Below are 72089 nucleotides of genomic sequence, written 5' to 3'. Positions count from 1 at the left end.
ATGGTGCAGTGATTAAGGGGAAAAAGAAATAGGATTTTGCTTTTATATTTCAAAATTATGAAACCTGCTGAAAGAGATGCAACTGAAAAACATCTAGTGGTCTTTTATTGTCATGCTGTTTAATTAGAAGTAATGTGTGAACAAGCCTATGTTTTTAGCATCGAAAAATTTACGGAAAATAAGAAAGAAAGTATAAACTATTGGACAAGGAAAAAGTTAGGCTAAAACGAGATGGAAGCTTAGACTTCTACAGTCTAAGTTGTCAAAACCAAACTATTCTCCCATTCAGCGATGAAAGTTTTATGGAAGCATAACAGAATGGTATACCTTAATTTGTTGAATTCTCTAGTACTATTCATTCTTGATGCACAAGGTTGCCCTGCAATCAGCGCCACCCTGATTGACGCTTTCATGGTCATTAGTATTATTGGCTGTTGGCACATGGAAATGCCATTACCTATTAATCGCCGCACCAATTGACTCCTCCGCAACCAGATAAGGCACCACCTCTCACAAAAAATTAATGATAATAAAGTATGTTCAGAATGTCAATTACCAATTCTTGATCGCAACAACCAGGTATGTCCCCCTTATCATGTCGCTAGACACTTGAACCACAGTTATTTATAAACAAAGTATCGCCTTTGTTACATAGTGTTTTTGACTGGTTAGTATAATCCATCTCATGTTCAGCTTGACCACTTCACCTAACTATTCTTACCTACAATTCTTTGAGAGTCCTCTTACCTAAAGTTCCCACACTCTCTATGGGATTATCTTCTTGCCAAAGAAAATGGATACTGTTAAATTTTAGATCATACAGTATTGTATTCCTCCAAAGATGGCCATATCCAAGAATTCAAATTCAAAGCAAATACACATCATTGAAATTAAGTGGACCAGAAAGATCTCCATAAGGTTATATATGTACATGCCTCGTATTATTATATCAATATACAACTTCTTTATTTGCTTAACGTACAAGACTTCAATGCCCATACATACTTCATCAAAAGAGTACAGGGAGTCCTCTAACTTCTTCTTTACACACTTAAAACATCAAATAGCTTCATACTATCACAAAACCTAGTATCCTCCCTAGAAAGTAGAAACCAACTTGTTCAATCCGAAAAATGAAAAAAGTTGTATATGTTTAATGCAATTTAATGCAAAACAAATGAAACGAATTAGACATGATGCTTAAACACAATTTAATGCAAGAACCCAGAACCAGTTTCTTTGGTTACAGTTATTAAATCTAAAACTCGATAGTAATTAATTATTTTCCTCTTTGTTGGCACCCACACAATCACGGATTGTTACTTTATCAAAAACAGAAGAGGCAAGTTGGGTGAAATATTATCTTAGGTTTGATGGTGGGTAATATTGTGAAAGTTTCAGAAGGACTATAGTGCTCTTTTGTGGCAGAAGAAATAGGCGCTGAAAGTCCAAGAATAAAGACATGAGAGAGAGCTTGAATCAGAATTTAAGCATTTCAATCCCCACCTACAAAACAATAGTGCCACACCAACCCCACTACTCCACCAGCCTCAGAGCGCTTGTGACAAACAACTCACCAAAACGCCACCACCACCAAAATGACATAGCATACCCAAGTACTGGCTGCTGTTCCAACCATGGGAACTGGAGAGAATATAATTTGAAGGGAAGAGAGGAATTTGAAGAGAGAAATCTCCGAAGAAACTAGGGTGCCGAAATTTTTTATTTGAAATTATAATAAAAAAAAAGTTTAATATAATTTTTTAATTTGAAATTATAATAAAAAATACTAAAAATTTGAATATTTTTAAAATTAGTTAAAATTTTAAAAAAATATATAAAAATAATTAATTAATTTTAAAATTTTATTTATTTTTCTTCATATTTTCTTTTCTTCTATTAATTTCCTTCTTTATTTTCTTTTTACACTTTTTTCCTCAAATGTTACACGAGTCAAAAATGTTAATACAAGAGTCCATGAACGTATGTAAAAATCTATGAATGTCTTATTTTTCTGTGGTTTCCCTAGGACTCTATTAACCATTACTGGCCAGCGTTCCCGGACAGCAAGGTCTGGTGTTCAAGGCAGGGGTTAAGGTCGTGGCAGTGTAGAACTAACTAGGATTGTATTTATCAATGGACATAAACTGCTGGTGGGTGGTGCTCCTGGTTAATTAGCTGGGTCTAGGGATCCAATAAGCTAAAGTAAGAGAACGCTAACTCCAATTGAATCTACCTTATATTGGCTGATTTCTCTTCTTCCTTCATCTTAGCTGAAGCAAAATGGATGGGTTACAAAGGAAATTAACTTCAAGCACTCTTCCTTCAGTCCCATCTTCATCCAGAGTAAATAAAAATGCTAGTTAATTAAGGGTTTCAATACTGTTGTTTCTGAAGAAAAAGGGAAAGGGTTTACAACGAAAATCTTCTATTCATTCATGTTTTCTGAAGATCAGTTCAGAATACCCAAAAGCATGCCTATATATAGAGCCTAAAGAACTACACTCGTAAGTGACTCACCAGATTACAAAACAGAACAAAACAGAAAATACAACAGATTTATTACCAATACAAAACTGCCCTACTATACTAATAAATACCTTTAGATTTTCAACATTGACTCATTTCTCAGTTCATCCCAGCCTTTAAATCATACTCTACATTGTGAACTTCTTTGGTAGAAAGTTGTGCAAACTATGAGGACAAGAAAACCCTATCTCATATATGAATTGCAGCAGATATTTAAGTTGAGATCAAAGCTACATATAATGAAACAAAACTTTTTAGTAGAAGTAGAGTTCATTAAATAAATTGTATAGAATGCGTCCATTATTTATTTCCTTGATCAGATCAAGTCTGTATAAGTAATAAATGTAATCAAATGGACTTTGGGGGTGATAAAGCATCTCAAAGAGTTAGGAATGGATTGATGGCATTACAGCATAGATAGCTAGCTTCCATGAAATAGAAACGAAGGGATGGCTTTGGAAGGGTGGAATGGTCAAGGACTCAAGGGCACTGATTGAAAAGATCAAATCTAAACTGCTTTCAATTAAGTTAGGGTTTGGGTCAAATTTGGGATTTGAAATACGGGCAGGCATGGAGTTCTCACAATTTCTGAATATTAATGCCCAGCTAAGCCCAGCAGCTAAGATTAACATGCAAAGACCATAAGGAACAAAGTATTTCCAGCATCAATCCCCAATTCTTTAGAGCTGTTCCAATAGTGCTGTAATAGTATTATTTTTGTTCTAGATTGAGCTCAACATGAAAGTGAATAGGCCATGCTGTGTTCGAAATTTGAAGTTTCCAGTGAATGGTTCGCAAATTCACTACGGCAACCAACAGATTTCCTTAGTTGACCAGTCCTTTCTTTTTTTCACTTCACGGATGCGTTGCATCTTTGCCTAACCATGATAAACAAACATGATTTTTTCGTTCATAGATGTGAAGTTAACTTTTAAATACCAATTGACCACTGTTTGGTCGAGGTAAAGTGAAGTCCATAGGGGATGCTGTCACCCTTCATACTTCCAACCTTGCTAAATAAGTGCCTAACACAGATTGATAAAGATAAAAGTACTGAAAACTTTTTGTAGTTTAATATAATACAACCTATTTTTAGTTAGCCATAACTACCAGTCAACCAAGTCTTTGCACTGCACATAATCTAAAATTCACAGGACTCAGAACTGTAATTATAAAAAGTATTGGAAAACCATGTAGTTTTCTACAAACTATAGAAGCCAATGATCGTGTGTACAATTTTACAGATATTAAATATGAAAAGCATGAGTTTATTAGGTCAAAAAATCATGTCTAACAGGAAATTATATAAAACCTTGCTGCTTAACATTGAATTATCATTCCTTGTCATTCACAGTGCCGTGTTGGCCAGTACTTTTCATTGCCCTGATTGGTGTTCTTTCAAAATCATCGGCATCCCCAGTCAAGCACATCGATTTACAAACACAAAATTGTGTGCATTTAATAATAATTTTTTTTTTTTGGTTTGCACATTTAGCCTTGTCTCCATCATGATTCTTTGCACCAGACATAGCTAGAAACCAGAATCATTTCATAAGACTTAAGTGTTTCCATGACCTGTTCACAAACTTCATTAGTTAGGAAAAAATCCTATCTCAACCTTTATTGAGTCCCCTAATCCTTCTTACCAGCTATTCTCTTTGGTCTTACCTACAGTTGCCAGGAGTCATGTCTATGACCATTTGGCTAGCTTCTATAAAACAAGAAGATACTGGTTGCTTGTGGACTTTTCAACTTATCCCAAATGATGAATCCGCGGTCCAACTTGAACCAGGTCCATTTAGAAAAGTATGAGCAAGAAAAATGAGGGATATATGCTAAGGAGTCTATAAATACTCCTGTCTAGTTATCAAAGAGAACTCCAAGTCTCTCTACATTTCTAAGTCTCCTGCAGAAACTTCAATTCTATTCTAAGTCTCTTGAAATAACAAGTCTCTCATTTCTCTCCTCTATCACTCAAGTTCATACCTCCATCACTCCATCCCTAATGGGAGAAGGTCCAAAATCACCCCTACAGCCTCCAACTTATGGAAATCTAATCACCATTCTCAGCATCGATGGAGGTGGAATAAGAGGGCTTATCCCAGGAACAGTCCTTGGCTTCCTGGAGTCTGAGCTTCAGGTAGGAAATATAAGGTTTTACATGATAATAACAAAATATGGCTTTTCCATTTGCCTTTTAAAATTAGCATATTCCTAATCTGAAACCTATATCCTATATTGGATATATTTTATACGTACTAACACTAGATTGTTTGGCCATGGTGCAGAAGCTGGATGGTGAAGATGCGAGAATTTCAGATTATTTTGATGTGATTGCAGGAACAAGCACCGGTGGCCTCGTGACTGCCATGCTAACTACTCCCAATGAAAACACTGGCCGACCCTTGTTTTCTGCCAAAGATATCAAGGACTTCTACCTTGATCACTGCCCTAAGATCTTCCCACAGCACAGGTAACAAATATATCATGATGAACATCTTGATTAAGATGACAGGATGCTAGTATTTATGTATATAAAATTAACTAGACTTCAATATTTTTTGTAGTTATTAACATGATCTTTCTTTTAAATGCAGTCATGATCCAATTCCTCATGTTACAAAGGTAGTTACAGCCTTATCAGGACCAAAATATGATGGGAAGTATCTGCACAACCTTGTTAAAGAAAAACTAGGTGAAACACGATTACACCAGACCCTTACTAATGTTGTTATCCCAACATTTGACATCAAGCGCCTTCAGCCAACAATATTTTCGACTTATCAGGTTCATCTTCTTTCCACAATTTCATTTCCTTCTAATCCAAACTATGAAAATTAAGAGATTGTAATGAATGACGGGAGCTATAATAACTTTCATATTAATACTATATGCTTGATTTCCCTGCTCTAGGTGAAGAGCAGACCAAGCTTAGATGCCTTACTGTCAGATATATGTATTGGAACCTCAGCAGCACCCACTTATCTTCCAGCTCATTATTTCGAAACCAAAGACCCTGCCGGGAGAGTTAGAGAATTCAACCTCATTGATGGTGGTGTAGCTGCAAATAATCCGGTACTCATTAACTTTGAAGTTGCATCTTAGACTTCCCAGTTTTATTTTTCTTTTCACAATTCAATTAATTATTGATTCTTGTTTCAGACTTTGGTTGCTATTGGGGAAGTGACCAAGGAGATCATCCGGGGTAGTCCTGATTTCTTTCCTATAAAGCCTATGGACTATGGCCGGTTTCTAGTAATATCCTTGGGAACTGGGTCATCAAAAGCCGAAGAAAAATACAATGCTGATGAAGCAGCCAAGTGGGGTGTGTTGGGGTGGTTGACCAGTGGTGGTTCCACCCCCTTAGTGAAAGTGTTTACCCAAGCAAGCGGAGATATGATCGACTTACACCTTTCAGAGCTTTTTCAAGCCCTTCACTCGGAAAAAAGCTATCTTCGGATACAGGTACAGCTTTGCTGCTTGTGGTTTCATAAATTTACCGTCACTTACAAAGTCAAATTTCTTATTTAAATTTTGTTCTTCTTCATAATTTCCTCAGTCCTAAAAATATCTGAAAGTCAATTGCTTCTTCTGTTCCTTGTCTACCACTGATACTGACACAAAGGGTAAATACAGGATGATACATTGAGGGGTATAACATCATCAGTCGACATAGCCACAAAGGAAAATTTGGATGATCTTGTGAAAATTGGTGAGGAGTTGTTAAAGAAAAGGGTCTCAAGGGTTAACCTGGATACAGGTATCTTTGAGCCTTCAAATCACGAGACCAATGAGGAGGCTCTCACAAGGTATCTAACTATTTTTAGAGTTTTATTCTAGAGCTTTCTTAGTTAATTAACTAATCATATAATAATAAAAAATCCTTCTAATTTTTCAGTTTTGCAAGACTACTCTCCCAAGAGAAGCAACGTAGAGATACTAGGTCACCACATGGACATGCTGCCGCTTCTAAAGGATTGGTCGTTGTCTGATATGAATGATTCCTACTGTTGTAATGAATTTCTAGTTAAGTTGGAGTCCCGTTTCTGATTGTCTGCCTTTTAATTCACTATTCTTATTGTAAAAATAAATCCCAAATGGGATATTTTTAATAACCAATTTAAGCATTTTTAGTATTAAGGTATTGTAAGTCCATAGATTTTACTGAATTTCTTCTATGGTTTTGATTTTGTGCTTGCGTCTATGCAATTCAGACTCATTGTGATTTAGTGCGACCTCTATTTCTCACAACATTTTAAGGACAAGATTGAATGATTTCTATTATTTTCTTGAATAAGTTCTATTTTTGTATCAACCTAAATTATGGGAATGGCAATTAATTAGAATGGACTAGAAATAATACTTATATATCCTTTATAAATCTACAAGAGACACTGAGATGGGTTGAAACATATATATATATATATATATATATATATGATAATTAGGGTAAGACAGAACTTCCCAGAAATAAGATGAGAACAAATAGATGGATAGAATCTAAAAGAGAGTGCTAGGTCGATCTAGAAGGATAGAATCCTTGTTGTCTCTCTTCAGTCATAGGAGCTTTCAGTAGCTTCTCTTGGGTAGGATGGGAAGATATGTTGCATTGAGGTCTGATTAAAAACTGGTCTACCTGAATTAACTTTATTTCAAAAACTACAAGCATGAGAAAACAAATTATTAAATAGTTTTAAAGGACAACAGCGACACAAACACAAAAATATTATCTTGGTTCCCTAATGGTCCAGATATACATCTGATTGAGAATCACTAGGCACTGATGCAGCCTTTCTAGACCCGACACTGCCCAAGTCGATTAAAGAATATTTTTGTAAAAAATCATAATATTACCAAGGAATAAAGCATGCAAATCATATATTGCATTATTCCAAACTTACCACCATCTTTGTTTGCCAAGTAATACAACATCATTTTCGATGAAACGACAGTACCTACCCCAATATTAAAAAAAGGTAGCAGGGTTACATAGTCAAATGTTTCTATAGTTAATAATCAAATGTTTGGTGAAAAATTTCTTTCACCATCTTGTCATCTTCATCATGTTTTTAATTAGTTTTTTTTTTTTTTTTTTTTTCCCTTACGTACACTCTTTCTCTAATTATTTTTTAAAATTTATTACGCCATATTTAGCATATGTTTCATGAACATAATGCCGTGCATGTAATGATTAGTCGATTTGTCCTGGTTGCCCGCTCCATATGTTTCATGAGCAAATGAACATTTGTGATGAGCATGGTGTCGTGTTGTCATGTGATCCTCATGGTTTGATTTGTCCCTTGTACACAAATACAAAGAACGATTTGTCCCCAGTACACAAATACAAGAATAGAAGGATGCAACAGCATGACAAAGCAGACTGCTAGTTGTACTAATTATATATATAGAAGAGATCAACGTCGTTTCACTATCATAGAAGATCAAAATAATCATCTTGTAAGCATGAGCATTCATTTGCATGTTCATTAATTTATCTTTCTTTGGTTATTAAACATGTAACATGGACTTTATAATATGTGTATATACAGGAAAAAAAAAAAGATGGAAAACATGGTATTATACCAGTGTTGGAATCTGCCAGCATTAGTGTGGATTAATATCAGAACGAGAACTAGCTATACTTCAAAATGTGGTATGGAAACTTCGTGGGAGCAGCCATATCTCCACATTCAAGAAGCACGCAGTTCGTTTGCAGAACACTTATGATGAAGGCCACTTTTAGCAAGAGTTATTACCTTTTGTTCGGCAATTATAAGTAGCAGCAATGTCTAACACAGTTGGATTAACTAGCATATTATACATAGCATATGAGGTAACAACAGAAAAAAGAGGTACACCTTGTTGATTAAGTTCATCTCTCATTAGTTTTTCTTCACCATCTAATTAACTTGATTCACCGCCCACCTACCAAATATTTTCCTTGATACTCTCTCTAATAGTACTAAATTGGGACTATTTCATAACTAATTCCATGAAGAAAAATGGTGAATTATTAGAATAACCAGAATTTCTTCTCATGAGTTGTGGTAGATGTTGTATATGGATGGATCCATTAATTTTGCATGTCAAATCGTGTTCTTAAATGAGACCGGCCCACTCATTAATAATGTGATTTGAATTATCTGTTTTCTTTTTTTTTTTTGAACGATGTGATTTGAATAGTGGACTCATTCAACTCAATTATTGGTGAAGAATCATGTATTAATCATGATTTTCTCATGTTAAATCTGGCCAGCCGCCTTCATTCTGTGTGTAATTACTTGCAGTTGTGCATCTCTGCCTGCTTGGGAATTCTTCTTTGGACGATCATCACTGTCCTTATAAGAGAGAGAGAGAGAAAGAGAGAGACAGAGCTTTATATGGTATGCTACCCTCGAAGAAGCAGCAAGCTTGGACTTTATTTTCAAATAAATCCTAACAAGTCATCAGTCATACATCTCAATTCCAACAAGCTAATGAAGATGACAATTTCTTGATGCTAAAACAACGCCCCATTTTGAGTGTGTGGAAACATTCTCCAATTCAACAATATCCTATTAATGGGGCTCTGTGCTAGAAGCTGACTTCATCAGCATATCACATTACCTACTCGTCAATCATAAAGTCTTCACGCGAGAAAATTCTGTCTTCAAAAAATGTAGGAAAGTGTGGTCACAGAAACGTAATCTGGACCATGGACAATGTCAAAGAAGACCATGCATGCACTCCATGACCATCTCATGTTCGTCGAGTTTTCTTGATTTTCAAATTCTCGTCAGTAACCGCATTCTATAGCACTTGCCTTGCTGCTCGATTAGCCTATAAATAGATTTTGGACAATGCAATATTCCAACACAAGAAGAAGACAACTCGAGCATTGTGTCCTTTTTCTCATCCTTTTCTTACTCAAGGCCATCTTTCTTGGTGCCTCAAGCTTTTTTCCTTTTCTTCACATCTTCCTTTTATCCAAGGGTTTCTTAGTTTCTTGTAAGTTAGTGCATACAATCCTACAATTATCATTTTTCAGATGGAGAAATCACTCTTAACTCAAATCCAGCCCCAAACTTATGGTAACCTCACCATTCTTAGTATTGATGGAGGTGGTATCAGGGGCATCATTCCTGCAACTATCCTTGCTTTCCTGGAATCACAACTTTAGGTATAAATTATTTAATATCATGTGGATGATCGTTTGCACATATTTCATCTCTATCTATTCTACTACATATCAAAGTAGGGTTCTTGGAGTGACTTTTCTTTAAATATAAGATAAAATAATGGATTTAGGTAACACTAACCACAAACAATACAATATTGAATATATCAGGAGCTGGATGGTGATGATGCAAGGATTACAAACTACTTCGATGTGATAGCTGGAACAAGCACGGGTGGTCTTGTGACTGCCATGCTAACTGCTCCGAATGATTAGAGACGTCCTCTATTTGCAGCTAAAGACATCAAGCCCTTTTATCTTGAGCATGGCCCTAAAATATTTCCATAGAGAAGGTAATATTTGATACTCGATTGTTCTTGCTTCTCTTTTAAAGATTGATTCATATAGATGTCAAAATACTAAAAAAAAAATCCACAAAAACCGATATCTTTGATCAGTTTTTTTATATTTCATTGCATCTATCTATATAATGATATATATCCTATACACGGAGTCTAACTGATTCCTAAATTGTATATGGTAACATTAACAAATACATGGTAAGCCAATAAGTCAATCTTTTCCTATATGTACAACCAATATAATTCTTAAATTGTATATGGTAACATTAACATTCCTATATGTACAACCAATATGATTCCTAAATTGTATATGGTAACATTAACATCCCCCCTCAAATTGATGTTGGTAAGTCAACCAGCAACAATTTGCCAACAAAAAATTGATGTCATTGTCGAGTCAAAGCTTTGGTGAAGATATAAGCCACTTGGAGATCAGAAGAGATGTGAGGAAGAGATATCACCCAACTTTCCAAGGTGTCTCGAATAGAATGACAATCAACCTCAATGTGCTTGGTACATTCATGAAAAAGGGGATTGGTGGCAATCTGAATAGCACTAGTGTTATCAGCATGAAGAGGTGTAGAAGTAGTCTAAGGAAACCCAAGCTCCTCAAGAAGACTACGTAGCCATACAATTTCAGAACAAGCAGTAGACATGGCACGATACTCGGCCTCAGAAGAGGATTTAGAAACACGATCTTGTTTCTTACATCTCCAAGAAATTAAGGCATCACCTAAAAAATACACCAACCCATAGTAGATCGACATGTATCTAGACACCCAACCCAATCAGCATCACTATATGCAACAAGTTGAAAAGAGAATATGGTAGGAAAGAATAACCCACGAGTAGGTGAACCTTGAAGATAGCGGATGATACGCCGAACTGCAACAAGATGGAGATGTCGAGGAGAAGTCATAAACTGATTGACCTGATGAAGAACATAGGAGATATCATGTCGAGTAGTGGTCAAGTAGATAAGACTCCTAACCAGGCGCCGATAAAGAGTAAGATCATCCAGAAGGTTCCCTTCATCTTTCCTGTATTTGACATTTACCTCCATAGGAGTATCAACAGAAGAAGTGTCCGCCAAACCAGCCAAATTAAGTGATAAGATCTTGAATATACTTATGCTGGTTCACGAAAATACCACTAGCCCAATGATGAACTTCCAATCCTAAGAAGTATGTGAGCTGTCCAAGATCTTTCATATGGAAAGTTGTATGTAACATCCGCTGAAGCTTAGTAATCAAACCACAGTCAGTGCCAGTAATGATAATATCATCCACATAAACCAAGAGAAGGACTATACCCAACGCAGATGTGTGGAAGAAGATGGAAGAATCATACTAACTTTGGGTAAAACTAAAGGAAAGAATTGTACTACGAAACTTCTCAAACCAAGCTTGGGGCGCTTGCTTGAGCCTATACAAAGAACGTTTTAGCTTACAAACATCATGAGAGAAGAATTAATCATACCAGAGGGAAGCTTCATGTCAATCTCTTCCTGGAGATCACCATGAAGAAAAACATTCTTTACATCCATCTGATGTAGTTGCCATGATTGTGAAGCAACAATAGCTAAGATGGTACGAACCGTGGTCATTTTGGCAACAAAAGCAAATGTCTCCTCATAATTAACCCTATATTCCTACTTGTTACCCAAAGCTACGAGACGAGTTTTGTACTAATCCAAAGAGCCATCAAAACAAAGTTTTACAGAGAAAACCCATTTACTCCCAATAGGTTTGACTATAGCAGGACAAGGAACAATATCCTAAGTATGATTCTCCTCAAGTGCTTGAAGTTCTGCTTGCATTGCATTTTGCCAACACTCATGTTCCATGGCCTGTTTGTAGCAAAAGAGAATAGAAATATTGGATAAAGTAGTAACAAGAGAGACAGGAGAGAAGAATCCATACCAATCAGGGGGTCAAGAAAGACGAGTAGACCGACGAAGAGTGGTGGAAGCAGGAGTAGGATCAGGCGTCGGGTCAAGATCGGAATGGGGCATAGAGGAAGTGGAACCGGACTCATGTTGACTACGTCTTTCATACACAAAACCAGGTTTGAACCTTTCCACAATTGTTGGGGATTCGGAAAAACTAGGTAGAAGAGATACAGATATAGATGGAGCTCAACATGAGATGGAAAGAAATATTGATATTTCAAAGAAAATCACATTCCAGGAAACTCGTATACAACAGGCACAGGGATCATAACAAACATAACCCTTGTGAGGGATAACATAATCAAGAAAACACACTTAACAGACTGAGTAGTAAGCTTATGTCGTTCATGAGTAGGTAGATGCACAAAACAAACACAACCAAATGTACGAAGATCAGAATATAAAGGAGAATGATCAAACAACTTAGAGAAAGGAGAAACATGATTTAACATAGGAGAGAGTAAGCGATTGATCAAATGAATTGCAGTAGAAAGTGTTTCACACCAAAAATGAGGAGGAACCAATGAGTCAAGTAAAAGAGTTCTTACCATATCAAGAAGGTGGCAATTTTTCCTCTCAGCAACACCGTTTTGTTGTGGTGTCGAAAGACAAGAACGCTGAGAGATGATCCCTTTGCCTTGAAGAAAGTCTTGAAACTCATTAGACATGTATTCTCCGCCAGAATAAGAGCACAAGACCTTGATGCTGGTAGAGAATTGAGTCTCAATAAGTGCAAAAAAGTGCTTAAAGACTGAAAAAACTTCAGCCTTAGCCCGGAGGAATTAAACCCAAGTAAAACAACTAAAGTTATCAATGAAAGTAATAAAGTACTTATAATGTGCATGAGAAACAATAGGTGAAATCCCCTAAAGATCACTATGTATAATATCAAAACATTGTGAGGCATGAGATGCGGAATGAGGAAAAGGTAGAACTTTACTTTTACCAAGTTTTCATGACGTACAATCGAAATAAATATCAAGAGAAGAACATGTTTTATTTCCCAATAATCCAGAATTAAACAAAGTACGAAGTACATCAGAGTTTAGGTGACCAAGACGTCTATGCCACATCTTATGTCCAAAACCAACAACATTACATGCAAAGAAAAGTAAATGAAAACTAGAAATAATAGTGAAAGGAGAAACATGAAGAGGAAAGAGTTGTCCCACTTTAGGCCCCTTCATGATCATCTTCCCGGACACTTGATCCTGCACAACACAACCAGAACGGGAGAAATTGACATTACAATTATTATCAACCAATTGACCAACAAAAATAAGATTTTTCGAGAGGTCAGGAGACACAAAAACATCAATTAAGGAAGAGGAAAGATCACCAACAGCACTGATAGGCAGAGAACTGCCATCAACAGTGTTAATTTTCAGATTTCCATCATAATTTCTAACATTGGAAAGAGAAAAAACAGTATTCGTCATATGGTTAGAAGCTCCAGAGTCAAAATACCATGGCTTAGAAGAAATCGTATGATTACCTGAGAGCCCAAAAGCAGAAAAAATAGAAATGATAATTTGTTGTACCATTTCAGGAGTGAGTGTATCCAGGTTTGCTAAGACTGTAGGAGCATGAATAAGAACAATTGATGAGGCAGCAAGCAATGCAGCAGAACTAGAGGCACCAGTGGAGGCATGATAAGCAATACCTTGCTTTCTTTCAGGTCGAATGGGACAAGCAGAGATGATATGACCTTGTTTTACTCAGCTACTCCCAATCGTATCCCTCAGGCTTTGCATTTAGATTCATAACCATTGTTTAGAGAGTGAATAATCACGGGTAGACTGTAATATTGCTAATGAACTGTGAAAGAAAGAAATATTCTTTTGGACTTCTTTTGTGTGTTTGGTTTGCAATTCAATTTTGCTACAATCTTCGATTGGATACAAGTGAGTTACATTTCTGGTTTTTTTTTTTTGTTTTTTTGTAGAAAACAACATTTAAGATGTCACTTGCTTGAAATTGTTGACTCCATAAAAGTTAAAAACCTGCTAGATATGGAACAAGCAAAAACCTGAAGAAGTCAGAAACTATAAAGTCGGGTATGTTTGACACAAAATAATTAAAAAGATTCGTGTGTGGCACAGACGAAGAATCATATGGGCAGAGTAGTCAGCTATTGACCATTGTAAGTCTTTGAGGCATATTCTTAAACAGAAGACCTTTATGCACCTAGGTATTGAATTCAGTGCCCATGTTAGGCCTGGTCCACTTACTTTTAAGTAAGGGTCTCCAACAGGCCGGGCCGGGCCTGGCCGGGCCCTTGATATATCTAAGGCCTGTGCCCGACCCGTAGGCCCTCAAGCTGGGTGGGCTTGGCGAGCTTGGCGAGCTAGGGTAAAAATTAAAATAATTTTTAATTTTGAAGGGAAGGGGATTCGAACTCCTTTCCTTATGGAACCATAAGGGAGCTAGCCACCAACTGAGCTGGCCCTCTTTTGTGTAACTATTTTGCATTAATTATATATATATATATATATTAGAAATATTGTATGATTTTTGAAAAAAAATAAAAGTGAGTTGGTTGTTCAACGGTTACATGACCGTTGAACATGCCACTCATAATTCAATTTCAAATATATGACCGTTGAACGGTCTTGAAATTTAAAAAAAATAAATAAATAAATCCTAATATTTAAACCTCTATAAATATTAAATACCCTCAATTTTTTTCTATTTTCTCAACTCTTAAGCTCTCTCCCATTCCACAATATTTCCGATTATTGCATTTTGTCTCAAATTATTCAATATTATTGGTGGTGAAAAACAAGCATTGGTGGTTCAAAGAGTTCAAATTTGAAGGAATTTCTGCTTCGGTTCTCCAATTTAGTAACATACTTCACCTTTTCTTTTATTTATTTGTTACATTTTAATTTTACATTTATTATTTTTAGCATAATATTTTATCAATAATTATAATTATGACAAGTGGTTCTTGTTCTTCATCTAATGCATGTGATAGCAAAAAATTTACTTCAAATATATGGAATTTTTTTTATAGAATAGAAATAAATTTAGAAAATAATAAAAAAGAACTAAAAGCAAAATGTAAAATTTGTAACAAACTTCTTAGTGGTGGCTCAAATGCAGGTACAAGTCATTTAAAAAGGCATCATGAAAATTGTAAAATTAAAAATAATGTAGATATTAGAAATTATATGCAATTAGGTAAAGATGAAAGTGGAAATTTAAAAACATTTTCTTATGATGAATCTTATTGTCGTGAAGAAATGATTGGTTATATAATAAGAGCAGAACAACCTTTCAATTTCACTAGTTCGCCATCACCGCCAAGAGATAATGATTAAAATATTTTACTAAATGTATGTCATATTTTTATTTTTATTTTTATTTTTATGGTTGAAAAGTACAAATGATTGACAAATAAGTAGATGCCAACCTAGTTGGGATGTATTTATTTTGTAGTAATGTAAACTTTTCCCACATTTTCAAATGTAATGTATACATTCAATGAATAAAATAGTTAACAATGAATATTTTTATTAATGTAACATTTTCTATTTCTTGAATATTTTTTTTAATATATATATTTTTTTTAAAGTGGCGGGCCTACGGGCGAGCCTATGGGCGGGCCTACAGGCTGGGCCTAATTTGGGGCCCATGGCCCGGCCCATCCAAAAATGGGCTCGGGCCGAGCTTTAGCCCGCCAGGCCAGGCCGGGCTTAGGCCGAGCCGCGGGCTTTTTGGAGACCCTTACTTTTAAGAGCCAAAATAGTGAATGCAAGAGACCAGGTCAATATGCGGTAGGTAAAAATTTATGAATGTCCTATAGATTTTTCTGTGGTTTCTCTCATACTATATTAAACCATTGCTGGGCAGCGTTTCCAAACAACAAGGACCGGTTTACAAGGCAGGGGTTACAATGAAGGACGTGGCAGCATATAATTGACTGTATTTATAAATGGACATAAACCATTGGTGGATGGTGGTCCTGGTTAATTAATTGGCTAGGTCTAGGGATCTGATAAGGTAAAATAAGAGAAACTCCAAGTGAATCTACCTTCTATATTTGCGCTTCTCCCTTCATCTAATTAGGTGAAGCAAAATGGATGGATTACTAAGAAAACTTCAAGCACTTTTCCTTCAACCCCATCTTCATCTAAGCAGGCTCATTTTTCTCATTTCATCCAGGACCTTAAATCATACCTCCACACGCAAGACTTTTTGGTAGAAAGTTGTGCATACTAGGAAGACATGAACCCCTATCTCATATATGTTAATTGATGCACATAAGTTGAGATATCAAAGGTATGCATGGTAAAAGAAAACCCTTAAACAAAAGTAGTTGGGCTATAAAGGATTGCCATTATTTATTGCCTTGATCAGATCAAGTCTATATATGTGATAAATGGTAAGCAAATGGACTTCCTAGGTTATAAAGCATCACAAAGAATCAGGAATGCATTGTTAATTACATTAGATCATATCTAGCTAGCTTCCATGAAAAGTAATAGTTCTGCCATGGTTAGTTACCCATCCTATTATATATGGGTTTATAGGTTCAATTTGTGAAAATGAAAGATCTAACCAGGAGAAGGCATTGCATATATATGTGAAGTATTGAGTCTGTAAGTAAACTAGAGAGGTGTGATGCAGGGTCCTATGTTTTGATTTTTTATTTAGTTCCTTTTATTTAGCATCATTATATATGGTGAAAAAAAATATCTCAGAATAAAATAGTTCATGCATGGATTGTGGTATTGAAATGAAGTGATAGCTTAATTTGGAATGGTGGAATGGTCAAGGCCACTAATTAAAAAGATCAACATAAGCTTTACAAAGACCATAAGGAACAAAGTATTTCCAGCATATTGTCATGGACTTAGTCGTTCACTAAGCTCGTGCGGCACTTAGGCAAGTCAAGACGCTTGATCTTGCTAAGTCAGCCTACCCCCAATGCTTAGCTTGCTAGGCTAAGATGCTCACGACTCGGAAGCTTGAAAAGCTTAGTAGGCAACTCTTTAAAGAACGAAAGCTCTTATTAACTCAATGAAGCCTTTACAAGTGCTTGGAAGCTCACTTGCTTTGGTGCCTTGGCCAAATGAGGCCCTCACTTATTTATAGGCACCAATAGAACTCTCTGGAAACTTGGAGGGTTCCTTACAACTCAAGACTATTCTAGAATGTCCTACATCATTCTAGGTACAAGCCTATGTACAAGTATATACAAGAGACTTCTAGAATTCTCTAGAAAGCCCTAGACTCCTCTCATGCCTTCCACCATAGTGTAGAATTGTGTGGATTTCTCCAGGCTTCTCTAGAACCTTCCACACTCTTCCCACTCTAGGAGTCTCTAGAAGCTTCCTAGCTCTATATAAGCCCATGGTGAGGCTCATTTGAATCAGCTTGTGACACTCTCCCCCACCTAAGCCGTAGACGTCCTCGTCGCGCTTTCTGCTCGGAACCGCTCAATTTACTCCTGGAACTGCCATAGGGCATCTGCTTGCTCCCAGCTAGCCTCGCTCTCTGGTAGTCCCTTCCATTTCACTAAGTATTTCGTAGCAGGAAGTACACCTCGTATCCTGATGACCCGGTCTGCAATGATGTGGTCCACCTTCTTGTCATAGGAGGTCACGACCGTTGTAGGTGTCCTCTTAGACAACCCTCGGCCTGGATCATCCTTGTCTTCGTGATAAGGTTTCAAGTAACTTATGTGGAAGACGGGATGAATCTTCAACCTCGGTGGTAGCTCAACTCTATAAGACACCTTGCCGACCTTCCCAAGTATGGGGAATGGTCATTCATACCTCCTCACCAGGCCCTTATGCACCGACCTTAGGGATTTGAATTGTTGATGAAGGAGCTTGACAAGCACCATGTCTCCGACCTTGTACTCCATGTGTCGTCGCTTCTTGTTAGCCCACTTCTTCATTTTCTTAGCGGCCTTGTCCAAGTATGAGTGTGCTATGTCAGCTTGCTCGTGCCACTCTTTGGCTAACTTGAAGGTCGCTGGACTTCTCCCCGTATAGCCAATCATTAGAGTGTGAAGAGTTAACAGTTGCTGACCTGTGGCTAGCTCGAACAGGCTCTTATTGGTCGCCTCACTCTTTGTAGGTTGTATGAGAACTGGGCTATGTCTAGCAGCTTAGCCCAATCCTTCAGGTTGGCACTCACGAAGTGCCTTAGGTAGAGCTCCAATAAGGCGTTCACCCTCTTTGTTTGCCCATCCATCTGTGGGTGAAAGCTTATGGAGAAGTGAAGCTCCGAACCCATAAGCTTGAAAAGCTTCGTCTAAAACTTCCTAGTGAAACGCGGATCGTGATCACTGATGATGAACTTGGGTAACCCCCAATACTTGACTACTTGTTTTAGGAATAGCCTCGCCGTCTCTTCCGCGGTGCAGTCAGTTGGGGCTGCTATGAAGGTTGCATACTTAGAGAACCTGTCCACCACCACTATGATAGAGCCGCTGTCCTCTAACTTGGGTAGCCCAATGATGAAGTCCATGGTGACGCTGTCCCATGGGTGCTCTACTACAGGTAGTGGCTCCAACAAGCCTCTAGGTTGTCGTTGCTCCACCTTGTCTTGTTGGCACACAAGACAAGTCCTCACATAGGCCTCAACCTCATCCCGTATCTGAGGCCAGTAGTAAGCCGACTCGAGTAGTGCCCTCATGCGTCGTTGCCCAGGGTGCCCAGCCCACTTGGTGTCATGGCACTCATTTGTCAGATTCCGCCTTATGTTTCCCCACTTAGGCACGTAAAGTCGTCTCCCCTTAGTGTATAGTAGGTCGTCCTCCACCCAAAACCGCTTGGTCTTCCCTTCATGAGCCAGGACAATGAGACTCTTAGCCACTGGATCATGTTGCAGTCCTTCCCTTAGAATATCCATTATGTCTCCTTGGGGCTGACTCATCATGGACGCTAGCTCCGCTTTGCAGCTTAGGGCGTCAACCACATGATTAACACTTCCTGGCTTATACTCCAGCGTATAGTCGAACTCGGCTAGAAAGTCTTGCCACCTAGCTTATTTAGGACTTAGCTTCTTTTGTGTCTGGAAGTAGCTAGTGGCAACATTGTCAATCTTCACTATGAAGTGAGACCCCAAAAGATAATGCTTCCAAGTGCGCAAGCAGTGGACGATGGCAGTCATCTCCTTTTCCTGCACCGTGTAACGCCTCTCTGTGTCGTTTAGCTTGCGACTCTCAAATGCGATCTGGTGCCTTTCTTGCATAAGGACTCCCCCAATAGCGAAGTCTAAGGCATCTGTGTGTACTTCAAAGACCTTGGTGTGGTCGGGTAGTGCCAACCAGAAGGATTGGGCTAAGCTGCTAGACATAGCCCAATTCTCATACAACCTGCAAAAGAGTGAGGCAACCAATAAGATCCCGTTCGAGCTAGCCATAGGGCAACAACCATTAACTCCTCACACTCTAACGATTGGCTATACGAGGAAAAGTCTAGCGGCCTTCAAGTTCGCGAAAGGGTGGCACGAGCAAGCTGACATAGCACGCTCATACTTGGACAAGGACGCTAAGAAAATGAAGAAGTGGGCTGACAAGAAGCGACGACACACGGAGTACAAGGTCGGAGACATGGTGCTTGTCAAGCTCCTTCCTCAACAATTCAAATCCCTAAGGCCGATGCATAAGGGCCTGGTGAGAAGGTATGAAGGACCATTCCCCATACTTGGGAAGGTCAGCAAGGTGTCCTATAGAGTTGAGCTACCACCAAGGTTGAAGATTCATCTTATCTTCCATGTAAGTTACTTGAAACCCTATCACGAAGACAAGGATGATCCGAGCCAAGGGTTGTCTAAGAGGGCACCTACAACGGTCGTGACCTCCTATGAGAAGGAGATGGACCACATCATTGCAGACCGGGTCATCAGGAGACGAGATGTACCTCCTGCTACGGAATACTTAGTGAAATGGAAGGGACTACCAGAGAGCGAGGCTAGTTGGGAGCCAGCAGATGCCCTATGGCAGTTCTAGGAGCAAATTGAGCGATTCCGAGTAGAAAGTGCGACGAGGACTTCTGCAGCTTAAGTGGGGGAGAGTGTCACAAGCTGATTCAAATGAGCCTCCCTGTGGGCTTATATAGAGCCAGGAAGCTTCTGGAAACTCCTAGAGTGGGAAGAGTGTGGAAGGTTCTAGAGAAGCCTGGAGAAATCCACACAATTCTACACTATGGTGGAAGGCATGAGAGGAGTCTAGGGCTTTCTAGAGAATTCCAGAAGTCTCTTGTATATACTTGTACATAGGCTTGTACCTAGAATGATGTAGGACATTCTAGAATAGTCTTGAGTTGTAAGGAACCCTCCAAGGTTCCAGAGAGTTCTATTGGTGCCTATATATAGGTGAGGGCCTCATTTGGCCAAGGCACCAAAGCAAGTGAGCTTCCAAGCACTTGTAAAGGCTTCTTTGAGTTAATAAGAGCTTCCGTTCTTTAAAGAGTTTCCTACTAAGCTTCTCAAGCTTTCGAGTCGTGAGCATCTTAGCCTAGCAAGCTAAGCATTGGGGGTAGGCTGACTTAGCAAGATCAAGCGTCTTGACTTGCCTAAGTGTCGCACGAGCTTAGTGAACGACTAAGTCCGTGACAATATGTACCCATAATCCCAATTCTATAGAGAAGTTGGAATTATCCTGTATTAGTATTATTTCTACTCTAGGTTTAGCTAAACTTGAAAATGAATAGGCCACGCTGTGTAAGAAATTTGAAACTTCCAGTGAATTGTTCACTAATTCACTAGGGCGACCAGATTTCCATAGTTGAGCAGCCCTTTCTGTGAGTGTTTAGCTAGGTTGGCAATTCTAGACAAAATTCTTAAGTGTCCCCTAACTCGTCTTTCCAATTCCTCTTCGGACTACTTGACTTTGAAGACTAAGACTTTGCTAAGAGGCCGAGGTATGTAGCCAAGTGTGTGATGATTGAATGTGAATCAACCTTGTTTTTAATCTTTAAATGTGTTAGAAAGATGGGAGAAATGGTTTTTAGTGCAAGGCTTTTATTCCCCTATTTTTGGATCGATCCAAGTTCAGGGGCAGATTGATCCAACTAACTTGTTTTTAAGATCAAATCTTAGCCATTAGATTAAAGGTTTCTTTTGACACTTTAAAAATCATTCTTCTCTCATTTTCTGGGTAGAGACTGCAGAAAATGTGGAGAGAGCTGTAGCCACTCCATGTGTTTTTCATTTTCTCATCTCTTTTCCTAATTTGGGGGTTTTTGGTTGCAAAGAAAATCCAATTCTCTTAACGTTTTCCAAACTAGTTTTTAATGGATTTTCTTGAGCAATAAATGGGTTGATTCATTCCTTCATTCATATCTCAATCTCTCATTCTATTTGGGTTTGTGCAAAAAATCATTTTCTTCTTGTGTGGATTCAAGAAGATGCCAAGATTGAGCTTGGTGCGGACTCCAAGTGTGCTCCGAAAGATGAAGGTGAGAAGCTGAAAGTGAAGGTACTAGTCAAGTGGTCCAGGAATGATTGGTTGGCTTAAGCTAGGTAAAACCTTGTACTCGGTTTTTATTCTTCATAGTGGAGTTTTTCAATTGGTGGTAGGCCTGTGGTTTTTTATCTCTTCGGAGGTTTTCCACGTTAAAATCCGGTGTTAATTGTCTCTTTCTCTCACTTTACACTTTGATCTAATTTATGTTTTTGATATCATTGATTACTTGGGCAAACATGTTGAATGGAAGAAATATGAGGTGATATAAGTGTAATGATCCATGGAATATCCTTAATAATTTTTCTGCTCATTTTGGTTAATGATATCATGAAGTAAATTGATATGAGTTGAGGAGATATTTGTTCTTTTGATTTATTTTTTAGGATTGTTGAAGCATTTGCATGTGTATTGCATTTATAAATTGTTGGGAGAGTGTTGGTGCATACATTCTTGCTTGTGGATGTTATGCTTTGTTGAATAGTTGTTGGAAGAGAAGTTTCTTGATATTGAGAAAGTCTAAGGTTAGGTAATCTTTGTTGGGAAAAATTTTAAATTGTTCTACAACACCTATTCACCCCCCCTCTAGATGTATTGAGATTTACCTTTTCAATTGGTATCAAAGCAGGTTTTTAAAGAAAAAAATCATTTTCAGTCATTGAATCTCAATCATGGAACCTCATCAAGAGGGAGTTTCCATTGGGAGACCACCATTTTTAACTAGCGAAAATTATTCTCATTGGAAAGTGAGAATGCAATATTTTCTCAAAATGCAAAGTGAAAAAGTTTGGAACTCCGTTGAATTTGGTTGGTCTCCACCTAAGGTGTTGGATAAAGAAGGTAGACCAACTAATGTTATCAAGCCTAAATTGGAATGGGATAGAAGTAAAAATGAAGCAAGTGAGAATAATGCTAGAGCCATGTACTCCATCTTCAATGCCATTAGTACGGATGAATTTCGTAGGATTGCTACATGTACTTCGGCTAAGTAAGCTTGGGATATCCTCCAAGTGACTCATGAAGGAACTAATGTCGTGAAAGTGTCCAAACTTCAAATGTTGACATCTAGGTTTAAGACCACTAGAATGGATGATCATGGAACTTTTGGAGAATTTCATGCAAAACTGATGGACATTGTGAATTCTAGCTTCAATCTAGGTGAACCCATCTCTAACTTTAAGGTGGTTCGAAAAATTTTAAGATCTCTTCCGGAGAGATTTAGAGCTAAGGTCACCGCCATTAAAGAGTCTAAGGATGTGGATTCCTTGAAGATATATGAACTTGTAGGTTCCCTCCAAACCTTTGAGATTACTCTTGTATCACCTAGGAAAGCTAAGGGAATTGCTTTAAAAGCTATTAAAGAAGAGTCCCTAAGTTCCGAAAGTGAGGATGATGAGAAAATGTCGGAGGGTGAGCTTACTAAGTTTGCTAAAAAATTCAAGAAGTACATGAAATTCAGAAAAGCCAAGAAAGAATCAAATGATGGTAAAAAATGGAGGAACTCAATTGGAAAAGAGAAAAAGATGGAGAAAGGTGTAAAAAAAGAGTTGAAAATTGGAAGGATGCTTCATGTAAGCAACTCCAGCTGGAGATGCTAAGCTCATGTATCACTATGGAATGCATTCATGCATGGAGTCACAATGGTATATTATGCATTTTTATTCTCATCAGGTGAGATGGAAAATGATTAATATTTATAGGGCGTGTACATGTGAATGAAAACACTGATAAAATGTTTACTTCTATTTGTAACGAAATCATGGTTTTATATATTAAAAAATAAATAAATAAATAAAAATATATGTTTCATGTTTATATATACTGAACAATTGAACATCTGTGATGAGCATAGTGTCGTGTTGTCATGCAATCCTCAAAGTTTGATTTGTCCCTTACACACAAATACAAGAATAGGAGGATGCAACAGCATGACAAAGCAGACTGCTAGTTGTACTATCATAAAATATCAAGCTTAGACTTTATATGGTATGCTACCCTAGAAGAAGCAGCAAGCTTAGACTTTATTTTCAGATAAATCCTTCATACATAAACTAAAAGAATACCTGGGAAAGGAGCTCTGTGCCAGAAGCAGACTTCATCATCATATCACATTACCTACTCGTCAGTAACCGCATTCTATAGCACGTGCCTTGCTGCTCGATTAGCCTATAAATAGATTCTGGACAATGCAATCCAACACAAGAGGGAAGACAACTCGAGCATTGTTTCTTTTTTCTCATCCTTTTCTTGCTCAAGGCCATCTTTCTTGGTGCCTCAAGCTCTTTTCTTTTTCTTCACATCTTTCTTTTATCCAAGGATTTCTTAGTTTCTTGTTGTAAGTTAGTGCATACAATCCTATAATTATCATTTTTCAGATGGAGAAATCACTCTTACCTCAAATCCAGCCCCCAACTTATGGTAACCTAGTCACCATTCTTAGTATTGATGGAGGTGGTATCAGGGGCATCATTCCTGCAACTATCCTTGCTTGCCTGGAACCTCAACTTCAGGTATAAATTATTTAATATTATGTGGAAGTAGGGTTCTTGGAGCGACTTTTCTTTAAAAATTATCACTACACAACTTTAAAAAACAGTGAACAATTTACAATCCAAATGCTTATTCAATCCCGCTCACCTACCTACCTACATCATTTTGGACCACATCAACTTTTTATGTGGTGATTAAACTGATAACTATGATAAATATTTATTCGATGGTGTCATGATTTTGGAAAGTATTTTTAATTTAAAAAATTATTTTTGAAAATTAAAATAGAATTTGATAAAATTAAGAAAATATTTTAAAAATATGAAAAATTAACTTATAGCTAGCACTTTTTAAAGAAACATTTAATAAATGATAAATGATTTTCCTAAAATTACTAATAGAAAAAATATTTATATTAAATACACTTTAAGTAGAAACATTGTCATATGCATTAACGTATTTATTTTAGTTTCTTTTCCACAACATTAAAGAGGAATATGGAGGGGTTTTTAAGAGAAATTATAGAGAATATATATATATATTTATAATATCTCTTTATATTCCGTTTTTTTTTTCCCAAAGATTATAAGGAGAAATAAAAGAGAAGATATTTTCATTTTTTTTAAAAGAGTATGAGGCTTGAGAATCTTGCTTCCATAAAATACTCTACCAGTCCCTTTAGCTAAGTTTTAGGTATCTTGACTCCTAAAGGTTTTTTTTTTTCTTCTTTTTTGAATTCATAATATATCATTTAAATAACTCATTACAATTGATCCCTCTCATCTTTTATAATTCCAAGTACTTAAAACTGTTTAAGCATATTTTGAAATAATTTTGAAAAATTTTCTACATTTTTTAGGTTAGAAGTAGTGTTATGCTAGCGAAAGCTTTATAAAAATAAAACAGTCTACCATTTTAATCATTATGTCATAGAAAGTATTAGAGGCCAAAAACTAGATATGACTATTGATTCCCAACCATTCTTTATTATATGGCTATTCACCACATATTAGTCTTCATGTATATCTTATAACCTTTTTCACTCATGAGTTAAAATATTTATGAAAATATTTTTAATAACTTTCTTTATTTTATAAGAAAATCTAAATATTACAAAAACAAATATTTGATAATTTAAAATAGATTTTAAGTTAGCTTTACCAAACAACTTTAATAATTTTTTTTAAAAATAACTAATAAGTTTTTAAGTTAACAATTTAAGAATAATTTAACTTAGGGTCAACTTAAGACACCCTTTGAGTAAAAGAATGGTTATGAGACCTAATATGCATCCTATTACAAAAGAATAACCATCATTTGATATGCATACTGAACCCAAATACTATGAGTTTAAGCTTTTTGAAAAATTAGTAGTTCAAGATGGTATTAAAGCTTAGTTTGGTTGGAGGTCTTAATTTGCATATCTCCTGTTTGTTTTTCTAAATATGAATCCAAATTTTGTTTATCTCTTTGCGTGCGGGGATGGGACCGCATGTGAGGGAAGGTGTTAAGGATCACATGAGAGTGTTAAGGAGCATGATATGCATATTGAACTCAAATCCTTCAAACTTAAGTTTTCAAGAAAATTGGTAGTTCATCACCATCTTCTCCAACATTAAGGTTTAGTTAGTTATGCATACAAAAATCTTTGGAATGTACTATTTCACCATTTTTTTTCATGGTCCTCATTATCAGAAAAGAAACTTACTTACTATTGATATTCATGGTGATCTAGGTCAAACAGCACCCAAGCATAGATGCCTTACTCTCGGTGATATGCATAGGAACTTCAGCTAGCTGCTCCAACTTATCTCTCAAAGATTATGTCACAGGGAGAGTTAGAAAATTTCAATCTTATTGATGGAGTAGCTTCCAATAATCCGGTATTGTATATCTATTACTGAAACACAAATGAGTGATGAATTGTTGTAATAATTGTGACCTACTATTGATCCCTTTCAGGCTTTAATTTCCAGTGGCAAAGTGACTAACGAGATTTGTGGGGGAAATCCTCATTTCTTTTCTATAAAGCCAACTGATTGTGGTATCAAATTTGGAGCCTTCAAGTGAACAGACAAATGAAGAGGCTCTCATGAGGTATCAAATTAGTCTTAGATTCAGTTCTCATTGTAAATCTGTTTACTGTATAAAATTCTGTCCACTAATTATTGAATCAAAACTACATAGTAATTTCATTTCAGATGAGAACGCATGTGATCATAAACATCAATATGCCGGATTAATAAACAAGCCCCTCTACATATGCCACCTGTTCTTCTATCATTCATTAATACTGATCGAATTGCTCTCAATGTCACAGGTTTGCAGAAGTACTGTCACAAGAGAAACGCCTTCATGATGCCAAGTCCCAGATGGATGTGCAGCAAATTAATCAGAAATAATCTTAAATTGAAGTTTGTCAGTTCCAGTTCAATTAATTAGTATATTATTAAATAAATGCCATGTAGTGTGATAACTTGATGTGTTGTGTGCCTTGTTTGAAAGACAACAATATTTAAGTGATGTTGCATTCCTTAATTAACATTTAAAGTAGTTTAGGATAGGATACCTAGATCAGTTTAGGATATATATGCTAGCATCTTCCACGATTATCTTATTTTATTTGTTAGGGCAAGTGTGGAAAATTTGAGTAGTATGCCTTAATATTCAAGTTATATATAGTCCCAGTTGCAATTATCACGATAATCTTCTTCTTCTTCGTACATCAGTTGTATCTTCTTTTTCTTCCTTTTAGCCTTCCTCTTCCCAGAAAAGACCTAGAGCTCATGGACCTAACCATTCTCAGTTTTCTATGACAGTAAAAGGACTTCTTCTTCTTCTTCCTCTTCCTCCCAACAAAGCCCTTGAGCTTATGGACAACTAACCATTCTCAGTTCACCATGACAGTAAAAGGATAAGCATACCCCAACTCTCAACCCCATTTGTCACACAAGGAGCAGTAACTGCATATGGAAGTTGTTATGCATATGAAATGCAAATCTTGCTCAAAACAGAATTACTACTTTGAATGCATGGTGCAGTGATTAAGGGGAAAAAGGAATAGGATTTTTCTTTTAAATTTCGAAATTATGAAACATGCTGAAAGAGATGCAACTGAAAAACATCTAGTGGTATTTTATTGTCATGCATGCTGTTTAATTAGAATTAATGTGTGAACAAGCCAATGTTTTTAGCATAAAAAATTTACTGAAAATAAGAAAGAAAATATAAACTATTGGACAAGGAAAAAGTTAGGCTAAAACGAGATGGAAGCTTAGACTTCTACAGTCTAAGTTGTCAAAACCAACCTATTCTCCCATTCAGCGTTGAAAGTTTTATGGAAGAATAACAGAATGGTATACCTTAATTTGTTGAATTCTCTAGTACTAATCATTCTTGATGCACAAGGTTGCCCTGCAATCAGCGCCACCCTGATTGACGCTTTCATGGTCATTAGTATTATTGGCTGTTGGCATGTGGAAATGCCATTACCTACTAATCGCCGCACCAATTGACTCCTCCGCAACCAGATAAGGCACCACCTCTCACAAAAAATTAATGATAATAAAGTATGTTCAGAATGCCAATTACCAATTCTTGATCGCAACAACCAGGTATGTCCCCCTTATCATGTCGCTAGACACTTGAACCACAGTTATTTATGAACAAAGTATGGCCTTTGTCGCATAGTGTTTTTGACTGGTTAGGATAATCCATCTCATGTTCAGCTTGATCACTTCACCTAACTATTCTTACCTACAATTCTTTGAGAGTCCTCTTACCTAAAGTTCCCACACTATCTCTATGAGATCATCTTCTTGCCAAAGAAAATGGATACTGTTAAATTTGAGATCATACATTATTGTATTCCTCCAAAGATGGCCATATCCAACTGAGACCATATCCAAGAACCCAAATTCAAAGCAAATACACATCATTGAAATTAAGCGGACCAGAAAGATCTCCATAAGGTTATATATGTACATGCCTCGTATTATTATATCAATATACAACTTCTTTATTTGCTTAACGTTCAAGACTTCAATGCCCATACATACTTCATCAAAAGAGTACAGGGAGTCCTCTAACTTCTTCTTTACACACTGAAAACATCAAATAGCTTCATACTATCACAAAACCTAGTATCCTCCCTAGAAACCAACTTGTTTAATCTGAAAAATGAAAAAAGTTGTATATGTTTGACACTCGCAAAACAAATGAAACAAATTAGACATGATGCTTAAACACAATTTAATGCAAGAGCCCACACCATCACGGATTGTGATACTTTATCAAAAAGAGAAGAGGCAAGTTGGGTGAAATATTATCTTAGGTTTGATGGTGGGTAATATTGTGAAAGTTTCAGAAGGACTATATCTCCTGCACAGCCTGACAAGATTGTCAATGTGATGTATTTCTTCATCATTTTCAAGGCAATGTTAATATTGAAGAGATATTTTGTTGAATTCATAAATTTTTCAAAAGTTGTTGATCAAATATCCCTATCAAAAAATTGAAGCACGGTAGATATAGCCCACAACCACAGTTTGAATTTCACCCTGGTTAAAATTCTTTTCTGGTGCACACACGAACACATATTATCTTGCACTTCCCTGTTGCTTGTATCTAGCTAATGGTAAAATCCACACTACATAGATATAAACACATTGTGCACTACCTCATTCCAAAAATTTCATGAATCACATAATAGTAGTCTCAGATTAACAAATGATATAAACACATTGTGGCGGAAGAAATAGGCGCTGAAAGTCCAAGAATAAAGACATGAGAGAGAGCTTGAATCAGAATTTAAGCATTTCAATCCCCACCTACAACACAATAGTGCCACACCAACCCCACTACACCACCCACCTACATCCACCAGCCTCAGAGCGCTTGTGACAAACAACTCACCAAAACGCCACCACCATCAAAATGACATAGCGTACCCAAGTACTGGCTGCTGTTCCAACCATGGGAACTGGAGAGAACATAATTTGAAGGGAATAGAGGAATTTGAAGAGAGAAATCTCCTAAGAAACTAAGGTGCCGAAATTTTTTATTCGACATTATAATAAAAAATATAAAAAAAAAATTTAATATAATTTTTAAATTTGAAATTATAATAAAAAAATACTAAAAAATTGAAATATTTTTAAAATTAGTTAAAATTTTAAAGAAATATATAAAAATAATTAATTAATTTTAAAATTTTTATTTATTTTTCTTCATATTTTCTTTTCTTCTATTAATTTCCTTCTTCATTTTCTTTTTACACTTTTTTCCTCAAATGTTACACGAGTCAAAAATGTTAATACAAGAGTCTATGAACGTATGTAAAAATCTATGAATGTCTTATTTTTCTGTGGTTTCCCTAGGACTCTATTAACCATTACTGGCCAGCGTTCCCGGACAGCAAGGTCTGGTGTTCAAGGCAGGGGTTAAGGTCGTGGCAGTGTAGAACTGACTAGGATTGTATTTATCAATGGACATAAACTGTTGGTGGGTGGTGCTCCTGGTTAATTAGCTGGGCCTAAGGATTCAATAAGCTAAAGTAAGAGAACCCTAACTCCAATTGAATCTACCTTATATTGGCTGATTTCTCTTCTTCCTTCATCTTAGCTGAAGCAAAATGGATGGGTTACAAAGGAAATTAACTTCAAGCACTCTTCCTTCAGCCCCATCTTCATCCAGAGTAAATAAAAATGCTAGTTAATTAAGGGTTTCAATATTGTTAGTTGTTTCTGAAGAAAAAGGGAAAGGGTTTACAACGAAAATCTGTTATTCATTCATGTTTTCTGAAGATCAGTTCAAAATACCCAAAAGCATGCCTATATATAGAGCCTAGAGAACTACACCCATAACTGACTCACTAGATTACAAAACAGAAAATACAACGGATTTATTACCAATACAAAAATACCCTGCTATTCTAATACTCCCCCTCAAGATGGAGAATGAATATTGTGAATTCCCATCTTGTTGAGAAGAAATTTAAACTGTGTTGGTAAGAGAGCCTTGGTAAGGAGATCTGCAATTTGATGTTGAGAAGATACATGCATTGTTTTGAGACAACCTGTTTGTATCATCTCACAAACAAGATGGCAATCAATTTCGATGTGTTTGGTCTGTTCGTGAAACACAAGATTGGCAGCAATGTGAAGTGCTGCCTCATTGTCACAGAATAATATAGTTGGTTGTTTGTGTTCAATGCAAAAATCAGGAAGGAAAGACATCAACCAGACTAGTTCACAAGTGGTATTTTCCATTGCTTGATATTCTGCCTCAGCTAACGAGCGTGGAACTGTACTTTGTTTCCTAAACTTCCATGAAATCAATGATTCTCCAAGAAAAATGCAAAACCCATTGATGGATCTTCTTATATCTTTACAAGCACAGCACCCCAATCTGAGTCAGTAAAGGCTTTGAGTTGGGTTGTTGAAGAAAAAGGAAAGTACATACCTTGGCCAATTGTACCTTTAATATATTGTAAAATTCGATGAACAGCTTGCAAGTGAGTAGATCTTGGGTTGGCAAGATACTGACTAAGTCGATTAACTGAGTAAGATAGATCAGGTTGCATGATTGTGAGATATAGGAGCTTGCTAATCAATCACCTATACAATCCAGCATCTTCAAGAATCTCCCCATCATCTTGAGAAAGTTGGATATTAGCTTCCATTCGTGTACTTGTAGGTTTACATCCCAAAAAACCTATATCAGATAGCAATTGAAGAGCGTGATGTATTTGGCTAACTGAAATCCCCTTACTTGTCCTAGGAACTTCGAGACCAAGGAAATATTTAAGTTATCCAAGGTCTTTGAGCTTAAATTGGTTGTCAAGAAACCTTTTGAGATCTTCAATATGGTTGGAATTGTTGATCACAATGACAACGTCATCAACATATGCCAATAAGGCAATATGGGAGTCACCATCATATTTGGTAAACAAGGAATGATCCACAATTGATTGTGTGAAACCTTTAGCTAACAGAATACCATAAAATTTTGCAAACCACTATCCAGAAGCTTGTTTCAACCCATAAATTGACTTGTAGAGCTTGCAAACAACATTGGAAGGTGAGGACTCCCCCTCACAGTGATACCTTGGAGGAAGGGACATGTAAACTCCTTAGGTCATATCACCATGAAGGAATGCATTGTCAACATCAAGTTGAGTGAGAAACCAGCCATGAATCACAACAAGAGCCAAAAAAAAAAAACTTGACAATGACTAATTTTGCTATGGGAGAGAAGGTGTCAAGATAATCTACACCCTCTTGTTGAGTATATCCCTTTGCAACAAGACAAGCTTTGTGACGCTCAAGAGAACCATCAGCTCAAAATTTGAGCTTGTAGACCTATTTACATCCCACGGGATGTTTGACAGGAGGAAGAGATGTCAAAGACCATGTACCATTTTGTTTAAGAGCTTGAAGTTTAGCCTGCATAGCTTGGTACCACTCTGGAATCACAACAACTTGAGAGAAGGAAGTTGGTTCAATGTGGGAAGAAATGGCATGAACAAGAGCATGATGAGAAGAGGAGAGCTTACCATAGCCAAGAACACTAGAAAGAGGATATGTTACAGAAGATGTGGATTAAACTGTGGAATAACAATGATAATCTTGGAGATATAATGGTGGTTTAGGGAGGCAAACAGGACGAGAAGTGGAAGGGACAGCAAGTTTGGTAAAGACTGTAGGGGGTGAGATAAGTTTTGGAACATTAGAAACAGAAAAAAAAAATTGTGAATGGAAGAAGGAAGAACTCGATTAAAAAAAAATCACAAGAGGAAAAGTTTGAATCAATGGACCGAAAAGGAAATAGAAATTCATGGAAAACTACATCACGGCTAATGCATATGGCATTGGTGGAGAGATTCAACAACTTGTAACCTTTATAACCAGGTGGGTAACCAAGAAACACTAAAGGAATGGCTCGTGGAGAGAATTTTGTGCTATGGTGAGTAAGGCTAGAACGATAATACAAGTAACCAAAAGCTCAAAAGTGAGTATAGAAGGAAACTTTATTGTATAGAACTTCACATGGAGTTTTGTTAGATAAGATAGGTGTTGGAGTCTTATTAATAAGGTATGTGGCAATTAATACACAATCACCCCAATATCCTAATGGGACATTGGATTGCAACAATAGTGCTCTTGCAACATTTAAAATATGTTGGTGCTTATGCTCAACTCCTGAATTTTGTTGAGGCATGTCAACGCAAGAATGAAAAGATAAAATCCTTTTTTCTCGAAAGAAATTTGAAAAAGAAAGCTTAGGAGCATTGTCACAATGCACTGATTTTATTTTAATACCAAATGCAGTATGAACAAGATTATAAAATGTCGGAAAGACATCAAGGACATCAAATTTAGCATGCGGCAAGTATATCCAAGTAAATCAAGAAAAAAGCATCAACAATGGTAAGGAAGTAACGAAAACCTTCATGTGTGGGGTGATGAAAAGAACCCCATATATCAAGGTGTAGTAATTCAAAAGGAGATGATTACTACTCAAAAAGTGCTATTTGATAGCTTGTAATTAACTCTTTTAAACACTTTTGAGTAGTAATTATTGCCTTTTAACCCAATTAACATATTAAGGACCTTTGCAATCACTTCTAATCACTTTGTGTAAGTTTTGGTGTTTTTGTTAGTAATTTGATCACCAAAGCAATCCAAGATGGAGGAGAGTTATTTGGAATCCATGGCAAAGCAATGGAAAGCTCAGAAACATGAAGAATCAGAGCTTTGAAGCCTTAAAGTCCTTTGCCATAACCAATCCGGAATGCAAGGAGGAGAAGTAAAGAGAGAATCTACCTTGAAGCATTTTTTATGACAGTCATTTCAGCCACTTTTGGAGTACTTTCTGAAGTCCAATTTATGCATACTTTATGTCGTTTCGAAGATTGGGAAGCCAACAATCCAATGCTTCAAACGGTTCGCAAATCAAAGTTGAAATGAAGAAGTTAGAGCCAATGGAAGCAGATCACTCCAAGCTGAAGGCCAATTTCGCAGGGCTGCGAAATCAGCCTTTGGCTGCGAAATCAGCCTTCGGCTGCGAAATGATTTCGCAGCCATCTTGTTCGTCTGCGAAATTTCGCAGCCATTTTGTGCGCCTGCGAAATTCTCCTGAGTGCTTCCAGATATTTGCGACCGACGTTTTTTGATATTTTACTTCAAATATTTGTTGTCTAAATCCCAATTCTCTCCTTGTAATCCACCAATTAGATGATTCCTTAGTTGTTAAGCAAGAATACAGGGGTAAACAACCTGATATATATTGTTTTGTAATTTTCATTTTTAAAGGGTCGGGGAACTTTCCCCAGGAGACCAACTTATGTAAATTTTACACTTAGCTAAATACAGAGTATCTTTTGCTTTCTTTTTCTCTCTACTATTTTCTATTTTCTTAGTAGCCAAACATCCTTGGAGGATGAAATCCCCAAGGATGAGAGGCTAAAACCTTTTAGTTTCTTGAAGTAATGGATGTCATGTGAAGCTCCTGTGTCAGGATGGAGATTTCCAAGCCATGAATGTAAGTAGTTGAGCATCATAAATGTTTTCATTCAAAGTAAAGCTTTTAATCCCTCTGACTTGCTTTGAATGGCCAATACTTGATAACCTTTTGGTCTCAGTGGATTCTTATTGTTAGATCCACTGACGTTCATTAGTTATCTCCTACGAGCCATTGTATTGCAAGTCGAGGAGATGACCTATATCATTAAAAGAGCATTTATGAGGTTCAGCTACCCTTTTTGTAAGTTTTGAAGGACTAAAACTCAGTTGTTAAACACATACCGGTTCGGGAAGTAAGCATCACCTTAGTTGCTTCCCCAACTCGAGGTGAAAAGTTCCAAAATCTCCATTTTTACACAGTGAGTTAAACATGGTTATCCAAAGCTTTGAGAAACTTCTTTTTCCATCTTTTAACCTATTTTCATGTTAGTTTAGTACAACACCTTCATCTTTTTATGTTTTCATCTTAACCTAATTTTTATTAAGAAAAGTTCACTCCATCCTCCGAACTTCACCAGTTAAAGTAAAAACCCTTCCCAGTGTTCGATCCTAGAGCCACTATGCTATAGTAGCTTTGCTACTTTAGTGTAAGGACCTTAGGTATAAATTTTGTTGATACCCTTACATGCCAAGCTACCAAGAGTCGGGTTGTCAGGAGACGATGAAATTGTGTCTGAAATTGGAAATGTCAAACGCTTTTGTTTAGCTAAATGAAAATTTGAACAATGAGAAGGGTGGCCAACAAATAGTTTGAGATTTAATACATCTTTCAATGAATTGAGCCTATTATAAAAGGGATGACCCAGATGGTAATGCCAAAGCTCGTGTTCCGTCTTTGAGGCATTATTACAAATAGTTGTGACACTAGAAGGTATAGGAAAAAGGTTGGTAGGATTCAAAACATAGAGATTGCCACGGCATCTACCCATCTCAATCATCTTCCCTTGCATACGGTCCTGGATAAAACAAGATTCAGATACAAAATGCACTGAGCAATGATGATATTGAGTAAGGGCACTAACAGAAAGAAGATTGAAATGAAACTGTGGGACATATAAAACATTTTCGATAATGAAACAATCAAACAATTCAACAGACCCTACTCTAGTGACAGCAACAGAATGTTCATTTGGAAGAGTGACAGTGGAATTATGGAGATAAAATGGGCTACCTGAATCCTCCATTGGTGACAAGTCGAAAAATCTAACCACAGCACGCACGTTGGATTGATTACCTCTAGCCATCAGACAGAAAGATGAATACGAACAGAGGCGAGTAGAAGGAAAAGCTCTGATACCATGTTAGTTGTTTTTGAAGAAAAAGGGAGAGGGTCTACAAAGAAAATCTGCTTTTCATTCATGTTTTCTGAAGATCAATTCAGAATACCCAAAAGCATGCCTATATATAGAGCCTAGAGAACTACACCCGTAACTGACTCACCAGATCACAAAACAGAACAAAACAGAAAATACAACGGATTTATTACCAATACAAAAATGCCCTGCTATTCTAATAAATACCTTCAGATTTTCAACATTCGCTCATTTTCTCAGTTCATCCCAGCCTTTAAATCATACTCCACATTGTGAACTTCTTTGGTAGAAAGTTGTGCAGACTATGAGGACAAGAAAACCCTATCTCATATATGAATTGCAGCAGATATATAAGTTGAGATCAAAGCTACATATAATAAAACAAAACTTTTTAGTAGACGTAGGTTCATTAATCTTGAAGTAAATTGCATAGAATCCTTCCGTTATTTATTTCCATGATCATATCAATTCTATGTAAGTAATCAATGTAAGCAAATGGACTTCGGAGGTTATAAATTAAGCATCACAAAGAATCAGGAATGGATTGATGGCATTACAGCATAGATAGCTAGCTTCCATGAAATAGAAACAAAGGGATGGCTTTGGAACGGTGGAATGGTCAAGGGCACTGATTGAAAAGATAAAATCTATACTGTTTTCAATTAAGTTATATATGGCTTGGATCAAATTTGGGATTTGAAATACAGGCAATAGACTTATCAGAATTTCTGAATATTAATGCCCAGCTAAGCCCAGCAGCTAAGATTAACATGCAAAGACCATAAGGAACAAAGTATTTACAGCATCAATTCCCAACTCTTTAGAGCTGTTCTAATTAGGCTGTAGTAGTATTATTTTTGTTCTAGATTAAGCACAAGATGAAAGTGAATAGGCCATGCTGTGTCCGAAATTTGAACCTTCCTGTGAATTGTTCACAAATTCAATAGGGCAACCAACAGATTTTCTTAGTTGACCAGTCCTTTCTTTTTTTCACTTCACGGATGCATTGCATCTTTGCCTAACCATGATAAACAAACATGATTTTTTCGTTCATGGATGTGAAGTTAATCATTAAATACAAATTGACCACGATAGGTCGACATAAAGTGAAGTCCATTAAGGATGCTGCCACCCCTCATACTTCCAACCTTGCTAAATAAGTGCCTAACACAGATTGATAAAGACAAAAGTACTGAAAACTATTTGTAGTTTAATATAATACAACCTATTTTTAGTTAGCTATAATCTGCTATCTTACCTCCAAATATGATTCTGCAACAGGTGCTTCTTAGGCAATAATTTCATCATTTTAACATTTGGGAGATGTGGGAAAACCTCAGTAACTAACAGTCAACCAAGTCTTTGCACTGCACATCATCTAAAATTCACAGGACTTAGAACTGTAATTATAAAAAATATTGAATAACCATGTAGTTTTCTACAAACTATAGAAGCCAATGATGGTGTGTACAATTTTACAGATATTAAGTATGAAAAGCATGAGGTTAATAGGTCAAAAAAAATCATGTCTAACGGGAAATTATGTAAAACCTTGCTGCTTGACATTGAATTATCCGTTCCTTGTCATTCACGGTGCAAGTGCCGCGTTGGCCAGTACTTTTCGTTGCCCTAGTTGGTGTTCTTTCAAAATCATCGCCATCCCCAGTCAAGCGCATCCATTTACGAACACAAATTTGTGCACATTGAATAATAAATTTTTGTTTGGTATGCACATTTAGGCTTGTCTCCATCATGATTCTTTGCACCAGACATAGCTAGAAACCAGAATCATTTCATAAGACTTAGTGTTTCCATGACCTGTTCACAAACTCCATTAGTTAGGAAAATTCATCCTATCTCAACCTTTATTGAGTCACCTAATCCTTCTTACCAGCTATTCTCTTTGGTCTTACCTACAGTTGCCAGGAGTCATGTCTATGACCATTTGGCTAGCTTCTATAAAACAAGAAGATACTGGTTGCTTGTGGACTTTTCAACTTATCCCGAATGATGAATCCGCGGTCCAACTTGAACCAGGTCCATTTAGAAAAGTATGAGCAAGAAAAATGAGGGATATATGCTAAGGAGTCTATAAATACTCCTGTCTAGTTATCAAAGAGAACTCCAAGTCTCTCTACATTTCTAAGTCTCCTGCAGAAACTTCAATTCTATTCTAAGTCTCTTGAAATAACAAGTCTCTCATTTTCTCTGCTCTATCACTCAAGTTCATACCTCCATCACTCCATCCCTAATGGGAGAAGGACCAAAATCACCCCTACAGCCTCCAACTTATGGAAACCTAATCACCATTCTCAGCATCGATGGAGGTGGAATAAGAGGGATTATCCCAGGAACAGTCCTTGGCTTCCTCGAGTCTGAGCTTCAGGTAGGAAATATAAGGTTTTACATGATAATAACAAAATATGGCTTTTCCATTTGCCTTTTAAAATTAGTATATACCTAATCTGAAACTTATATCCTATAGTGGCTATATTTTATACGTACTAACACTAGATTGTTTGGCCATGGTGCAGAAGCTGGATGGTGAAGACGCGAGAATTTCAGATTATTTTGATGTGATTGCAGGAACAAGCACGGGTGGCCTCGTGACTGCCATGCTAACTACTCCCAATGAAAACACTGGCCGACCCTTGTTTTCTGCCAAAGATATCAAGGACTTCTACCTTGAGCACGGCCCTAAGATCTTCCCACAGCACAGGTAACAAATATATCATGATGAAAATCTTGATTAAGATGACAGGATGCTAGTATATATGTATATAAAATTAACTAGACTTCAATATTTTTTGTAGTTATTAACATGATCTTTCTTTTAAATGCAGTCATGATCCAATTCCTCGTGTTACAAAGGTAGTTACAGCCTTATCAGGACCAAAATATGATGGGAAGTATCTGCACAACCTTGTTAAAGAAAAACTAGGAGAAACACGATTACACCAGACCCTTACTAATGTTGTTATCCCAACATTTGACATCAAGCGCCTTCAGCCAACAATATTTTCGACTTATCAGGTTCATCTTCTTTCCACAATTTCATTTCCTTCTAATCCAAACTATGAAAATTAAGAGCTTGTAATGAATGAAGGGAGCTATAATAACTTTCGTATTAATACTATATGCTTGATTTCCATGCTCTAGGTGAAGAGCAGACCATGTTTAGATGCCTTACTATCAGATATATGTATTGGAACCTCAGCAGCACCCACTTATCTTCCAGCTCATTATTTCGAAACCAAAGACCCTGCCGGGAGAGTTAGAGAATTCAACCTCATTGATGGTGGTGTAGCTGCAAATAATCCGGTACTCATTAACTTTGAAGTTGCATCTTAGACTTCCCAGTTTTATTTTTCTTTTCACAATTCAATTAACTATTGATTCTTGTTTCAGACTTTGGTTGCTATTGGGGAAGTGACCAAGGAGATCATCCGGGGTAGTCCTGATTTCTTTCCTATAAAGCCAATGGACTATGGCCGGTTTCTAGTAATATCCTTGGGAACTGGGTCATCAAAAGCCGAAGAAAAATACAATGCTGATGAAGCAGCCAAGTGGGGTCTGTTGGGATGGTTGACCAGTGGTGGTTCCACCCCCTTAGTGCAAGTGTTTACCCAAGCAAGCGCAGATATGGTCGACTTACACCTTTCAGAGGCTTTTCAAGCCCTTCACTCTGAAAAAAGCTATCTTCGGATACAGGTACAGCTTTGCTGCTTGTGGTTTCATAAATTACAGTCACTTACAAAGTCAAATTTCTTATTTAAATTTTGTTCTTCTTCATAATTTCCTCAGTCCTAAAAATATCTGAAAGTCAATTGCTTCTTCTGTTCCTTGTCTACCACTGATACTGACACAAAGGGTAAATACAGGATGATACATTGAGTGGAATAACATCATCAGTCGACATAGCCACAAAGGAAAATTTGGATGATCTTGTGAAAATTGGTGAGGAGTTGTTAAAGAAAAGGGTCTCAAGGGTTAACCTGGATACAGGTATCTTTGAGCCTTCAAATCACGAGACCAATGAGGAGGCTCTCACAAGGTATCTAACTATTTTTAGAGTTTTATTCTAGAGTTTTCTTAGTTAATTAACTAATCATATAATAATAAAAAATCCTTCTAATTTTTCAGTTTTACAAGACTACTCTCCCAAGAGAAGCAACGTAGAGATACTAGGTCACCACATGGACATGCTGCCGCTTCTAAAGGATTGGTCGTTGTCTGATATGAATGATTCCTTCTGTTGTAATGAATTTCTAGTTAAGTTGTAGTCCCGTTTCTGATTGTCTGCCTTTTAATTCACTATTCTTATTGTAAAAATAAATCCCAAATGGGATATTTTAATAACCAATTTAATCGTTTCTAGTATTAAGGTATTGTAAGTCCATAGATTCCACTTAATTTCTTCTATGGTTCTGATAGGACTGTGCAAGTCAAAATTATTGTGATTTAGTGCGACCTCTATTTCTCAGAACATTTTACTGACAAGATTGAATTATTTCCATTATTTTCTTGAATAAGTTCTAATTTTGTATCAACCTACATTATGGGAATGGCAATTAATTAGAATGGACTGGAAATAATACTTATCCTTTATAAATCTACAAGAACTATCACGACCTTTTCCTTTGTCTGTCTCTAGCTAGCTTGTAACTCAAGTGACACTGAGATGGGTTGAAACATATAATATATATATATGTATATACATATATAGATGGATATATTTTTAAGATACATGATAATTAGGGTAACACAGAACTTCCCAGAAATAAGATGAGAACGAATAGATGGATAGAATCTAAAAGAGAGTGCTAGGTCATGTTGGCTGTAGTTTCAGCCTGAAACAGAGAATGGCTAAACAAAGAAAAAATGGAAGAGTAACACCTGGGAACAGACCTGGGAACAGAGGAGTTAAAACAGTCCACCAAAAAACAAAGGACCCTTTTTCTTTTTTTCACTTTGCATTCTCGGTTCTGCAGTTTTTGTTGTACAGTCACTAGATTTCAAACCAGATGCAAAGATATTTAACTTGACTAAATATCTCCACGTAGACTAATGACAACCACTCAAAACATAAAACAAAAAAGTTATTTTTACATATATATATAACCTAAACACAGCATAAACACATTATGTTATAGGTCGATCCAGAAGGATAGAATCCTTGTTGTCTCTCTGCAGTCATGGGAGCTAGCTTTCAGTAGCTTCTCTTGGGTAGGATGGGAAGATACGTTGCATTGAGGCCTGATTAAAAATCGGTCTACCTGAATTAACTTTATCTCAAAAACTACAAGCATGAGAAAACAAATTATTTAGATGTAAGGATAAATAATACTTATCCTTTACAAATCTACAAGAACTATCAATGACCTTTTCCTTTGTCTGTCTCTAGCTAGCTTGTAACTCAAGAGACACTGAGATGGGTTGAAACATATATATATATATATATATATATATATATATATATGATAATTAGGGTAACACAGAACTTCCCAGAAATAAGATGAGAACAAATAGATGGATAGAATCTAAAAGAGAGTGCTAGGTCGATCCAGAAGGATAGAATCCTTGTTGTCCACACAGAACTTCCCAGAAATAAGATGAGAACAAATAGATGGATAGAATCTAAAAGAGAGTGCTAGGTCGATCCAGAAGGATAGAATCCTTGTTGTCTCTCTTCAGTCATGGGAGCTTTCAGTAGCTTCTCTTGGGTAGGATGGGAAGATATGTTGCATTGAGGTCTGATTAAAAACTGGTCTACCTGAATTAACTTTATTTCAAAAACTACAAGTATGAGAAAACAAATTATTAATTTAGATGCAAGGATAAATAATTTTAAAGGACAACAGCGACACAAACACAAAAATATTATCTTGGTTCCCTAATGGTCCAGATATACATCTGAATGAGAATCACTAGGCACTGATGCAGCCTTTCTGGACCCGACACTGCCCAAGTCAATTAAAGAATATTGTAGTAAAAAATCATAATATTACCAAGGAATAAAGCATGCAAATCATATATTGCATTATTCTAAACTTACCACCATCTTTGTTTGCCAAGTAATACAACATCGTTTTCAATTAATAATAAAGTAAAATAACTTGTAAGGAATATGTAAACCAAACTCATTTCTATAGTTAATAATCAAATGTTTGGTGAAAAATCTCTTTTACCCTCTTGTCATCTTCATCATGTTTTTAATTTTCTTTTTTTCTTTTTTTTCTTTTTTGTTTCCCTTACGTACACTTTTTCTCTAATTTTATTTATTTATTTATTACACCCTATTTAGCATATATTATGTCATCACCAATATTATAATGCCGTGCATGTAATGATTAGTCGATTTGTCCTGGTTCCCGCACCATATGTTTCAAGAGCAAATGAACAACATTTGTGATGACCATGGTGCCGTGTTGTCATGTAATCCTCATGGTTTGATTTGTCCCTTGTACACAAATACAAGAATAGGAGGATGCAACAGCACGACAAAGCAGACTGCTAGTAGTACTAATTATATATATAGAAGATATCAACGTCATTTGCATGTTCATTAATTTATCTTTCTTTGGTTATTAACTATTTAACAAGGTTCTCTACGTTTAAAATAGTGAAGAGTGTGCAGCCTATGGACTTTATAATATGTGTACATACAGGGGGAAAAAAAAGATGGAAAACATGGTATTATACCAGTGTTGGAAGCTGCCAGCATTAGTGTGGATTAATATCAGAACGAGAACTAGCTATACTTCAAAATGTGGTATGGAAACTTCGTGGGAGCAGCCATATCTCCACATTCAAGGAGCACGCAGTTCGTTTGCAGAACACTTATGATGAAGGCCATTTTGTGTACATATAAAAAATAAAGGTATCAGGAATTAATTTGATTTCAAGCAAGAGTTATTACCTTTTGTTCGGCAATTATAAGTAGCAGCAATGTCTAACACAGTTGGATTAACAACAGAAAAAAGAGGTACACCTTGTTGATTAAGTTCATCTCTCATTAGTTTTTCTTCACCATCTAATTAACTTGATTCACCGCCCACCTACCAAATATTTTCCTTGATACTCTCTCTTAATAGTACTAAATTGGGACTATTTCAAAACTGATTCCATGAAGAAAAATGGTGAATTATTAGAATAACCAGAATTTGTTCTTAAATGAGTTGTGGTAGATGTTGTATATGGATGGATCCATTAATTTTGCATGTCAAATCGTGTTCTTAAATGAGACCGGCCCACTCATTAATAATGTGATTTGAATCTTTATTATCTGTTTTTTTTTTTAACAATGTGATTTGAATAGTAGACTCATTCAACTCAATTATTGGTGAAGAATCATGTATTAATCATGATTTTCTCATGTTAAATCTGGCCAGACGCCTTCATTCTGTGTGTAATTACTTGCAGTTGTGCATCTCTGCCTGCTTGGGAATTCTTCTTTGGACCATCATCACTGTCTTTATAAGAGAGAGAGAGAAAGAGGGAGAGAGAGCTTTATATGGTGTGCTACCCTAGAAGAAGCAGCAAGCTTGGACTTTATTTTCAGATAAATCCTAACAAGTCATCAGTCATACATCACTATTCCAACAAGCCAATGAAGATGACAATTTCTTGATGCTAAAACAACGCCCCATTTTGAGCGTGTGGAAACATTCTCCAATTCAACAATATCCCATTAATGGGGCTCTGTGCTAGAAGCTGACTTCATCAGCATATCACATTACCTACTCGTCAATCATAAAGTCTTCACGCGAGAAAATTCTGTGTCTTCAAAAAATATAGGAAAGTGTGATCACAGAAATGTAATCTGGACCATGGACAATGTCAAAGAAGACCATGCATGCACTCCATGACCATCTCATGTTCGCCGAATTTTCTTGATTTTCAAATTCTCATCAGTAACAGCATTCTATAGCACTTGCCTTGCTGCTCGATTAGCCTATAAATAGATTATGGACAATGCAATATTCCAACACAAGAGGAAGACAACTCAAGCATTGTGTCCTTTTTCTCATCCTTTTCTTGCTCAAGGCCATCTTTCTTGGTGCCTCAAGCTCTTTCTGTTAGTGCCTGCATTTCATAGTTTAATGAGTTTTAGAGTTCTTAGTGAAAATAAAATTTAATTAATGTTATAAAAAATAAACAAATTTAAGAACTAATGTTTTTTTTTTCTTTTTCCCATTTTAATATAAAAATAGTTCGTAAAAAATAAGTAATGTTATACGATACCAATGGAAAATTCATATAACAACTAAGGGACTCACCATGCATGATCACGATATAGCAACATGATTCATGATTAGTTATAACACAAAAATAGTCAATTGTCCTCTAATTTCATCAAATTCTACTTAAGAATATGTTTTTTTTTTTTTAATCATCAAACTGAAATCAAATGACAATAACATTAATACCACAATAATTGGAAGAATGAAACTATATACAATTCATTAAATGAGTAAAACCTTTAATGCAATAACTGTAGAATCAACAATTATTTCTTTAATGAATCTCATAACAAAGTAGTCACATTTGAACTCAAATAAAAACAATTCCATGAAATAAAAAATAAATCAAAACTATAAAATCAAAATATAAATCTAAAATTTTAGAAAATACTAATCTTCTACTTAAAATCTGCACTTTTTAAATTTATTTTTATAATTCATTATGCTTTTAAAAATCATTTTTAACATTTAATTCTATATATATATTATTTCTTGAAAGGATTTTCTTAATTTCAATATTTTTAAATGTTCATTTTGTGAAATAACAATGTACATTAAATTTCATCTCAATTATATAAAATAAAATTTTAGTAACAAAATATAAAAATGTTTTCAACTACTAATATGATAGGACATGATATTATAACAAGTATGAAAATTGTGTATATAAGACAAAAAACCTAATTCATTATTAAAAAGTGTTAAGAGAAAAAATAGTATGAGAAAGAATTAAAGAACTTTCATAAAAATTATTGATTTTTCAGTCATAACTCCAAATGATATTTCTTTTTTTCAATTAAAATAATTAATAAAAAATTGGATATGAAAAATATGTTCAAATAAAAATAAAATTAAAAATTTTAAACATCAAAGGAAAATATATTCAATATTTTAAATTTTTTACTTTTAATATTCTTTAGATAAATAAATTATCAAACATCTTTTTCAGAAAAAAGAAAAATGAAGAAAAATAAGAGTTTTATGGAAGGAATTGGAAAAAAGTTTGTAATAAAAGGATTTTATAGAAATTTCCTAACCTTGAAAGGAAAATTTTATCATCAATTTCAAATTACACCAAAGCTTGGTCAATGCATATAAAAACAATAAGAAAAGAAAGCAAAAATAAAACATATTTTTATAATCCTTTTGCGGGAGATGACAATATTGAAAATAATTTTCTCAAAAATTATTTTTCAAATATGACCAACCAATATCTTCATCACAACAGAAAAAATATGAATAGAACAAGATGAGATATTAACCATAATACCATGTAAAAGAATATAAAAAAAAATCAAAATATAAGATTTGATCATTTTAATAATTATGAAAACTTTCATTCCTATTTAAATTTAAAAATAAATAAATAAATCATTTACATTAATAAATAAAAAAGAAAATTAATTTTTCATTGTTAATTCCAACATTCCAAACCAACTCTAACATGATATGGAAACTATTTCATTTTTCCTTATAAGGGAGATGACAATATTAAGAATAACTTTCTAAAAAATTATTTTTCAAATATCACCAATACATATTTTCATTACAATATACTATAATATTCCTAGAAAATAAACAGAAAGTCTCATCAAAAGAAATTTCTTGTAAGATCAAAAGAAAATTTCATACCGTAAAATGTTTATCCCTCATTTTGAGTATGAAAGATATTAAAAAATCATTTATTTATCTTATTTTCATTCATTTTGGGGTTTATGGGTTTAACAATGAAACAAAAAATATGGTGGAATGTTCAACCTAATTTTTACTTTCCTACAACTTAATAAAAAAACATTATTTACACAATCCACATTACAGATATACCAAATCAATGAATATAAATCAATTATTCTAATAAAGATTTTGACATTAATAAAAAAAAATGATAGATCTAAGAGATTTTGGTTTACCTTAGATTCCACGAAGTAGAGAAGAGCAATTGTGTGTTAAGTACGGGTGTGAGAAGAGGGAGAAGAAAATTATGGTTAGGGTTATGGAATGAGATTTTCAATGAATATAAATCAATTCATATGCTAATAAAGATTTTGACATTAATAAAAAAAATGAAAATGATAGATCTAAGAGATTTTGGGTTACCTAAGAGTCCACGAAGTAGAGAAAAGCAATTGTGTGTTAACTATGGGTGTGAGAAGAGGTAGAAGAAAATTATGGTTAGGGTTATGGAATGAGAATTTTTTGGATTGTGAATATGTGGAAACAATGAGTTTTTTTTATACTATTATTATTCTCAAAGTAGGCCCATTAAGTTATAGTATTTTAAAAAATTTATTTTATATGGTGTCACTTTTCGAAAACTAACACTATAAACTTAAAATTAATATCATCTATCTTAATTGAAAATTTTTATATGATGTGTCACCTTTATGGATTTTAAATCATATGGTGTCATTATTTTAAAAGTAACACCATAAATTATTTTTGTAGTAGTGATGTTTAGTTAATCAACTTAATAACTTAATATAACTTAATGATTTAATTTAAATTATTAAGTAGATCAAACATATTTAGTAAAATAATTTAATATCATAATTTAAAGTCAAACTTAATAACTTTAAGTACTAAGTTAAAATAATTAATTTATTTTTAATGTAAAATATTTTTTTACCTCATTTATTCATGTTTGGTGGGAGTATATTTTATAATCATGACTTTACATTTAACTCATATTTTATAGTTAATATTTTTAGACTTATCTTATATATTTATAATACTTCAAATATAATTATTTAATAAATCAATTTATTATTTAAAATTAATTCACATTTAAATATTAATCAAAATTAATGATATAAATATGTTAATTTGATAATTTAGAATAGATTTTAAGTTAGCTTTACCAAACAACCTTAATATTTAAAATAAAAAATAAGTAATAAGTTTTTAAGTTAACAATTTAAGAATAATTTAACCTAAAGTCAACTTAAGATACCCTCTTAGTGAAATAATGGTTATGAGACCTAATATGCATCCTATTACAAAAGAATGACCATCATCTGATATGTACATTGAACCCAAATACTATATGTTTAAACCTTTTGGAAAATTGGTAATTCAAGATGTTATCAAAGCTCGGTTTGATTGGAGGTCTTAAGTTCAACCCTCCTCTCCATTGCTTGTATCTAGCTAATGGTGAAATCCACACTTCATAGATATAAAATAGATTGTGCACTACCTCATTCCAAAATTTTCATGAATCACATAATAGTATTCTCAGATTAACAAATGATATAAACACATTACAGTAGAAGAAACAGGCACTAAAATTCCAAGAATAAAGACATGAGAGAGAGCTTGAATCAAAATTCAAGCATTTCAATCCCCACCTACAACAAAATAATGCCACACCAACCCAACTACACTACCTTTCACACCCCTGATTATCTGCCCAATTTTTTTCACTGAGTGTGCAGTGCTAAGGACCCTTCCTTAACTAACCTTTCTTTCCAACCCTTAGAAAAACAATGTAACAAGCCACACAATTACGGGAACACCCTTCCCAACTTGTATTATTCAACTCTACAAGATACAAAATTTTCTTTCCAAAGTGTCTCAACACTTTGCCTGAGTCAAAGTACAATGCTTAATCTCCTAAGCATTCAAAGACAACATCCCATCCTATGTCTCAAAAAGGCAAGGGCCTTTTTAAATGACCCACCCTACAATTACAATTTGAAATTCAAAACCAATGAGCCTACTGGTGGTTATGCAACTGCCACAACCGCCATAACTGCTTGCGTGAGCCTACTGGTGCATCAGTGTGTCCTCCCTACACTGATGTGTGAGCCCATGCCATGTTAAGGTGCTCATGGCCTAGTCATGTGTCTAGCTCCCTCTGTCAGGTCAAGGCTCCACAACAACGAGTCATGGAATTGCACCCATGGTTGTTTCTTCCTGGAGCACAGGGCATTGCGCCCTGGTGTCATGCATTGGCATCATGGGTTCGAGTCAGCTACACGTCTAGTGCTCCATCAAACCATGGCATTGCACCCATGGCTTCTCCAACTGGCTCACTGCACAAGGCTTAGGCGCCCTCGTGCCAGCATAGGGAGAAGGTAGGCCGCACCAAGCCCCATGCTGTTGCAGCCACAGGGTGCACGCCACACATGTCATGGAGCCCATGTATGCGTGCTTGAGTGTCGTCCGTGTGCCCTAGGCATGCCCAAGGTCGTGCCATGGTGCCTCCTTAAGTCACCTACCCTCCCCCCCTTTAAAGAGCAATACGAATCATTCTCAAGATGTTTGGAAAAGACATCATACCTGCTTAAGGAGACATAATGGAATATTTAAATAATTATAAATTATATTTCAAAATAAACCTCAGCCTCCATCTACACCAACTCCATAGCCCACATATGCCTAGTAGGCGCTAAGTGTGCACGAGAAGCCTACCTGATGCGCACGCAGTGCGCGCGCGTGCCAGATGCTTGTCTGGCCCACACATGGTCTCCTCATTTCAACTCTTGGGGTTTGAACCACCAAACCTCCAAGCTATCCTTGCTCTCCCCGTCTAGGCTCCCATGGGTGCAAGGCCTTCTCATGAGGCCCTTTCCTTCTTTATTGGGTCAAAAGGTTAAGGGGCCGACACTACCCATCTACATCCACCAGCCTTAACTTGTGACAAACAACTCACCAAAACACCACCACCATCGAAATGACATGTCATCCCCGGCCAAGTACTAGCAATTGTTCCAACCATGGGAACTGGAAAGAAAATAATTTGAAGGGAAGAGAGGAATTTTAAGAGAGAAAGCTCCAAAGAAACTGGGTGCCGAAATCATGAATTCCATTTCCTCTTAATCTAAAAGATGAAGACCATTGACAAATATAAAATGCAATGCAAGATTTGCATTAAAAGTATTCTATCTTTTAGAAATCAAATCATGTTCTAACTTTTGGAAACTTTCCAAATTCAAGTTTACTTTCAAACAATGGCCTTTATTCCTTGAGGCACTTAATCAATTTGTTGGACCCATGCATAGCCTTTACCTTATTTGTCTTTACCTAAATAATTTTTTATTTGAAATTATAATTAAAAAATTAAATATATTTAAAATTAGTTAAAATTTTAAAGAAACATTTAAAAATAATTTATTAATTTTTTATTTTTTATTTATTTTTATTCATATTTTCTTTTCTTCTATTAATTTCCTTTTACACTTTTTTCCTCAAATGTTACACGAGAGTATGAGCCAAAAATGTTAATACAAGAGTCAATGAATGTAGGTAAAAATCTATGAATGTCTTATTTTTCTGTGGTTTCCCTGGGACTCTATTAACCATTACTGCCCAGCGTTCCCAGACAGCAAGGTCCGGTGTTCAAGGCAGGGGTTAAGGTCGTGGCAATGTAGAACTGACTAGGATTGTATTTATAAATGGACATAAACTGCTGGTGGAAGGTGCTCCTGGTTAATTAGCTAGGTCTAGGGATTCAATAAGTTAAAGTAAGAGAACCCTAACTCCAATTGAATCTACCTTCTATTGGCTGATTTGCTCTTCTTCCTTCGGGGGTTATAAAGCATCACAAAGAGTCAGGAATGGATTGATGGCGTTACAGCATAGATAGCTAGCTTCCATGAAATAGAAACGAAGGGATGGCTTTGGAAGGGTGGAATGGTCAAGGACTCAAGGGCACTGATTGAAAAGATCAAATCTAAACTGCTTTCAATTAAGTTAGGGTTTGGGTCAAATTTGGGATTTGAAATACGGGCGGGCATGGAGTTCTCAGAATTTCTGAATAGTAATGCCCTGCTAAGCCCAGCAGCTAAGATTAACATGCAAAGACCATGAGGAACAAAGTATTTCCAGCATCAATTCCCAACTCTTTAGAGCTGTTCTAATAATGCTGTAATAGTATTATTTTTGTTCTAGACTGAGCTCAACATGAAAGTAAATAGGCCATGCTGTGTTCGAAATTTGAAGTTTCCAGTGAATGGTTCACAAATTCACTAGGGCAACCAACAGATTTCCTTAGTTGACCAGTCCTTTCGTTTTTTCACTTCCCGGCTGCGTTGCATCTTTGCCTAATCATGATAAACAAACATGATTTTTTCCTTGATGGATGTGAAGTTAATTTTTAAATACCAATTAACCACCATTAGGTCGACGTTAAGTGAAGTCCATTAATGATGCTGTCACCCTTCATACTTCCAACCTTGCTAATTAAATAAGCGCCCAACACAGATTGATAAAGATGAAAGCACTGAAAACTTCTGATAGTTTAATATAATATAACCTATTTTTAGTTAGCTATAATTTGCTACCTTACGTTCAAATATGATTCTGCAACAGGTGCTTCTTAGGCAATAATTTCATCATTTTAACATTTGGGAGATGTGGGAAAACCTCAGTAACTAACAGTCAACCAAGTCTTCGCACTGCACATCATCTAAAATTCACAGGACTTAGAACTGTAATTACAAAAAATATTGAATAACCATGTAGTTTTCTACAAACTATAGAAGCCAATGATCGTGTGTACAATTTTACAGATATTAAGTATGAAAAGCATGAGGTTAATAGGTCAAAAAAATCATGTCTAACAGGAAATTATGTAAAACCTTGCTGCTTGACATTGAATTATTCGTTCCTTGTCATTCATGGTGCAAGTGCCGCGTTGGCCAGTACTTTTCGTTGCCCTAGTTGGTGTTCTTTCAAAATCATCGCCATCCCCAGTCAAGCGCATCCATTTACGAACACAAATTTGTGTGCATTGAATAATAAATTTTTGTTTGGTATGCGCATTTAGGCTTGTCTCCATCACGATTCTTTGCACCAGACATAGCTAGAAACCAGAATCATTTCATAAGACTTAGTGTTTCCATGACCTGTTCACAAACTCCATTAGTTAGGAAAATTCATCCTATCTCAACCTTTATTGAGTCACCTAATCCTTCTTACCAGCTATTCTCTTTGGTCTTACCTACAGTTGCCAGGAGTCATGCCAATGTGACCATTTGGCTAGCTTCTATAAGACAAGAAGATTTGCTTGTGGACTTTTCAACTTATCCTGAATGATGAATCCGGGTCCAACTTGAACCAGGTCCATTTAGAAAAGTATGAGCAAGAAAATCAGGGATATACGCTAATTAAGGAGTCTATAAATACACCTGCCTAGTTATCAAAGAGGACTCAAAAGTCTCAGTATATTTCTAAGTCTCCTGCAGAAACTTCAATTCTATTCTAAGTCTCTTGAAATAGCAAATCTCCCTTTTTCTCTCCTCCATGACTCAAGTTCATACCTTCATCCCTCGATTGCTAATGGAAGAAGAACCAAAATCACCCCTACAGCCTCCAACTTATGGAAACCTAATCACCATTCTCAGCATCGATGGAGGTGGAATAAGAGGGCTTATCCCAGGAACAGTCCTTGGCTTCCTCGAGTCTGAGCTTCAGGTAGGAAATATAAGGTTTTACATGATAATAACAAAATATGGCCTTTCCATTTGCCTTTTAAAATTAATATATACCTAATCTCGAACTTATATATCCTATATTCGATATATTTTATAAGTACTAACACTAGATTGTTTGGCCATGGTGCAGAAGCTGGATGGTGAAGACGCAAGAATTTCAGATTATTTTGATGTGATTGCAGGAACAAGCACCGGTGGCCTCGTGACTGCCATGCTAACCACTCCCAATGAAAACACTGGCCGACCCTTGTTTTCCGCCAAAGATATCAAGGACTTCTACCTTGAGCACTGCCCTATGATCTTCCCACAGCACAGGTAACAAATATATCATGATGAAAATCTTGATTAAGATGACAGGATGCTAGTATTTGTGTATATACAATTAACTAGACTTCAATATTTTTTGTAGTTGTTAACATGATCTTTCTTTTAAATGCAGTTATGTTCCAATTCCTTATGTCACGAAGGCAGTTACATCCTTATCAGGACCAAAATATGATGGGAAGTATCTGCATAACCTTGTTAAAGAAAAACTAGGAGAAACACAATTACACCAGACCCTTACTAATGTTGTTATCCCAACATTTGACATCAAGTGCCTTCAGCCAACAATATTTTCCACTTATCAGGTTCATCTTCTTTCCACAATTTCATTTCCTTCTAACCCAAACTACGAAAACTAAGAGATTGTAATGAAAGAAGGGAGCTATAATAACTTTCATATTAATACTATATGCTTGATTTCCATGCTTTAGGTGAAGAGCAGGCCAAGTTTAGATGCCTTACTGTCAGATATATGTATTGGAACCTCAGCAGCACCCACTTATCTTCCAGCTCATTATTTCGAAACCAAAGACCCTACCGGGAGAGTTAGAGAATTCAACCTCATTGATGGTGGTGTCGCTGCAAATAATCCGGTACTTGCTAATTTTGAAGTTGCATCTTAGACTACCCAGTTCTAATTTTTTTTTTTTTCACAATTCAATTAATTATTGATTCTTGTTTCAGGCTTTGGTTGCTATTGGGGAAGTGACCCAGGAGATCATCCGGGGTAGTCCTGATTTCTTTCCTATAAAGCCAATGGACTATGGCCGGTTTTTAGTAATATCCTTGGGAACTGGGTCATCAAAAGCCGAAGAAAAATACAATGCGGATCAAGCAGCCGAGTGGGGTCTGTTGGGATGGTTGACCAGTGGTGGTTCCACCCCCTTAGTGGATGTGTTTACCCAAGCAAGTGGAGATATGGTCGACTTACACCTTTCACAGGTTTTTCAAGCCCTTCACTCTGAAAAAAGCTATCTTCGGATACAGGTACAGCTTTGCTGCCTGTGGTTGCATAAATTTACAGTCACTTACAAAGTCAAATTTCTTATTTAAATTTTGTTCTTCTTCATAATTTCCTCAGTCCTAAAGATATCTGAAAGTCAATTGCTTCTTCTGTCCTTGTCTACCATTTATACTGACACAAAGGGTAAATACAGGATGATACATTGAGTGGTATAACTTCATCAGTCGACATAGCCACAAAGGAAAATTTGGATGATCTTGTGAAAATTGGTGAGGAGTTGTTAAAGAAAAGGGTCTCAAGGGTTAACCTGGATACAGGTGTCTTTGAGCCTTCAAATCATGAGACCAATGAGGAGGCTCTCACAAGGTATCTAACTATTTTTAGAGTTTTATTCTGGAGTTTTCTTAGTTAATTAACTAGTCATATAATAATAAAAAATCCTTCTAATTTTTCAGTTTTGCAAGACTACTTTCCCAAGAGAAGCAACGTAGAGATGCTAGGTCACCACATGGACATGCTGCCGCTTCTAAAGGAGTGGTCGTTGTCTGAATGATTCCTACTGTTGTAATGAATTTCTAGTTAAGTTGGACTCCCGTTTCTGATTGTCTGCCTTTTAATTCACTATTCTTATTGTTAAAATAAATCCCAAATGGGATATTTTTAATAACCAATGTAAGCGTGTTTCTAGTGTGAAGATATTGTAAGTCCATAGATTCCACTTAATTTCTTCTACGGTTCTGATAGGACTGGACCTGTGTGTCTATGCAAGTCAAACTTATTGTGATTTAGTGCGATTTCTATTTCTCATAATATTTTAATGACAAGATTGAATGATTTCCTTTATTTTCTTGAATAAGTTCTAATTTTGTAAATCTACAAGAGCTATCATGACCTTTTCCTTTGTCCGTCTCTAGCTAGCCTAACTCAAGAGACACTGAGATGGGTTGAAAGTTGAAACACAGGAACAGCAGTCAGAAGAAATATCTTCAATATATATGTATATATGGATGGATATATTTTGAAGATACAAGAGATAATTAGGTTAACACGGAACTTCCCAGAAATAAGATGAGAACGAACATATGGATGGAATCTAAAAGAGAGTGATAAGTCGATATAGATGGATGGAATTCGTGTCGTCTATCCCATTCACGGGAGCTTTCAGTAGCTTCTCTTGGGTAGGATGGGAAGATTTGTTGCATTGAGGCCTGATACTACTGCCGCCATTAATGCCCCCATCCAACAAAAATAAATTACCGATGCCTCACATCTTCGATCGTGTACCAGTTTCTAAGGAGTAGGTAACCCTTGAGACTACATTAACATCATTTATCGTACCTGGGCCCTTCCAACCAAGTTGGAAAATCACCCCTCACCACCCTCGCATTAAGTGTGAAAGTGCTAGCTATCTAGCTAGGATGCAATGGGCTATAAAAATGTACAGATACGAACAAGTCATAGGAGATGAAAAAGTTTTTAAAAATGACCAAGGCTATGGCTGTCATTTTTATTCCAAACTTCTGTAATTGACTGGTTCTTATCGTCATTCACATTCATGGATGTTGCTAGCTTTTGCATATTAGTTGAATATTCGCCAAAACAGGCCAATAAAGTTGGTTGTTCAGTTCATGATAATAAGGAAATAATCCATTTTTTTAATTATCATCACCAACCCTTTCCCCTTTAGTAGATGAAGGTCAAGTTAAGATGTTGTCATCTTTTCAAATTTCCTCCCTTTTGAATGAGACATCTTATCAATTGCCAATGACCACTAATATTATTACAGACTCTGCGTGCTCAATACAGCAGCGCTTAATATGTTATTCTGATAAAAGCGGGTTAGGTCCATGAAGACAAGCATATCTCTTGTAAAAAAGCACCAGCAATGAATTAAATTAAGAGTGATAAAAGCAAAATTTGGGAGTAGCTTGTATGTTATGATTCACATAACTAAGCTTTATTTTGCCGTCAATAGAATGTTCAAACATGCACTTCCAATTCCATGCTTTCATTGCTGAAGCGCATACAGTGTATGATATTATTTTCATATATCAAGTGGGAAAACCCGGCCTAATTTCTAACAGTCAACTTATGCACTCTTTGCTACCTCACCTGCAATTCTTGCACGCTCTTCTTGGTAATTCATCCTTACATATTAGTTGGAGTATTCATTTCATACCTGATTGGCCATTGTTTTAGAACAAGTGAAAGACCAAACACCCAGGAGAGGCTTGTATGCTGTCTTATAGAATATCTCATATGTTCCTTTGGTGGTTGAGACCGTCCAAGGGCCAGAGTACCCTAAATTTGGATAAGGTTGAAGGGCGAGCCACTTAAAAATTTTGAGAGTCAGAAACCCAGTACAAACCCATTGATTGTATGACCCCGCAATGCAACTACCCAAAATTTAAGAACAATTTTGGATAAATTTTGTGGACAAAAATATTGAAACCAAACTCAAGTTGTAAAATACTAAAGGAAAAAATTGCATTGAAATTTAATTCCACTGTGAAATTTGTACGATCAGCCATTGGACTGTTGATAGAAAATGGAACCGTTTCTTAATTGATCATATTAAGTTTAACCCATTCATGAAAATACTGAATATCATAATCATTTTGAAATTTTGAAATAAAGATGAAAAACTTCGAGTCCAGTCATGCATTTAGATTTTAGATATTGGAATAATATCATCTGGGGTTTGCATGCAACATTGTTTTCCAGGCTACATGGCCTTGTGAAGCTGCCTCTCCTTGGAGAGCATTTTTGCCAACCTAAAAAAAATCGAAAAAACAGAAATAATCAAAAGTAGCACGTATGCCTCTCCTAATTCCATGAGAGATTGAGGAGGTACAATTTATAAACGAGACAATCAGAGAGAGAAATTTGAAGTTTCAAGGAGCTTTAGACTCGAAGTTTCAGGAGCCTTTGGGAGATAGAATTGAAGTCTGAAAGCTTTGAATACGCTTTGGAAAGGAGATGAAGAATATTCATAGACTCCACAGTGGTCTCTAGGCTTTGAGTTTCAACAATGCCTTGAGAATAATCTTATCCTATTTTACCAATAAACAATCACGTTACTCTCAACTTGCCCTAATTTGTACGTAGTTTATTGGACATGGGGACCATGGACTGGATAATATTCTTCACGAGTGTAGCAATCCCTCATGAATATTCCGATTACTATAGCCTCTCCAGTGGGCACTAACATGACCAGAAGGAATTGTAGGTTAGACCAGAAGGAATTGTAGGTTACACCAGAAGAGAATTGCAGATATGAAAAATTAGGTAAAACAGTCCAAAAGCATGCTGACTAGCTAGCTACAAAGCACTAAAGTGATCAATGGAGTTCTTATATATGTCATCCATATCTTTGAACAAAATCAAGTTGATCACGTCACCACTCAGCACTAGATCTTGTCTTACCCTCGTATAGGAACTCTTTTAATATATATATATATATATATAACTCGATAATTGTACCTTAAATAAAAAAAAAATCTGATGAAGTAATCCAATCAAGACTTAGTAAAAAACTTGCTGCTTCAACAAGTTCCTAGAATTTATCAAAAACAACAGTAAAAAAGTTTTGAAAGTATCTGGGAGTCCTAATGCAGCAACAGAACTCGATGACTCTGGGAAGACACCCTTCCAAGTACGCCATTGACAATAATTTCTGAAAGACGACAAGGCACGTGTTATTAACTTCTGAGAGGCGGCTAGCTAACATTTAAGGATAATAACCACAGAAGTCAGAAAAATTACTCATTTGCTTTAACGAATTGTGTGGAAAACTGGAATTTTCAACACATTTTAATTGGACTTTGATTTGATTCAATGTACGGCAATGTCTTACAGGAAAGGAAAAAGGAAAAAGTACTTTGAATGAGAAGGAAGACATTAGGATTGCAGATCCTTATGTTGGCAATGATATGATCATGACGTACTAGTTTTTCTTTTTCTTTTTTCATGAATCAATTTAGATATTAGACAATCCCAATCCCAATCCCAATCCCCTCCATGTATCTTTTAGGGTCTGGATAGAAATAAGCTTTTCTATGGTGACCTAACGTCAACGGCGAGTAAGTCACGTATTTATATAATCAGCCCAACTGAATGTGTTCAGTGACGAGTAGAGGGAAATGGATAATAGAATCAGAAAGGTAGTGTTGAAAAAGACGAACCTGAAAGTAGACCATGTGGGGAGACTAGGCCCAACCGCTGATCCAATCGTACCACCTACAGGCCTTTTTGATTCCTTCCTCTTTCAACGCCCAACTCAGGCCCATCCAAGCCCAAAGAATAGATTTGGGCTGGGCTAAAAAAATGAAGGAAGTACACAAACGAATTCGTAGAAAGCATGTATCGACGATCTCAAGTTATAAACAGAGAGATGCATATTATGATATATATGTACCTCAAGTTTGGATTCCAGGAAAAGAGAGGACAATTCCAGAAATGAAATATAATAAAAAGAAATATTTTATTTTATTTTGTTATGTTTTCATATACTTCACTATATTCAAAATAATTTCAAGATTGAAGCTTTAAAATTATTTTTTCTTTTTTCTTTTTTTTAAGAATAAGGTTTAAGTAACAAACTTAATACTTATTATTTAATTACTTAAATTAACTTTAAGTTAAATTATACTTAAATTATTGATTTAAAACTTATTATTTTAAATATTAAGGTTATTTGATAAAATTAACTTAAAATTTATTTTAAATCATGAAATTGATATATTTATCCTTATAAATTATAATTAGAGCAAAGAATGTCTTAATAATAATGTAAGACATGGAGTAGCAAAAGAGATCGTCGAAGTAATTAGGGCAAATGGGAATAAAAAGATAAAATGAAAATACGGGTGTAAACCCCAAAAAATTTTTGCAAGTGTTATTTTGCCACATGAAAGAACCTTAGTGTCACCTTTGGAGAGGCTGTTAGGGAATCACAGTGGTTTTGCTAAAGGAGGAATGAGAGAATAACACGTGTTGGTGGAGAACATTCAGAAACGATTTTGAAGATTTGAGAGCTGCAGGCCGTTTGGAAAATAGGAGCCTGGTTGTTGCTTGGGCAAGGGGAAATCAGTTGGGGGATTCTTAGAGAGCTGAGAGTAGGGTTGATAGAGGCGTGTTTTGGAAGCTTGAGGGAGATAACCAGAGAAAGAGAGAGTTGCAGACAGCTTGAGGAAGGAAACCAGTGAGGAGCCTTAGAGGGAACGGGAGAGAAGCGGAGGTTTAGAGTGAGTTTTCACAGAGGAGCTGAGGAATAGAAGATGAGGACTAAAAGAGATCTGCAAAGTTTCGGGCAAGAAATCAAGGGAACCAAAGGAGCTGAAGGAAGAGAAGCAGATGAAGGTTGTGTTGTGGACTTCCAGGTAAGGCCACTATGAGCTTGGCATGTTTCTATTTTCTTAATGCTCCATTTCATTCTCTGCTGACCTATGAGCATTGTTTTATTGTTCAGTTTGGGTATCAAAAGTTTCTTGGTTGTTTTGGTTGAATCTGATTGTTTGCATAGTGCTTTGTTTTAGTTCCCTTTGGTATTCTTGATTTTTTTTTTGTCCCCTGTTAATAGTCGGATTCATCTTTGGATTTGATGTTTGATAGTTATATTGTGGACTACCAGTTTGTCCCACCAGTTTTTAGCCCGTTTATCATTCATGAAACGAGGCTTTGCCTAATAACTCCTTAGGTCTCTCATTCTTGCTCTGTTTTTAGCAATTTCCTTCTCCATACTTCCCTGCTCCTGTGTATTTAGTTGAGGAATGCCTTGGTCCGTGTATCACCATCTGAGATAACACGGAGGCACTGTTTATCTATGGGATGTTTTAGATGTTTCTGCCTCAAAGCTTGTTATGCTTGAAGACAAAAGCGGCCCTGTCACAAGTAATAGTTGGGCTCCTGATGGAATTTCACTTGTTGAGGACACTAGATCAATAATAATAGGTCTTGAGCAATTGAGAAGCTAACCTCTGGAGGGGAATTTGTGGATGCTACCTGAAGAGCATGAGCCAGGGAGTCTCCAATCTCACTCTATATTCACCTCAAGCATGGGTGATGATCGAACATCTCCTGCATCTGTGAATTATGTGATTACAGATTCAGAGTTGAGACTTTTTTCTACCAAGTAAGCAATTAAAGAAAGATGCAAAACAAACTCACCTGGGACCTCTGCCAGACTTCTCTAGCTGCTATCCTGTAAATGTTGACCTGGTAAATGGGAACATCTCAAATCCATTTTCATTTTGCTCGTGTCTTGATTCTTGGGGCTAGTCTGTATGTAAAAAGGGTGATGTGATGCCCTAACATCCTGCACTGTCAATCCCGGCAAGTTAATAGAGAAGCAACTTGCATGCAGTTGGGTCAAATTGGAAAACAAAGCTCATTCATTTGGAATGAGACACAGTTCAGGAACACATAGGGGTATGGTCCTTTTTTCTCACATCAACATAGCAAGGGGCAATTTTGAAGTTTGCTCAGTACACTGGTGCTCATGCGATTGCTGGAAGGCACACACCAGGTACACTCACCAATCAGCTCCAGACATCTTTCAGTGAGCCCTATCTTCTCATCCTCACCGACCCAATAACTGATCATCAGCCTATTAAGGAAGTTGCACTAGGAAACATTCCAACTATTGCTTTCTGTGACATTGATTCTCCAATGCGATACGTTGACATTGATATCCTGACCAATAACAAGGGAAAGCACAACATTGGCTGTCTATTCTGGTTGTTGACAATGATGGTTTTGCATATGCGTCACACTATTGCTCTAGGACACAAGTGGGATGTGATGGTGGATCTGTTTTTCTCGGCGGCGGTGATTGGGGTACCCCCAATTACTGATGCCCAGTGGGGCGCTGATGTGCCTGTAGTGGCTCCCATTCCTGCATCTCTAGGAAGCAGTCGAGATGCAACTCAAATGGCAAGTGCAATTCCAATCGCAACAGATTGATGGGGTGCTGCAATTGCACCACCAGTAGCACTCTAGGCTTCACTCCTTCATGGTTATCCCTCACCATATCTCCCACTTATGCACCTATGCATGGCCACCTATAGGCCACATGTCATTCTTCAATTTCTTCCTCTTTGATTTTAAAAATAATTTCCCAAACCTCAGTTTTCAAATAATTTTCCAAATTCTAGTTTTTCAAATAATTTTAATTCTTCAAATTTTCATCCTTAGAATTTTTAGGTTGCAAATTTATTTTTTTTTAATAAAATTTACTGTCATTTTCTTCGACAAGCAATTTTCACATTTTCCTTTATTTTTAAAATATTTTAAAATAAGCATGAATTTAATTTTGTAATTCCAAATAATGGAATTTATGAAATTAATTCAAGCAAAAATAAATTGGGCTTTGGTGGGGGCCCAACATCAATGAATGTTTACTTTAAAAATAAATTTGAGTGAAGCGTCATATCTGTTAGTAATGATTTCTTACTCTGTTTAGTGGCATGTATGACATACTTTGTGTTCATTATTGTGCATTAACCACATTTCATGACAACGCATTAGTGTTTGCTGCTAAGGTACACATACACTTACACTTCGACTATTCTTTATGCATTGTTGTGACTCTTATGTGTGTAATATCATTTTGGTATCTCTCGATTTACTAATTGATTGTCATGTTTGCTTCATCATATTTAGTAGAGACCCATTTTAGGGGCTTAGAGGGGTGCTACAATTTATATCGTACATTTTCGATAAGTAACCTGACCCTCGAGCCTAGATTTGGTTTTTCACAGACCATCTTTTCCAAATAAGGGTTCACACTTAGGGTTTTCTTTCTTATTTTGTTTGCGTTTTAAACTAAAACAAAAATAAGTGGCGATTCCAAGTCATTTTCTCAAAAAATAAAATCATCTTCAAATAAAAAGCGAGTTCGCTATAGAGTGGAAGCGCATAAGCAAAAATACAGCTTAAAAATAAATTAATTATTTTTAGTTTTTAGTCATATTATTACTTTATTTTATCAAACATGTTTAATTTACTTAATAACTTAAATTAAGTTATTATGTTACTTTAAGTTATTAATTCAGTTTACCAAACACCTATTTAGAGTTCTTTTGATCATGTGATTAAAAAATTGTTTTTATTTTTAAAAATAGAAAATATTTTTTAAAATTCATAAAATTGTTTAATTATTATCATTTGTTTCTAGTTTTTAAAAACAAAGTAAAATTAAAAACAGTTTTTAAAGAACAAGTAAAGTAGTTTCACCCATTTTTAAAAATAAAAGAAAAATATTGTGAAATGAAAAAAAATCATAAAAAGCAAATAAAATTGAACATGATATTATTTTTCTTTTCTCTCTCCATCCAATACCAATACTAAAAATATTCAAATATGATTTCCCTTTAAATTGCACATGTTTTTATGATATTTTTTTTTTTTAACTTCTCTCGAAATTTTCATTTAGAAAATAAATTTAAAATCAAACTATATTTAATACATAAAATTTATTAATTTTTAAAAATAATCTGAAACTCAGAAAGTAGTTTAATTAGTATTAGAAATTCATGAGACTCGATAACATTAGAAAATCATAAACAAAATTCAAATAACTTTGATGGTTTCTTCTTTGCATATAATCATATTTTTACAAATTTTATCACTAGGCAAATGAATTTCAAATCAAGCAATACTTAACATATTTGATTTATTAATGAGTCTAACAATTTTTACAAATAACTTAAAACTCAAATAATAATCCAATTAATACCACTAATTTATAAACTGAAGCTGGTTTAAAATAAATATTTTTTTTCTACATAGCATCATATTTTTCTAGTTTTCCTTACTAGACAAATAAACTTTAAATCAAACAAAACTTAATGCATTTGATTCATTAACGAAATCAATAATTTTTTTAAATAATTTTAAAACTCAAATAATTAACCAATTAATACCAAAAATTTCTTGATAAAAATTGGTCCATAATGACTTTATTATTTATTTAAATAATAAACCGAAATAATACATTATGAGCAATGACTTTACTATTTTTCCTATACACTCAACTATATTTTCTAAATTTTTCTCCTTAGGTAAATAGATTCTAAATTAAATAAGACATAATTAATAATTTAAATTCTTTATTAAATCTTCTAATTTTTAAAAATAATTTGAAATCCAAAAAACCAATTCAATTAATGGCATATTAAATCAAAGTATTTTTAAATATTATGTCTATAATTGAGTACTAAATGTGTGTATGTAATAAAAAAAAATTGCTCATTTACATGTTACAAAGATGAGACTATATTCCTTTTTAAATTCATTTTAAATAAAATACTATTAACTATTATTATTCATTTTTAACAAAAAAATAAATAAATAAAGTCAATTATGATTTTATGAAGGTGTTAATATCCATTCTAACATATGCTAAAATAATATACTTTTTATAAAAATAAAATAAAATTTATAAGTTTATTATAATATTACTATTCAAGTTTTACCAAAAACTATTTACTTTTTAATTTATTTCTAATTACAAAGTTATTTTTATTTTTAATAATACTTGAATTAAATTTATTAATATTATATAAATTAAATTTACAATATTTTTATAAAATCAAAATAGAAAATTATTTGAAAAAACATCTTATCCAAACAATTTTTTATTTTTTATTTTTTGAAAAATGATTATAAAAATAATTTGTCAAATAGCCTTAAAGCTACATTATTCTAAAAACATTTCTAACTTAAAAAAAATTGTTTTTGAAGGAAAATAAGACGTTGGACAAAATTTGAAAATTACTTTCAAAAAGTTGAAAAATCACTCATAACAACAATTCTAAAGGAATCATACGTATTAAAAATACTTCAACTATATTTGGTTCTCGAAAAATACGAGAGAAAATACAAAGGAAATAAAATAGAAAATAAATTCAAAGTCAATAAGGGCTATTTGGGTAGTGATTTTGAAAATTGTTTTATTATTCTTAAGGATAAAAAAAACGTTGGGTATGAGAATTTTGTTTTATTTGTGGTGTTCTCTATGTTGGATAAGAAAAAGGCAACAAGATGAGGGCATTTCATCACTAACCCTACAACAATTTTCTTATTTTGATAGGTATCACTAACTTTACAATTTTCTTATTTTTGGTCTTCCTGGGTGTGGGGTGGTGTTTGGTGATTAGGATTGTGAAGCAAATTTAGTAAATGCCTCATTTTACATGGTAACATGAACGCTTTGAATTAAATAAGTTTTGGTAAGATATTATTATTTTATTTACATGGTCAACAACACTATGAATTATATAAGATTTGGTAATATATTACTATTTTGTAAGGTAATAATGTGTTTATTTTAAAAAGGGATATAATTTTTAAAATTAGAATGAAATGTAAATTTTAAAAACCATTTATATTAACAATATCAAATTATTAGAAAAAAATATTTAATTTTAAAAAATAACTTTCAAAACAAGTTTTTGGTTTTGCATATAATTTTTTTTTTTTATTAACTCGAACAAAAATGTTTTTTTTTAGAAGAAAAATTATTTTTTCAGAATTCAACTTTTTGTTGATTCCAACGCAATTTTATTTCTTAAAAATGATTAAAGAATTTACCATATGTACTAATAAAAATTAAACATGTTTATAAAGTAAAGATTTAAAAAAAAATTAAAGTGATGCAAATAATTTAAAAAATGGACACAATTTTTTTTTATTTTAATTAAATATAGATCTAAAAATTATTTATATATTTTTACAATAACAAATTAATTGAAGAAAACACTCGATTTTTTTTTTTAAAAAAAAAAACTTTTAAATAACTTATCCAAATGTTTTTTTTTTCAAAACAAAAAATAGTTTTTTAAAATTCAGTTTCTAAACGCAATGTTGTTCTTAAAACACCAAAAATTGTTCATCCAAACTATTTTCAAAAATGTTTTTCAAAGAAACCCTAAATTATTTATATATACTACTTCAAACTTATTCCACTTATTTTAATTCTTCAATATAAAATAAAATAATTTAAAAATGCTTAAAATTCTAATTATTTTTTATTATATTTGATTTTTTTAATATTTTTCATAATATAATTAAATAAGAGAAAATCATTTTTCTCAATATTTTTTTTACAATATTTTTTAGAAACCAAAGGCAACCTTCAAAGAAAAATATTGTTCAAGGTACTCTTATTTTTATAAAATATGAAAAACTATTTTTTACTCTTTTAACTTAAGTGATTTTTTTTAAAAAAATAAAACATGGCGAAAATGCCCCTCCAATGCTTAAATAATATGTATTTTCTTCTAAGAAAAAAAAACTACAATTTAAACTAGATTCAAAAAAGGAATTTGATATTTATTTGACGGGAGAAATATCAAATATCCGTCTTAAAATAGAGTAGGGATATAAATATTGAAAAGTACAGGGGCAGATGTGCGAAAACATCTCAACAAGTTACATCCCTGTTTAGGTTGTTTTATATAAGACTAGACTGGCACCCAAAGAGAAATCTTGCTCCCAAAGAAATCAAAATCCGATCGACCAGAGAGAAACCGAAAGAAACCGAGAGAAAGCCAGAGGAAATTCAGAGATGGAAAGGCTGCAGCGAATGTTTGCCGGTGCAGGAGGGGCATTGGGGCACCCTCCGCCGGATTCGCCGACTCTGGACTCGTCGGAGCAGGTTTACATTTCCTCTCTCGCTCTCCTCAAAATGCTCAAACACGGTAACATCTTGACGCCAAGACAAGTTTTATTTCAATTTTAGGGCTGCTTTGTGATTTTTTTATTCGCATCACTTCCAAACCCTAATTAGGGTTTTTCAATTTGTTTTCTTTTGATTTGGGGATTGGGAATAATAGGGAGAGCTGGAGTTCCCATGGAAGTCATGGGTCTGATGCTGGGAGAGTTCGTTGATGAGTACACAGTTCGTGTAGTAGATGTGTTCGCGATGCCGCAGAGTGGTACTGGCGTTAGTGTCGAGGCCGTTGATCATGTTTTCCAGACTAATATGCTTGATATGCTCAAACAAACTGGAAGGTATTGTTGCTCGACTGTTTGATTATTGGTTTTATATTTGATATAGTTTGAAGCATGTATTGTTTTCTTCGATTATAATGTGTTGGATTTAGTTTATTTTATGAACCCTATCTTATTAATCGGTTTGAAAGAAAAGACAATAATATATATATATATATATATATGTGTGTGTGTGTGTGTGTGTGTGTGTGTGTGTGTGTGTGTGTGTGTGCGCGCGCAAAAAAGATGAAATCCGAATCTCAAGACAGGCCGATCTATTTATTCTGTTACTTGACCTGTCCTGCTGTTGAGTTTTGTATTTGCAGTCTTAAAAAGAGTATCAAGATAAAACTTTACTCAAAGCTGAATACATCTTGATTGCATGGTGAAATTGTTTCATTCTGATGTCATATGATGTTCTAGAGTAATTGAATATGCATATGCTAGACACCAATGTATGTAGATATAGACAGATGCCTGGTTCCACCTTTGATTGAGTTAGCTTTTTCTCGTGTTTGGTGCTGCTGCAGACCTGAGATGGTGGTAGGATGGTACCATTCACATCCTGGATTTGGCTGCTGGCTCTCTGGTGTGGACATTAACACACAACAGGTTGGTCCTTATCTTCATCCTTTGTGACATTATGTAGTGCTCCTGTGTAATTATTATTATTATTATTATTATTACTATTGATAAGCAAGTAAGAAGTAAGAATATATATAGATATATGCTTGTGTGTTAAAAGCATCAGCCGTCAATCAAAAAGAGGTGCATGCAATACAAAATTTGAGAAAACAAAAAGAAGCAACCAACAACCTCAACTTCAATCTAATACTTAGAGCTCAACCACTCAAAATCTATCAAGGCTAGGAAGCCAGCTTGAACATCATCTTGAAGATACTGGTGAGACCACATGTATATATTAGATATAAGGGAGTCCTTAAGAAATTGGTTTGTGATTTCTCCTAGTCTCTTTTTGCTCGTAAGGCTCTCATCCCAACACATTAGCAAGTCTTTCATTGAATAAGGGAGAATCCACAAAATGCTAAATAAAGAGAATAGAAAGTGTCTTAGCCCTCTAGCTTCCTGCAATAGATGAGGAGATGGTCTACTGATTCTTCTCTAGTTTTACATATGCATCAATAAACTACCAAAAACCATCCTCTTCTTTTAAGTTGGCCCATGATTAGGATCCTGTCCTAAGCCACTTGCCACTCGAAGAAACCCACTTTGATAAAAGCCCAAGAGGCCCACACTACCTTTGAGGGGAAAGACACTTCACCCTCCAACTCCAAGGCAAAGTAGAAAGACTTCACTAAGAATTTCACTCTCTTTCTAGTCTTCCACACCATCCTGTCCTACTTTTCACTATTTCTTCATTACACATTTAGCTTCTGAAGAAGCTCCTCAACATTATACTTCTTCCAATCTTTAAAATGTTTAAAGAAGCATAGGTTCTCCCGCCTCTATCTCCTAAACATCATCCACCCATGCCTCCTTGGAAGCTGCAAAGGAAAATAAAGATGGAACATCACCACACCACACATCTTGCCAAAATTTGTTTCTTCTCCTAGTGCCCTTGTGTAATTGTTGATTGATACTCTTTAAATAATTGCATTAATTCTTCACAATTTTTTATATTCTATATGTTAGTGCATATTTATATTAGTAATTTATCTGCTGTCTTTGCTCATCCTCATCTTCTCCTCTAGTTGTGAAAGTTATTCTGACATTATGAATTCTCTCATGGTATTTTTACTTTCTTGTAAGTAGATTATCCTTGCTGACAACTTTATTTGTTTGATGTTAGTGAACCTTTTTCGAAGGTGTGTTGGGGGTCTGGGTGGGTGATATCATATATGATATTAGTCTATAAAATTTCAATAAAGTACTGGAAAGAAATCTTGTGCCCTTGTTGACTCCTTGGGAAGGAATTAAAGATTATACAATTTAAAGTTTATCTTTGGACCTGATTATATTTTCTTGAAATGAGCTTGTGACATTTTTTTCTTATGCCGTGGGATGACTAAATATCTATCAATATGTATGGAGGCATGAGTAAGATAGCCACCATGTTATGAATTGAGGATACATATCACCATGTGGCAAATCTCATAGATATATGCCCTCTGTGGTGTAACTCATCAGTAGTGTGACCTTTGTCAATCAACTAGAGGTCCCAAGTTTGAGTCTCCATTTATGTGATTTTCTTTAGAGAAGTGATCCTATGTCACCTGTAGTTTAATTTTCCATAAGTTGGAATAAATGTCTTGTTGTCAGGGTAGATTCCCCATAGAAAAAAAAAATAGAAAATTTAATAGAGTAATATGTGAGTCATGTTGAAAAAGGCATATAAAGAACCAAATTTTGATGTAACCTTGTAATGTAAGAGATCATGGATTGGCGCAGCTATAAGCGTGTTCCAGTGGCAAAAAGGAAAAGTAGGAGTGTCCTTATTTTGTAGATTGCCAATAAAATAAAAAGAGCGCCCACATGAAGCATTTAAAATCGTTGCATATGACCTTTAAATAGATGGTGAGTAGAAAGAATGTAAAAAGACCTAAAACTACTTTCTCAAGACACTCTGAGGCTAGAGCTTCAATTTTATTTAGTGATACCATATCATAAAGAATTAGGAATTTAAGAACCTTGATTTGTTGCTGTCTTTTATTCCTAACCATTTGGATTTAAGAGGTAGCACCTTCTGACACATTGCATTTTCTTGTTCTTATTCTTCTTCTTCTTCTTCTTATTATTATTATTATTTTTCCATTTCCATTTTCATTTTTTCTTCTTCTTTGTGTGTGTGTGTGTATAAACTTACAACTTAATACATTTAGTTTTAGAACAAGCGTCCGCTGGACTATGGTCTAAATTTAGTTTAATTAGATGTAACTTAATTTTTAATTCTTGAAGCTATTAGCAGCTTGCATTGCTTCCACCAAATGTGTTCTGTGAATAAAAGGTAATCACTCAATGCTCATCCCACTTCCAAGTTCTGGGATGGGTGGGTTGGCAACAGATGCAACCATTAGTTTTTCTGAGTCAAGTCACTGTACATAGGAATGTAGGATTGAGTTGTTGTATTCATGCTTAATAGCCCAAGAAATTTTCTTCCCACCTTGCATGGCCCATAAAGGAGTTTTCAATGATTTTAATTACGTGTTTTTATATCTTTTTAAATGAGCATCAATCCTGTGCTGGTGGTGCCTTGTCTTTGATTGTAGTTTACATAACTCAATGAATCTCTTGTAGAAGTGTGGCAAATACAATTGAACTCTGTGGCATGCTTACATCTGCTTTATTGTGCAGAGTTTTGAAGCTCTGAATCAGCGAGCTGTGGCAGTAGTGGTGGATCCAATTCAGAGTGTTAAGGGGAAGGTTGTGATTGATGCTTTCCGTTTGATAAATCCCCAAACCATGATGCTTGGCCAAGAGCCTCGACAGACAACATCAAATCTTGGGCATCTTAACAAACCATCCATTCAGGTGAGTGCTCCCCTGTCCCCATCTAAAAAAAAAAAACAAAACAAAAAACTGTTAATTCTGTTGCATGTTGACCTTTTCCCTCATATAATTATCTCTTTTTCAGGCTTTGATACACGGATTGAACAGGCACTATTACTCAATAGCTATTAATTACAGGAAGAATGAACTCGAGGAAAAGATGTTACTGAACCTACACAAGAAGAAATGGACAGATGGGCTTACACTTAAACGATTTGATACCCACTCCAAAACCAATGAGCAGACCGTTCAGGTTAGTGAAGGTTTCAGTGACTTTCAAATTTATAGCGCATTACAGTTATGGGAATATATGCTCAATTTGTTTTTGTGCTGCATCTGGCACACTCCTACCCCAGTTTCTATCTGTGTGATGTCTTCTATTCTCTTGGACGTTCAAATTATTTTGTTGAGATTTGATGTCTTGTTCTCCATGAGCAACCTAACAGGTTGATGGCCTTCTTGTTTCTACTTAGTAATAGCTTTGAACTGTTTGGGATGGGGATCAGTGTGGGGGTTGGTCTTGTTTTATTTGAGTGGAGAGTAGAAAAAGAATTTAACCAATTCAAAATGTTTTGCATTTGTGGGCATGCAACGGGCCCTTAAATGTAATTAGTAAGAAAGCTGACAAGCTTGTTGTCATGGAAGGGACTAAAGGCAACCTTTCTATGCAAGTTACAATGAGAAGACTCTATTTGATTGATATATATTGAACAGATAAACATGCTTCTCAAATATTTTTGGATGTGCAGGAGATGCTTAGTCTAGCTATCAAGTACAACAAGGCTGTACAGGAAGAGGATGAGTTGCCACCGGAAAAGCTGGCAATTGCAAATGTTGGAAGGCAAGATGCTAAGAAGCATCTTGAAGAACATGTCTCCAACTTGATGTCCTCAAACATTGTCCAAACTTTGGGAACCATGCTCGATACAGTTGTGTTCTAGACTGAAATGTTCAGAACCAAACTTAACACCAGCCTGTTGTAGACATTGTTGAATTACAGATGAACAACAGTTTGGGAATGCTTTCCATTGAATTTTTTTTCTGTTAATTTGCTTTTAATTGCTAGAAAGACAATGTTGTTCCAGCGGAAGCAAAAAGTAGTGTGAAAGTAATGGAGGCCAAGTATCATGTGTCTTACTGATTTGTACCATGGATGGATCTTGATCATCATTTATGTTTGTTCCTCATTTTTCGCATATTGCAAGTCCTGCGAGCTTTTCTTATATGTCGGTGTTTTGTGAAGCCAATGGGATACTTTGTTTTTACATTAATCCAATTATCTTCTCTGTGATGTGTTAGACTGTGGCCTTTGGCATGAGAATGTGCTGTGGTTGCTGAGATGCCCTGCCCTTCTCCTTGAAGTGGAAAATTATTCCAAAAGAATGACCCGGGCAGCCTTTGAATTGGCGTCAAACCACTGGAACCAGCGTTGAACCGGTGAACCGGCTAACCCGGCCAGTTTTGGGTGAATTGAACAGTTAAAAAAACCTCCCTCTCTGCCCCCCTTCCAGCTTCCGCCTCTGCCCCATTCCTTCTTTCCAGCTCTACAATTGCGCCCCACCCTCCCTCTCTTCCCAGTACCCAGCATGTGCCTACCCCCGCCCTCTCTCTTGCTACAGCCCATCTTCCTCAATTTTTTTATATTGTTATATTTTTATTTACCTTTTTAGTTCATCTCCATTATTATTTATTTTATTTTATATTTGTTATTTTTTTAACTTTATGGTTTTTAAATTTTATGATTTAAATTTAAATTAATGAAAATATTATAATTTTAAATAAATTTCTGATTTTAAAATAAGTTTTTGATTTAAAAATAAATTTAAAAAATTTTAATTTTAAATTAGAATTTTGATTTTAATTCAAATTTTTAATTTGAAACAAACTTAATGATTTTTAAATAAAATTTTAATTTTTAAGTAATATATAAATTATTATTTTTATTTTTATAATTAATTTTAATTTTAATATTATATAAATTATATATTTACTTATCATGGATTGATAATCTTTTTTTAATTCATCAGTTCGTTTTTGAAAATATTGTATTTTTGTTTTTCCTCTCGTGATTGTACGGGGAGAGGTGGTCCATTGAAAATCAAAACCAAGGGGCCACTGTTTTATTTGGTACGCTACGCATTCTTCCATCCAACATATTAAGCAGTTTTAGGGTACTCCTCTAAGACCCTACAGGTATCTCGATCTTCTTGAAATTGCCCCGTCGTGTGATGCAATTGCTCCACGCTGACACTTGAACATGGAAACAAACAGTAAGATGAAGTTGGCTAGGCTCCATGGTTGATGATAAAACCAAAAAACCTAAATGATAAAACAGGTACCCCATGATAGCGGATCTGGTTTTAAGATTTTTCGGGTTGCTGGTTTTGGATATTGATTCATGGCTGAGAATTGTATGACAAAGCTACAGGGTGGAGCTGCTTCTTTTTTATCCGGTTGGATACAAGCATATCACGTGATGTAGATCAAATTTCAAGATTATTGACCTGACGCTCAAGAAATCTGGTACCAAATTCCCTATGCCCTGACAATCATAAGCCGGTTGAAATGTTTGTGGAAAAGAACAGCTGCAATTGTATTTGTAGAGGTAATCAGTTTCTCCTCGTTTAACTAAAGAGGTACTATCCCTGTGGTGTTAAGTAAAAAATTATTTTACATATTAAATTAATAGATTATTGGATTGTTTTCAAGGCTTAATATCATATACTTTATCAATAAGTTGCAGGGTATAGAACACCACTTCATAAGATTGACAAATACTAGCGTCGGTTACTTGACAATTTTATTTCCTTAAATCTATGTTGAATGCAATCCTACCGCTTACGCCTAGTGATTTATAAATGAAGCCACGCTTCTGACCAAGCTTCGAGCCTTGTCACTGTCGGCCTGAAATATATGGAAGACGTGGTCCTCGCCTTCTGTCTCCACCATCTCCGCTGTTCCTCCCCACCCACTCTTCACCAATGTTTCATAATACAGCCGCCCTCTATCCCTCAGTATGTCTCTCTCTGCCACACACACCAGCACCTTATCACACCCCAAGTCTTTGAAACTCGGGGCCCCATCCACAAACGGGTTTATGAGTGGATCATCGTTTCCCCTTCCAGACGGGCAAACAAGTTGCCACCATTTATCCACCATTGCCTTCCTCACCGGATCCTTTGCCTCCGACCCAATTTGGTCTTCTCCCCAAAAATAGGGATGGATTAAACCAATCCCAACAAGCTTCATCCTTTGGGCTGACCTGGATCCCACAATCCTCAAAGCTAGATGGTGTGCTATATTGGCACCAGCACTGTCACCTACCAGGAACACTCTCTCGAAGTCAACGTCGTCCCTGACCCAGGCTTCACTGCCTTCGCCTCCCACCGAGTGGGAAGCCACCCACTGAAGCACCGCCCAGGAATCGTCGTACGCAGCCGGAAGTGGATGCTCAGGAGCTCGCCGGTAATTCACCGACACAGCGATGACGTTAGCCGTTGCGACTAGGGTGTTGAGACAGTGGTGGTATTTGGGATCAGCGGCTGATGAAATGCAAAATGCCCCACCGTGGAAGTACACCACGAGGGGAAGTTTTTGGTTGTTGGGTGTGAGCTTGGGACGGTAGAGTCTAGCGGAGACACCGGTTTCAGGTACGACGACGACGTCTGTGGATACCACGCCGGTTTGAGGATCAAAAGCTGCGGGCGTGACCTCGGTGCCGAGGAGTCTCTCGATGGTTCCGTCTTCGTATACCCTGAGGTAGGGAACGACCTCATGAATAACTTTTGGCTTGCTTGAATCCATCAAAAACTGAGAAGACTTAAAAAATGCCACTGGTACCACAGCGTAGAACAAGAGGCCGATGGTATTCCGAAGATTAACAGTCAATTTATAGCCTATAGGAGAATAATTTCTACACGAAGTGAACAGTGGAGAATTCATTTTTGGAGTTAGGTATGGACTCTTGCGCCCCAGATGTCTCACTCAAGACTCTTATTTTATTGACTGTATGATTTGCCTTTCATGTTTATATACTGTTATCACTGTGGCTGATGATGAAATTAAGGTAGAGCTAAGCCTATGCTCCATTTAACGATTTAAAATTCAATATCTGTTTACCACCGACAAATTTAATATTAAATTATGCTTAGGGTCGTGATGATATGCCAGCTAAAAGCAGCACGCCGTGAGATCCCACCACACCACCCCCCCGCCCGCCCCCGCGCGCCCCCCCCCACCCACCACCTACCATCCACCATTTAGGCATTTAATGACTACCATCTGGTGTGAGAAATATGGAAAAGCATTTTGGCTGGAAAATTACACTTGGGTCTTGCTTGGGAACTGTTACGAAGGTCAGGTTTTTTATTTTTCAGAGCAAAGAACAAGTCTTTGAGAGAGGAAAACATGCTTGGCAGGCCTTCATTTCCAAAGTAAGTATTTTTCTCTTGCTTTTTCAACATTCAGACAACAAAAAAACACCCAAACAAAAGGCATGGAGGAGACACTAGTTTTCACTCATATCCAAAAGCTTCCTCCTTTTTTACTGGCACATCTTACCAGTGTGGACGACTTGTAGTCCCAGCACCACAATATGCTACTCTCAGTTTTATAAAAAAAAATTATTAGGTTTTTTAATTAGGTCATGTTGTATTATATCATAATGTTACCGTATTTATGTATTTATGTTGTAAGTGTAATATATTTGTATCATAATTAAACTTAAATCATGTCATATTATATAATAATGTTAATGTATTTGTATGGTAAGTAAAAAGTATTTGTGTCATAATTAAACTTTATAATAAAGTAGTGGGTTTGTATCATAAGACATGTGAGGGAACATACTAGGATAACCCATAATTGAAATAAATA

At 35.5% G+C, this 72089-nt stretch overlaps 5 protein-coding genes and 1 pseudogene across 6 annotated transcripts; 5 read left to right on the top strand and 1 right to left on the bottom strand.

The window, feature by feature from the left end:
* The first annotated feature begins 4428 nt into the window (after nt 1–4428).
* LOC109121419 (patatin-like protein 2) lies at nt 4429–6686 on the top strand. The gene is made up of 7 exons (XM_010666282.3): nt 4429–4669; nt 4818–5002; nt 5127–5316; nt 5443–5604; nt 5692–5994; nt 6166–6338; nt 6428–6686. The coding sequence occupies exons 1-7, from the start codon at nt 4535–4537 to the stop codon at nt 6519–6521; spliced, it is 1242 nt and encodes a 413-aa protein (XP_010664584.1). The 5' UTR covers nt 4429–4534; the 3' UTR covers nt 6522–6686.
* A 30184-nt stretch (nt 6687–36870) lies between these two features.
* LOC100266120 (patatin-like protein 2) lies at nt 36871–39248 on the top strand. The gene is made up of 7 exons (XM_002282561.4): nt 36871–37135; nt 37284–37468; nt 37593–37782; nt 37909–38070; nt 38158–38460; nt 38631–38803; nt 38893–39248. The coding sequence occupies exons 1-7, from the start codon at nt 37001–37003 to the stop codon at nt 38984–38986; spliced, it is 1242 nt and encodes a 413-aa protein (XP_002282597.1). The 5' UTR covers nt 36871–37000; the 3' UTR covers nt 38987–39248.
* Nucleotides 39249–50126: 10878 nt separating this feature from the next.
* Nucleotides 50127–52556, top strand: LOC100241962 (patatin-like protein 2). The gene is made up of 7 exons (XM_002284535.5): nt 50127–50405; nt 50556–50740; nt 50865–51054; nt 51181–51342; nt 51434–51736; nt 51907–52079; nt 52169–52556. The coding sequence occupies exons 1-7, from the start codon at nt 50235–50237 to the stop codon at nt 52260–52262; spliced, it is 1278 nt and encodes a 425-aa protein (XP_002284571.1). The 5' UTR covers nt 50127–50234; the 3' UTR covers nt 52263–52556.
* LOC100247098 (26S proteasome non-ATPase regulatory subunit 14-like) lies at nt 56775–68437 on the top strand. 2 transcript variants are annotated; one of them, XM_002284530.4, is made up of 7 exons: nt 56775–57094; nt 63163–63415; nt 63551–63728; nt 64238–64319; nt 67020–67196; nt 67300–67467; nt 67964–68437. In XM_002284530.4, exons 1-7 carry the CDS (start codon nt 56993–56995, stop codon nt 68153–68155), a joined length of 1152 nt encoding a protein of 383 aa, XP_002284566.2. In that variant the 5' UTR covers nt 56775–56992; the 3' UTR covers nt 68156–68437. The 2 variants fall into 2 exon arrangements, with proteins under 2 accessions (XP_002284566.2, XP_059591033.1); XM_059735050.1 differs by having other exon boundaries at nt 67300–68437.
* On the top strand, nt 56798–58686 carry LOC100853839 (ribosomal protein SA pseudogene; annotated as a pseudogene).
* A 1454-nt stretch (nt 68438–69891) lies between the features above and the next one.
* Nucleotides 69892–71306, bottom strand: LOC100264240 (probable carboxylesterase 2). The gene has a single exon (XM_002284549.4). The coding sequence runs from the start codon at nt 71154–71156 to the stop codon at nt 70059–70061; it is 1098 nt and encodes a 365-aa protein (XP_002284585.2). The 5' UTR covers nt 71157–71306; the 3' UTR covers nt 69892–70058.
* Between the last annotated feature and the right edge of the window lie 783 nt (nt 71307–72089).

This window comes from Vitis vinifera, chromosome 18 (assembly GCF_030704535.1).
Source record: "Vitis vinifera cultivar Pinot Noir 40024 chromosome 18, ASM3070453v1".
NCBI lineage: Eukaryota > Viridiplantae > Streptophyta > Magnoliopsida > Vitales > Vitaceae > Vitis > Vitis vinifera.
The sequence above is the reverse complement of the archived record's forward strand: the minus strand, read 5'-3'. Positions and strand labels throughout refer to the sequence as shown.

Coding starts and splice junctions, on each gene's coding strand:
- LOC100266120 (XM_002282561.4), top strand. CDS start 37,001: ATGGGAGAAGGACCAAAATCACCCCTACAGCCTCCAACTTATGGAAAC. Junction 37,783..37,908: donor CAATATTTTCGACTTATCAG/GTTCATCTTCTT, acceptor TCCATGCTCTAG/GTGAAGAGCAGACCATGTTT. Junction 38,461..38,630: donor AAAGCTATCTTCGGATACAG/GTACAGCTTTGC, acceptor GGGTAAATACAG/GATGATACATTGAGTGGAAT.
- LOC109121419 (XM_010666282.3), top strand. CDS start 4,535: ATGGGAGAAGGTCCAAAATCACCCCTACAGCCTCCAACTTATGGAAAT. Junction 5,317..5,442: donor CAATATTTTCGACTTATCAG/GTTCATCTTCTT, acceptor TCCCTGCTCTAG/GTGAAGAGCAGACCAAGCTT. Junction 5,995..6,165: donor AAAGCTATCTTCGGATACAG/GTACAGCTTTGC, acceptor GGGTAAATACAG/GATGATACATTGAGGGGTAT.
- LOC100241962 (XM_002284535.5), top strand. CDS start 50,235: ATGACTCAAGTTCATACCTTCATCCCTCGATTGCTAATGGAAGAAGAA. Junction 50,406..50,555: donor TCCTCGAGTCTGAGCTTCAG/GTAGGAAATATA, acceptor GCCATGGTGCAG/AAGCTGGATGGTGAAGACGC. Junction 51,343..51,433: donor GTGTCGCTGCAAATAATCCG/GTACTTGCTAAT, acceptor TTCTTGTTTCAG/GCTTTGGTTGCTATTGGGGA.
- LOC100264240 (XM_002284549.4), bottom strand. CDS start 71,156: ATGAATTCTCCACTGTTCACTTCGTGTAGAAATTATTCTCCTATAGGC.
- LOC100247098 (XM_059735050.1), top strand. CDS start 56,993: ATGAGGACTAAAAGAGATCTGCAAAGTTTCGGGCAAGAAATCAAGGGA. Junction 57,095..63,162: donor GTTGTGTTGTGGACTTCCAG/GTAAGGCCACTA, acceptor ATCCCTGTTTAG/GTTGTTTTATATAAGACTAG. Junction 67,197..67,299: donor TTAACAAACCATCCATTCAG/GTGAGTGCTCCC, acceptor TCTCTTTTTCAG/GCTTTGATACACGGATTGAA.